Source organism: Coregonus lavaretus (assembly GCF_964263955.1).
Source record: "Coregonus lavaretus genome assembly, contig: HAP1_SCAFFOLD_47, whole genome shotgun sequence".
NCBI classification, from domain to species: domain Eukaryota; kingdom Metazoa; phylum Chordata; class Actinopteri; order Salmoniformes; family Salmonidae; genus Coregonus; species Coregonus lavaretus.
Genome location: NW_028161510.1, coordinates 157,897 through 229,985, shown reverse-complemented (window position 1 = coordinate 229,985; position 72,089 = coordinate 157,897). Strand labels below are relative to the sequence as shown.

General features: G+C 41.9%; 4 protein-coding genes across 4 annotated transcripts; 3 read left to right on the top strand and 1 right to left on the bottom strand.

Annotated features, from left to right (window-relative positions):
• Positions 1-9,516: 9,516 nt before the first annotated feature.
• Positions 9,517-25,286, top strand: LOC311120595 (uncharacterized protein). The gene is made up of 2 exons (XM_084195182.1): positions 9,517-10,067; positions 24,266-25,286. Exons 1-2 carry the CDS (start codon positions 9,572-9,574, stop codon positions 25,228-25,230), a joined length of 1,461 nt encoding a protein of 486 aa, XP_084051308.1. The 5' UTR covers positions 9,517-9,571; the 3' UTR covers positions 25,231-25,286.
• Positions 25,287-36,154: 10,868 nt separating this feature from the next.
• LOC311120597 (uncharacterized protein) lies at positions 36,155-50,172 on the bottom strand. Its single transcript, XM_084195184.1, has 2 exons — positions 49,545-50,172; positions 36,155-37,687 (listed from the first exon to the last, which is right to left on the bottom strand). The coding sequence occupies exons 1-2, from the start codon at positions 50,020-50,022 to the stop codon at positions 36,831-36,833; spliced, it is 1,335 nt and encodes a 444-aa protein (XP_084051310.1). The 5' UTR covers positions 50,023-50,172; the 3' UTR covers positions 36,155-36,830.
• Positions 50,173-50,437: 265 nt separating this feature from the next.
• On the top strand, positions 50,438-52,611 carry LOC311120599 (E3 SUMO-protein ligase ZBED1-like). The gene is made up of 2 exons (XM_084195186.1): positions 50,438-51,690; positions 51,845-52,611. Exons 1-2 carry the CDS (start codon positions 50,510-50,512, stop codon positions 52,509-52,511), a joined length of 1,848 nt encoding a protein of 615 aa, XP_084051312.1. The 5' UTR covers positions 50,438-50,509; the 3' UTR covers positions 52,512-52,611.
• Positions 52,612-57,833: 5,222 nt separating this feature from the next.
• On the top strand, positions 57,834-65,048 carry LOC311120596 (uncharacterized protein). Its single transcript, XM_084195183.1, has 2 exons — positions 57,834-58,351; positions 63,648-65,048. The coding sequence occupies exons 1-2, from the start codon at positions 58,030-58,032 to the stop codon at positions 64,664-64,666; spliced, it is 1,341 nt and encodes a 446-aa protein (XP_084051309.1). The 5' UTR covers positions 57,834-58,029; the 3' UTR covers positions 64,667-65,048.
• The last annotated feature ends 7,041 nt before the right edge of the window (positions 65,049-72,089 follow it).

Sequence of the window (72,089 nt, the reverse complement as noted above, 5' to 3'; positions counted from 1 at the left end):
ATTTTCTTTGCAACTCTTGCTCAGTTGTGCACCGGGGCCTCCCACTCCTCGTTCTATTCTGGTTAGAGCCAGTTTGCGCTGTTCTGTGAAGGGAGTAGTACACAGCGTTGTACGAGATCTTCAGTTTCTTGGCAATTTCTCGCATGGAATAGCCTTCATTTCTCAGAACAAGAATAGACTGACGAGTTTCAGAAGAAAGTTATTTGTTTCTGGCCGTTTTGAGCCTGTAATCGAACCCACAATTGCTAATGCTCCAGATCCTCAACTAGTCTCAAGAAGGACAGTTGTATTGCTTCTTTAATCAGCACAACAGTTTTCAGCTGTGCTAACATAATTACAAAAGGGTTTTCTAATGATCAATTAGCCGTTTAAAATGATAAACTTGGATTAGCAAACACAACGTGCCATTGGAACACAGGACTGATGGTTGCTGATAATGGGCCTCTGTATGCCTATGTAGATATTCCATTAAAAATCAGCAGTTTCCAGCTACAATAGCCATTTACAACATTAACAATGTCTACACTGTATTTCTGATCAATTTGATGTGAAAAATCATACAATGTGATTTTCTGGATTTTTGTTTTAGATTCCGTCTCTCACAGTTGAAGTGTAACTATGATAAAAATTACAGACCTCTACATGCTTTGTAAGTAGGAAAACCTGCAAAATCGGCAGTGTATCAAATACTTGTTCTCCCCACTGTATATATATATATATATATATATATATATATATATATATACAGTGGGGGAAAAAAGTATTTAGTCAGCCACCAATTGTGCAAGTTCTCCCACTTAAAAAGATGAGAGAGGCCTGTAATTTTCATCATAGGTACACGTCAACTATGACAGACAAATTGAGATATTTTTTTCCAGAAAATCACATTGTAGGATTTTTAATGAATTTATTTGCAAATTATGGTGGAAAATAAGTATTTGGTCACCTACAAACAAGCAAGATTTCTGGCTCTCACAGACCTGTAACTTCTTCTTTAGGAGGCTCCTCTGTCCTCCACTCGTTACCGGTATTAATGGCACCTGTTTGAGCTTGTTATCAGTATAAAAGACACCTGTCCACAACCTCAAACAATCACACTCCAAACTCCACTATGGCCAAGACCAAAGAGCTGTCAAAGGGCACCAGAAACAAAATGGTAGACCTGCACCAGGCTGGGAAGACTGAATCTGCAATAGGTAAGCAGCTTGGTTTGAAGAAATCAACTGTGGGAGCAATTATTAGGAAATGGAAGACATACAAGACCACTGATAACCTCCCTCGATCTGGGGCTCCACGCAAGATCTCACCCCGTGGGGTCAAAATGATCACAAGAACGGTGAGCAAATATCCCAGAACCACACGGGGGGACGTAGTGAATGACCTACAGAGAGCTGGGACCAAAGTAACAAAGCCTACAATCAGTAACACACTACGCCGCTAGGGACTCAAATCCTGCAGTGCAAGACATTTCCCCCTGCTTAAGCCAGTACATGTCCAGGCCTGTCTGAAGTTTGCTAGAGTGCATTTGGATGATCCAGAAGATCATTGGGAGAATGTCATATGGTCAGATGAAACCAAAATATAACTTTTTGGTAAAAACTCAACTCATCGTGTTTGGAGGACAAAGAATGCTGAGTTGCATCCAAAGAACACCATACCTACTGTGAAGCATGGGGGTGGAAACATCATGCTTTGGGGCTGTTTTTCTGCAAAGGGACCAGGACGACTGATCCGTGTAAAGGAAAGAATGAATGGGGCCATGTATCGTGAGATTTTGAGTGAAAATCTCCTTCCATCAGCAAGGGCATTGAAGATGAAACGTGGCTGGGTCTTTCAGCATGACAATGATCCCAAACACACCGCCCGGGCAACGAAGGAGTGGCTTCGTAAGAAGCATTTCAAGGTCCTGGAGTGGCCTAGCTAGTCTCCAGATCTCAACCCCATAGAAAATCTTTGGAGGGAGTTGAAAGTCGGTGTTGCCCAGCGACAGCCCCAAAACATCACTACTCTAGAGGAGATCTGCATGGAGGAATGGGCCAAAATACCAGCAACAGTGTGTGAAAACCTTGTGAAGACTTACAGAAAACGTTTGACCTGTGTCATTGCCAACAAAGGGTATATAACAAAGTATTGAGAAACTTTTGTTATTGACCAAATACTTATTTTCCACCATAATTTGCAAATAAATTCATAAAAAATCCTACAATGTGATTTTCTGGATTTTTTTTCCTCATTTTGTCTGTCATAGTTGACGTGTACCTATGATGAAAATTACAGGCCTCTCTCATCTTTTTAAGTGGGAGAACACGCACAATTGGTGGCTGACTAAATACTTTTTTTCCCCACTGTATATATTATGAATCAAGTTCTCTACAAATTATCATTGGGTCACTGGAGTTTTTTGGGACATTGTCCTCCTCCAGGCTATATGGACCTCATTGTACAATTTGTGTCCCCTTTTCAATGTATTGGCTAGAAGGGATCCAGCTTTACCCTTTTCAATGTATTGGCTAGAAGGGATCCAGCTTTACCCTAACCCTAACCCGGTATAGGGACACCGATCCCGTAGAGGTTAAGAAAATGACTGTAAAAACTGTTAAATCCCTGTGGATTGATGAGGAATTGAAAAATTGTATGGTTGAGAGGGATGAGGCAAAAGGAATGGCAAATAAGTCTGGCTACATAACCGTACTGCAAATTGAGAAATCATGTGACTAAACTGAATAAATTAAGAAACTATACTATTGGGCGGCAGGTAGCTTAGTGGTTAAGAGCGTTGTGCCAGTAACCGAAAGGTCGCTGGTTCTAATCCCCGAGCCCACTAGGTGAAAAATCTGTCGATGTGCCCTTGAGCAAGGCACTTAACCCTAATTGCTCCTGTAAGTCGCTCTGGATAAGAGCGTCTGCTAAATGACCAATTATTTATTTAATTATTTATTAATTATAAACAAAGATAAATCATATAAAGAATTATATTAAAAAGCTCTGGAGCACATTAAATGACAGTTTGGGCAAAAAGGCAAACTCAGCTCCATCATTCATTGAATCAGATGGCTCATTCATCACAAAACCCACTGATATTGCCAACTACTTTAATGATGTTTTCATTGCTAATCTTGCCAAACTTAAGCATGACATGCCAGCAACAAACGCTGACACTACACATCCAAGTATAACTGACCAAATTATGAAAGACAAGCATTGTAATTTTGAATTCCATAAAGTGAGTATGGAAGAGGTGAAAAGATTATTGTTGTCTATCAACAATGACAAACCACCTGGGTCTGACAACTTGGATGGAAAATTACTGAGGATAACAGCGGACGATATTGCCATTCCTATTTGCCATACATTCAATTTAAGCCTACTAGAAAGTGTGTGCCCCCAGGCTTGGAGGGAAGCAAAAGTCATTCCGCTACCTAAAAATAGTAAAGCCCCCTTAACTGGTTCAAATAGCCGACCAATCAGCCTGTTACCAACCCTTATTAAACTTTTGGAAAAAATGGTGTTTGACCAGATACAATGCTATTTTACAGTAAACAAATTGACAACAGACTTTCAGCACGCTTATAGGGAAAGACATTCAACAAGCACAGCACTTACACAAATGACTGATGATTGGGTGAGAGAAATTGATGATAAAAAGATTGTGGGGGCTGTTTTGTTAGACTTCAGTGCGGCTTTTGACATTATCGATCATAGTCTGCTGCTGGAAAAACGTATGTGTTATGGCTTTACACCCCCTGCTATATTGTGGATAAAGAGTTACCTGTCTAACAGAACACAGAGGGTGTTCTTTAATGGAAGCTTCTCAAACATAATCCAGGTAGAATCAGGAATTCCCCAAGGCAGCTGTCTAGGCCCCTTACTTCTTTCAATCTTTACTAACGACATGCCACTGGCTTTGAGTAAAGCCAGTGTGTATGCATGCAGATGACTCAACACTATACACGTCAGCTACTACAGTGACTGAAATGACTGCAACACTTAAGAAAGAGCTGCAGTTCGTTTCAGAATGGGTGGCAAGGAATAAGTTAGTCCTAAATATTTCAAAAACGAAAAGCGTATTGGGGACAAACCATTCACTAAACCCTAAACCTCAACTAAATCTTGTAATGAATAATGTGGAAATTGAGCAAGTTGAGGTGACTAAACTGCTTGGAGTAACGCTGGATTGTAAACTGTCAAGGTCAAAACATGTTGCTACAACAGTAGCTAAGATGGGGAGAAGTCTGTCCATAATAAAGTGCTCCTCTGCATTCTTAACAGCACTATCAACAAGGCAGGTCCTACAGGCCCTAGTTTTGTTGCACCTGGACTAGTGTTCAGTCGTGTGGTCAGATGCCACAAAAAGGAAAATTGCAATTGGCTCAGAACAGGGCAGCACGGCTGGCCCTTGAATGTACACGGAGAGTTAACATTAATAATATGCATGTCAATCTCTCCTGGCTCAACGTGGAGGAGAGATTGACTTCATCACTACTTGTATTTGTGAGAGGTATTGACATGTTGAATGCACCGAGCTGTCTGTTTGAACTACTGGCACACAGCTCGGACACCCATGCATACCCCACAAGACATGCCACCAGAGGTCTCTTCACAGTCCCCAAGTCCAGAACAGACTATGGGAGGTGCACAGTACTACATAGAGCCATGACTACATGGGAACTCTATTCCACATCAAGTAACTGATGCAAGCAGTAGAATCAGATTTTAAAAAACAGATAAAAATACACCTTATGGAAGAGTGGGGACTGTGAAGACACACACAGGCACAGACACATGATAACATACGCACTATACACACATGTACACATGGATTCTGTGTTGTAGATATGTGGTAGCAGGTGCAAACTACCATCCGTCATATACAGCATGGTGTCCATGTCATGGGCGTAGGCGTGAACCTATACAGTAAGTAAATACATTTTGGAAATGTTAAACGCTGTATTGTGAGCTAGCTATCTACAGCAGGTCACTGTGTGTAGGCTAATGAGCTGCTCGTTAGCTAGCTATCTACAGCAGGCCACTGTGTGTAGGCTAATGAGCTGCTCGTTAGCTAGCTAGCTACAGCAGGCCACTGTGTGTAGGCTAATGAGCTGCTCGTTAGCTAGCTAGCTAAAGCAGGTCACTGTGTGTAGGCTAATGAGCTGCTTGTTAGCTAGCTATCTACAGCAGGCCACTGTGTGTAGGCTAATGAGCTGCTCGTTAGCTAGCTATCTACAGCAGGTCACTGTGTGTAGGCTAATGAGCTGCTCGTTAGCTAGCTATTTACAGCAGGCCACTGTGTGTAGGCTAATGAGCTGCTCGTTAGCTAGCTATCTACTGCAGGCCACTGTGTGTAGGCTAATGAGCTGCTCGTTAGCTAGCTAGCTACAGCAGGCCACTGTGTGTAGGCTAATGAGCTGCTCGCTAGCTAGCTAGCTACAGCAGGTCACTGTGTGTAGGCTAATGAGCTGCTCGTTAGCTAGCTATCTACAGCAGGCCACTGTGTGTAGGCTAACGAGCTGCTCGTTAGCTAGCTAGCTACAGCAGGCCACTGTGTGTAGGCTAATGAGCTGCTCGTTAGCTAGCTATCTAGCCAACTTTACATACTATAGTTAAGTGAAATATCATCCGCTAGTTCTCTTCATATTAGCTTGTTATCTTGATGTAGGCCTATACATTTAAAAACTCACGCTCCAAATGCATTTGTAGATAACAGCAATGTAAGAGGGTGAAAGGATTTAATGTTCCAGCCATCAGAAAAGCAACTAGATGTCACTAGTTAGACTGGGGCAGGTTGTGGGGTGACATTATGAAACATATCCTCCTAGTTTTAGTCCCCTAGAGAGGAAAACTATGAAGACAGACAGAGAGATAATAGCCGGGGCTGGTCTAACTGTAATAAGATGAAGCCTGTTTCTTTGTGACGTTGTCTGTCCTCAGATATGGAGAGCTGTGAAAACCTGTCTGCAGATGAAGAGGTCCCAGTGAATGTCCCGAGAGACTGCTGCCACCATCCTTGGGTTGATATGGAGAGCTGTGAAAGCCCGTCTGTAGATGAAGAGGTCCCAGTGAATGTCCCGAGAGACTGCTGCCACCATCCTTGGGTTGATATGGAGAGCTGTGAAAGCCCGTCTGCAGATGAAGAGGTCCCAGTGAATGTCCCGAGAGACTGCTGCCACCATCCTTGGGTTGATATGGAGAGCTGTGAAAGCCCGTCTGCAGATGAAGAGGTCCCAGTGAATGTCCCGAGAGACTGCTGCCACCATCCTTGGGTTGATATGGAGAGCTGTGAAAGCCTGTCTGCAGATGAAGAGGTCCCAGTGAATGTCCCGAGAGACTGCTGCCACCATCCTTGGGTTGATATGGAGAGCTGTGAAAGCCCGTCTGCAGATGAAGAGGTCCCAGTGAATGTCCCGAGAGACTGCTGCCACCATCCTTGGGTTGATATGGAGAGCTGTGAAAGCCCGTCTGCAGATGAAGAGGTCCCAGTGAATGTCCCGAGAGACTGCTGCCACCATCCTTGGGTTGATATGGAGAGCTGTGAAAGCCCGTCTGCAGATGAAGAGGTCCCAGTGAATGTCCCGAGAGACTACTGCCACCATCCTTGGGTTGTATGTGTACTTATGTTAGCATGTTGTATACAACAATACAGTTAAAAGTCACACACAACGTAGGCTACAAACGTATTACAACTGTAGCAGGACCTGATCCTTCTCCTGGAGGTCTGCTGGACCTGATCCTTCTCCTGGAGGTCTGCTGGACCTGATCCTTCTCCTGGAGGTCTGCTGGGTTGTGCAGGCTTCTGTTCCAGCCCAGCTCTAACACACCTGATTCAACTCAATCAAACCTAATGAGTATTGTGTTATTGCTGGGCTAGAATAGAAGTCTGCTCACCCGGTAGATCAAGGTTGGCCATGTCCGGTATGGATGCTCACCCGGTAGATCAAGGTTGGCCATGTCCGGTATGGATGCTCACCCGGTAGATCATGGTTGGCCATGTCCGGTATGGATGCTCACCCGGTAGATCAAGGTTGGCCATGTCCGGTATGGATGCTCACCCGGTAGATCAAGGTTGGCACATGTCCGGTATGGATGCTCACCCAGTAGATCAAGGTTGGCACATGTCCGGTATGGATGCTCACCCGGTAGATCAAGGTTGGCCATGTCCGGTATGGATGCTCACCCGGTAGATCAAGGTTGGCCATGTCCGGTATGGATCGTCACCCGGTAGATCAAGGTTGGCCATGTCCGGTATGGATGCTCACCCGGTAGATCAAGGTTGGCCATGTCCGGTATGGATGGTCACCCGGTAGATCAAGGTTGGCCATGTCCGGTATGGATGGTCACCCGGTAGATCAAGGTTGGTCATGTCCGGTATGGATGGTCACCCGGTAGATCAAGGTTGGTCATGTCCGGTATGGATTTTTTTGTTCACCTGAAATTAGGCTTTTGTAATAATAACCTAAAGATTACTAACATTTACAAACAAGTTAGATTATTTGTACTTTTTGAAAATATACTTTGATTCATTCAATGTTGAAGTGAAGTGAACTGGTTTTAGTTGTTACCTTAAAAACATTATTCAAGATGAACTGGTGTCAATGTTCATTCATCACAGATCACAATTCTGCAATAAAAAGGTGTGAAGGGGATCTGTCTCAAACTGTTCTGTGTTTATTTCTCAAATGAAACATTACCTTTTTTTTTGTCCATTTGTGAACTTTCCAATCAGTTTTATTTGACTGTCTCAGGATATCAACCATGTGAACCCGTTCTGCAGCTTATCATAATGGCAGCATAACTGGCCCAATAATTTTTTTATTATTACCTTTATTTAACTAGGCAGGTCAGTTAACAACAAATTCTTATTTACAATGACGGCCTACACCGGCCAAACCCGGACGACAATTGTGCGCCGCCCTATGGGACCCCACAATCACGGCCGGTTGTGATACAGCCTGGAATCGAACCAGGGGGGTCTGTAGTGACGCCTCAAGCACTGAGATGCAGTGCCTTAGACCACTGCGCCACTCGGGAGCCTATCAATGTGCCCCTTGTCATTGTACATCTGAAGCAGATAAAAGCTAATCTCACACATCGTTTGCATATTGATGAGCTGGCTATATGTTCTCGATTTAAAATGATACCAGTAGATAATGTATATGAGGCTAACCATAAACCAGATTTCCTACATTATTTCTCTGACATTAAATTGTTTAGTGCAAATCCAACACTTGTATCCTAGGTACAGTACTGTACATGAAAACAACGAGGAGATGGCTATTTGTCAGCTAATTAAAAACATCAAAAAGCTAAATCGTGTTGTAATTCTACCTCGTTTATTTGCTGAGAATGATTTTAGAATACAGAGACAATCAGAAGGTCAGTGGCACGGAGGAGGATTGCAGAGATTGTTGGTGGTGGGTAAAGAGAGATTTGCACCACAACGTTTGCAAGTCAAAGCCACAATTTCCTTTATCCCAAGGACCCATTCCTGTGAATGTAGGCCTATGTATTTTCCAGGAAGTGAGCTATAATCATCAATGTCATGACATCAGTATAATGAAAGTAGCCATAAGGTATACTGTCCTCTGTAGCTCAATTGGTAGAGCACGGCGCTTGTAACGTCAGGGTAGTGGGTTCGATCCCCGGGACCACCCATACGTAAAAATGTATCCACGCATGACTGTAAGTTGGCATATTATTATTATTATACTATATGAGAATCATAATGTTAAGATACCATAACCCAATTGGTAGCATATTACATGGGAATTCATGCTTAGTGTATCATTTAAAAATGTTTTCATGCGTTTTACTGGTGATTTCTACCCTTACGGGGGCAAACGTTACAGTTTAATTTAGTCAACACATTCACAAAATGGTGGCTTTGATCACAGTTGTGAGGTTTAGGTTGCTTGATGTTCATAGCTAGCTAGCAGCGCAAGCAAAACATTGTTGTGCAAATCTCTCTTCACCCACCATCAACACCAACAATCTCTGCAATCCTCCTCCGTGCCATTGACCTTATGATTTTGTCTCTGTATTGTGCTTCCCCGGAACTATGTTGGTAGGCCATCATTGTAAATAACAATTTGTTCTTAACTGACTTGCCTTGTTAAATAAAAGTCAAAAAAAAAAAAAAAAATTCAAGCAAACATCTGCTCCTCGCCTGACTGGTTAAACGCAGCGGTGGCCGCGTGTAATTGTTCCGCGCTCCGCTAGCAGAGTTCGCGCCGCTCACCGTCCCACAATCCCCTGCGCATTGCTCCGAATTCGGAATTGATGGAAACCCGGCGACGATGGCAGTGTGACGTGTAATCTAGTGGACGGGACGCTTCTTCAACAACATCTAGTCAGCCACCTCGGTAGCTTGCTAGCCAATATAGCTGAAACATTGGAGCTCTGTAAACGCTTTCGTTGTATATTTGCCTCTGTATTTTAAAACATACTTCTTTCATATAGCTAGTTTCCCCATTTGATGTCATATTTATGTTGCTAATCAGGTTAATAGCTAGCTGGCTTGCTAAATTAGCGTAGCACGAGGCTAGTCATTAATGCTAACTAGCTAACATCACAGACCATGAGCTCACTAAGTTACTCTCCTCCTACTAAAGAAGAGGAGGTCTGCTGGACGGAGAAAGAAGCTCTCGTGAAAGAGGAAGAGGAGGATGTTTCAGTAAAAGAAGAGGAAGAACCTTTTAGAGTGAAAGAGGAAGAGGGGATAGAGGCCATCACAGTGGAGGAAGAGGAGGCTATCAGTATCACATTGAAAGAAGAGGAGGAGAATGTTACAGTGAAAGAAGAGGAAGAACCTTTCAGAGTGAAAGAGGAAGAGGGGATAGAGGCTGTCACAGTAGAGGAAGAGGAGGTAGAAGCTTTCAGAATGAAAAAGGAGGAAGAGGAGGCCATAACACTGAAAGAAGAGGAGGATGTTATAGTGAAAGAAGAGAAAGAACCTTTTAGAGTGAAAGAGGAAGAGGAGGCTATCTCAATAAAAGAGAAGGAGGAAGATGTTTTAGGAGTGAAAGAGGAGGAGGAAGGAGAGGAAGAGGAGACTGAAGATCTGATTAACACCAGTGAGTACTGTCTTAAAAGCAGGGTCACAAACTGCACTTGTTGAAATAATGTATCGTTTTAATATATGGCTCTGGGCCTAGCCATTAATTATTGGATAATATAACTTATAAATATCCTCAAAACATTTTACATTTAAGTCATTTAGCAGACGCTCTTATCCAGAGCGACTTACAGTTAGTGAGTGCATACAATTTTTTCATACTGGCCCCCAGTGGGAAACGAACCCACAACCCTGGCGTTGCAAGTGCCATGCTCTACCAACTGAGCTACACGGGGCCTATTACCATTAGGCTGAACCTGAGACATGAGACTGTTATGAAAAGCGCTATAGAAATGTAATACATTATTATTATGCAGAGTTGGGCCAACTTTCAGAACGTTCCATATTGTTCAGATTCTAGACGTTCAGTTTAAATATTCCCCATGTATTGTTAATGGGGCGCTAACATGGCTGCCATAATGTCATGGAAATGCACCATAATGCAGAAACCTTAATGGCCCAACTCTCTAAATACATGTCTCTGACCTGAACCGGGTTGTACAGGGTTATGGACTGAACCGAGTTGTACAGGGTAAAGGACTGAACCGGGTTGAACCGGGTTAAGGACTGAACCGGGTTGTACAAGGTTAAGGACTGAACCGGGTTGTACAGGGTAAAGGACTGAACCGGGTTGTACAGGGTTATGGACTGAACCGGGTTGAACCGGGTTATGGACTGAACCGGGTTGTACTGAGTTAAGGACTGAACCGGGTTGTACAGGGTTAAGGACTGAACCGGGTTGCACAGGGTTAAGGACTGAACCGGGTTGCACAGGGTTAAGGACTGAACCGGGTTGTACAGGGTTAAGGACTGAACCGGGTTGCACAGGGTTAAGGACTGAACCGGGTTGTACAGGGTAAAGGACTGAACCGGGTTGTACAGGGTTATGGACTGAACCGGGTTGTACAGGGTTATGGACTGAACCGGGTTGTACTGAGTTAAGGACTGAACCGGGTTGTACAGGGTTAAGGACTGAACCGGGTTGTACAGGGTAAAGGACTGAACCGGGTTGTACAGGGTTAAGGACTGAACCGGGTTGTACAGGGTTAAGGACTGAACCGGGTTGCACAGGGTTAAGGACTGAACCGGGTTGAACCGGGTTAAGGACTGAACCGACCGGGCAGAAGTGGTGAGGGAATATATTGGCAGCATGGTTCATCGTTCCATGAAATATATGTTAGAATGTTCTAACTAGTTTTCCTTGGGAAGACAGACGGAGCACAACTGTGTTTTTTGTTAAAAGAACGTTCCACAGCTTGTCTCGACGACTCCACAGCAAATTGTTAGTGGCCCTAGTTATCCGAACTTTTAAAAAAAAGCTAATAAGCGATAACATATCCATTTATCGAACCAGGATGTAATTTGTTAGAATGATGAGATTACTACAGCGTCCATGATGCTTTGCGTCTGGAAGGCAGGTAGGGGAAGGAGCGTCTAACTACATGGGCGTTCGATGGGCGTTAGGTGGGCGTTAGGTGGGCGTTAGCTGGGCGTTAGGTGGGCGTTAGCTGGGCGTTAGGTGGGTGTTAGGTGGGCGTTAGGTGGGCGTTAGGTGGGCGTTCGATGGGCGTTCGGTGGGCGTTAGGCGGGCGTTCGGTGGGCGTTCGGTGGGCGTTAGCTGGGCGTTATCTCTGGATAAATAAATAAAAACAGACAGAGTCAATCTAGTAACGATACACAACCACAATGCACACAACAGGACTACACTGAGTATACAAAACACTACAGCACTACACTGGGTATACCAAACACTACAGCACTACACTGAGTATACCAAACACTACACTGGGTATACCAAACACTACAGCACTACACTGGGTATACCAAACACTACAGCACTACACTGAGTATACCAAACACTACACTGGGTATACCAAACACTACAGCACTACACTGGGTATACCAAACACTACAGCACTACACTGGGTATACCAAACACTACAGCACTACACTGGGTATACCAAACACTACAGCACTACACTGGGTATACCAAACACTACAGCACTACACTGAGTATACCAAACACTACACTGGGTATACCAAACACTACAGCACTACACTGAGTATACCAAACACTACACTGGGTATACCAAACACTACAGCACTACACTGGGTATACCAAACACTACAGCACTACACTGAGTATACCAAACACTACACTGGGTATACCAAACACTACAGCACTACACTGAGTATACCAAACACTACACTGGGTATACCAAACACTACAGCACTACACTGGGTATACCAAACACTACAGCACTACACTGGGTATACCAAACACTACAGCGCTACACTGGGTATACCAAACACTACAGCACTACACTGGGTATACCAAACACTACAACACTACACTGGGTATACCAAACACTACAGCACTACACTGGGTATACCAAACACTACAGCACTACACTGAGTATACCAAACACTACAGCACTACACTGAGTATACCAAACACTACAGCACTACAATGGGTATACCAAACACTACAGCACTACACTGGGTATACCAAAAACTACAGCACTACACTGGGTATACCAAACACTACAGCACTACACTGAGTATACCAAACACTACAGCACTACACTGAGTATACCAAACACTACAGCACTACACTGGGTATACCAAACACTACAACACTACACTGGGTATACCAAACACTACAGCACTACACTGGGTATACCAAACACTACAGCACTACACTGAGTATACCAAACACTACAGCACTACACTGAATATACCAAACACTACAGCACTACACTGAGTATACCAAACACTACAGCACTACACTGAGTATACCAAAAACTACAACAATACACTGAGTATACCAAACACTACACTGAGTATACCAAACACTACAGCACTACACTGAGTATACCAAACACTACAGCACTACACTGAGTATACCAAACACTACAGCACTCCACTGAGTATACCAAACACTACAGCACTACACTGAGTATACCAAACACTACAGCACTACACTGAGTATACCAAACACTACAGCACTACACTGAGTATACCAAACACTACAGCACTACACTGGGTATACCAAACACTACAGCACTACACTGAGTATACCAAACACTGCAGCACTACACTGAGTATACCAAACACTACAGCACTACACTGATTATACCAAACACTGCAGCACTACACTGGGTATACCAAACACTACAGCACTACACTGGGTATACCAAACACTACAGCACTACACTGGGTATACCAAACACTACAGCACTACACTGGGTATACCAAACACTACAGCACTACACTGGGTATACCAAACACTACAGCACTACACTGGGTATACCAAACACTACAGCACTACACTGAGTATACCAAACACTACACTGGGTATACCAAACACTACAGCACTACACTGGGTATACCAAACACTACAGCACTACACTGAGTATACCAAACACTACACTGGGTATACCAAACACTACAGCACTACACTGGGTATACCAAACACTACAGCACTACACTGGGTATACCAAACACTACAGCGCTACACTGGGTATACCAAACACTACAGCACTACACTGGGTATACCAAACACTACAACACTACACTGGGTATACCAAACACTACAGCACTACACTGGGTATACCAAACACTACAGCACTACACTGAGTATACCAAACACTACAGCACTACACTGAGTATACCAAACACTACAGCACTACACTGGGTATACCAAACACTACAGCACTACACTGGGTATACCAAACACTACAGCACTACACTGGGTATACCAAACACTACAGCACTACACTGAGTATACCAAACACTACAGCACTACACTGAGTATACCAAACACTACAGCACTACACTGGGTATACCAAACACTACAGCACTACACTGGGTATACCACACACTACAACACTACACTGGGTATACCAAACACTACAGCACTACACTGGGTATACCAAACACTACAGCACTACACTGAGTATACCAAACACTACAGCACTACACTGAATATACCAAACACTACAGCACTACACTGAGTATACCAAACACTACAGCACTACACTGAGTATACCAAAAACTACAACAATACACTGAGTATACCAAACACTACACTGAGTATACCAAACACTACAGCACTACACTGGGTATACCAAACACTACAGCACTACACTGAGTATACCAAACACTACAGCACTACACTGAGTATACCAAACACTACAGCACTACACTGAGTATACCAAACACTACAGCACTCCACTGAGTATACCAAACACTACAGCACTACACTGAGTATACCAAACACTACAGCACTACACTGAGTATACCAAACACTACAGCACTACACTGAGTATACCAAACACTACAGCACTACACTGAGTATACCAAACACTACAGCACTACACTGAGTATACCAAACACTACAGCACTACACTGAGTATACCAAACACTACAGCACTACACTGAGTATACCAAACACTACAGCACTACACTGGGTATACCAAACACTACAGCACTACACTGATTATACCAAACACTACAGCACTACACTGAGTATACCAAACACTACAGCACTACACTGGGTATACCAAACACTACAACACTACACTGAGTATACCAAACACTACAGCACTACACTGAGTATACCAAACACTACAGCACTACACTGGGTATACCAAACACTACAGCACTACACTGGGTATACCAAACACTACAGAAACACTACAGCACTACACTGGGTATAGCAAACACTACAGCACTACACTGAGTATACCAAACACTACAGCACTACACTGAGTATACCAAACACTACAGCACTACACTGGGTATACCAAACACTACAACACTACACTGGGTATACCAAACACTACAGCACTACACTGAGTATACCAAACACTACAGCACTACACTGAGTATACCAAAAACTACAACACTACACTGAGTATACCAAACACTACACTGAGTATACCAAACACTACAGCATTACATTGAGTATACCAAACACTACAGAAACACTACAGCACTACACTGGGTATACCAAACACTACAGCACTACACTGAGTATACCAAACACTACACTGAGTATACCAAACACTACAGCACTACACTGGGTATACCTAACACTACAGCACTACACTGAGTATACCAAACACTACAGCACTACACTGAGTATACCAAACACTACAGCACTACACTGGGTATACCAAACACTACATCACTACACTGAGTATACCAAACACTACAGCACTACACTGAGTATACCAAACACTACAGCACTACACTGAGTATACCAAAAACTACAACACTACACTGAGTATACCAAACACTACAGCACTACAGCATTACATTGAGTATACCAAACACTACAGAAACACTACAGCACTACACTGAGTATACCAAACACTACAGCACTACACTGAGTATACCAAACACTACACTGAGTATACCAAACACTACAGCACTACACTGGGTATACCTAACACTACAGCACTACACTGAGTATACCAAACACTACAGCACTACACTGGGTATACCAAACACTACAGCACTACACTGGGTATACCAAACACTACAGCACTACACTGGGTATACCAAACACTACAGCATTACACTGAGTATACCAAACACAACAGCACTACACTGGGTATACCAAACACTACACTGAGTATACCAAACACTACAGCACTACACTGGGTATACCAAACACTACAGCACTACACTGGGTATACCAAACACTACAGCACTACACTGGGTATACCAAACACTACAGCACTACACTGAGTATACCAAACACTACAGCACTACACTGAGTATACCAAACACTACAGCACTACACTGGGTATACCAAACACTACAGCACTACACTGGGTATACCAAACACTACAGCACTACACTGGGTATACCAAACACTACAGCACTACACTGAGTATACCAAACACTACAGCACTACACTGAGTATACCAAACACTACAGCACTACACTGAGTATACCAAACACTACAGCACTACACTGAGTATACCAAACACTACAGCACTACACTGAGTATAACAAACACTACAGCACTACACTGAGTATACCAAACACTACAGCACTACACTGAGTATACCAAAAACTACAACAATACACTGAGTATACCAAACACTACACTGAGTATACCAAACACTACAGCACTACACTGGGTATACCAAACACTACAGCACTACACTGAGTATACCAAACACTACAGCACTACACTGAGTATACCAAACACTACAGCACTACACTGAGTATAACAAACACTACAGCACTACACTGAGTATACCAAACACTACAGCACTACACTGAGTATACCAAAAACTACAACAATACACTGAGTATACCAAACACTACACTGAGTATACCAAACACTACAGCACTACACTGGGTATACCAAACACTACAGCACTACACTGAGTATACCAAACACTACAGCACTACACTGAGTATACCAAACACTACAGCACTACACTGAGTATACCAAACACTAAAGCACTCCACTGAGTATACCAAACACTACAGCACTACACTGAGTATACCAAACACTACAGCACTACACTGAGTATACCAAACACTACAGCACTACACTGAGTATACCAAACACTACAGCACTACACTGAGTATACCAAACACTACAGCACTACACTGGGTATACCAAACACTACAGCACTACACTGAGTATACCAAACACTGCAGCACTACACTGAGTATACCAAACACTACAGCACTACACTGATTATACCAAACACTACAGCACTACACTGAGTATACCAAACACTACAGCACTACACTGGGTATACCAAACACTACAGCACTACACTGAGTATACCAAACACTACAGCACTACACTGAGTATACCAAACACTACAGCACTACACTGAGTATACCAAACACTACAGCACTACACTGAGTATACCAAACACTACAGCACTACACTGAGTATACCAAACACTACAGCACTACACTGAGTATACCAAACACTACAGCACTACACTGGGTATACCAAACACTACATCACTACACTGATTATACCAAACACTACAGCACTACACTGAGTATACCAAACACTACAGCACTACACTGGGTATACCAAACACTACAGCATTACACTGAGTATACCAAACACAACAGCACTACACTGGGTATACCAAACACTACACTGAGTATACCAAACACTACAGCACTACACTGGGTATACCAAACACTACAGCACTACACTGGGTATACCAAACACTACAGCACTACACTGAGTATACCAAACACTACAGCACTACACTGGGTATACCAAACACTACAGCACTACACTGGGTATACCAAACACTACAGAAACACTACAGCACTACACTGGGTATACCAAACACTACAGCACTACACTGAGTATACCAAACACTACAGCACTACACTGAGTATACCAAACACTACAGCACTACACTGGGTATACCAAACACTACAGCACTACACTGGGTATACCAAACACTACAGCATTACACTGAGTATACCAAACACAACAGCATTACACTGAGTATACCAAACACAACAGCACTACACTGGGTATACCAAACACTACACTGAGTATACCAAACACTACAGCACTACACTGGGTATACCAAACACTACAGCACTACACTGGGTATACCAAACACTACAGCACTACACTGGGTATACCAAACACTACAGCACTACACTGAGTATACCAAACACTACAGCACTACACTGAGTATACCAAACACTACAGCACTACACTGGGTATACCAAACACTACAGCACTACACTGGGTATACCAAACACTACAGCACTACACTGGGTATACCAAACACTACAGCACTACACTGAGTATACCAAACACTACAGCACTACACTGGGTATACCAAACACTACAGCACTACACTGGGTATACCACACACTACAACACTACACTGGGTATACCAAACACTACAGCACTACACTGGGTATACCAAACACTACAGCACTACACTGGGTATACCAAACACTACAGCATTACACTGAGTATACCAAACACAACAGCATTACACTGAGTATACCAAACACAACAGCACTACACTGGGTATACCAAACACTACACTGAGTATACCAAACACTACAGCACTACACTGGGTATACCAAACACTACAGCACTACACTGGGTATACCAAACACTACAGCACTACACTGGGTATACCAAACACTACAGCACTACACTGAGTATACCAAACACTACAGCACTACACTGAGTATACCAAACACTACAGCACTACACTGGGTATACCAAACACTACAGCACTACACTGGGTATACCAAACACTACAGCACTACACTGGGTATACCAAACACTACAGCACTACACTGGGTATACCAAACACTACAGCACTACACTGAGTATACCAAACACTACAGCACTACACTGAGTATACCAAACACTACAGCACTACACTGGGTATACCAAACACTACAGCACTACACTGGGTATACCACACACTACAACACTACACTGGGTATACCAAACACTACAGCACTACACTGGGTATACCAAACACTACAGCACTACACTGAGTATACCAAACACTACAGCACTACACTGAGTATAACAAACACTACAGCACTACACTGAGTATACCAAACACTACAGCACTACACTGAGTATACCAAAAACTACAACAATACACTGAGTATACCAAACACTACACTGAGTATACCAAACACTACAGCACTACACTGGGTATACCAAACACTACAGCACTACACTGAGTATACCAAACACTACAGCACTACACTGAGTATACCAAACACTACAGCACTACACTGAGTATACCAAACACTACAGCACTCCACTGAGTATACCAAACACTACAGCACTACACTGAGTATACCAAACACTACAGCACTACACTGAGTATACCAAACACTACAGCACTACACTGAGTATACCAAACACTACAGCACTACACTGAGTATACCAAACACTACAGCACTACACTGGGTATACCAAACACTACAGCACTACACTGAGTATACCAAACACTGCAGCACTACACTGAGTATACCAAACACTACAGCACTACACTGATTATACCAAACACTACAGCACTACACTGAGTATACCAAACACTACAGCACTACACTGGGTATACCAAACACTACAGCACTACACTGGGTATACCAAACACTACAGCACTACACTGATTATACCAAACACTACAGCACTACACTGAGTATACCAAACACTACAGCACTACACTGGGTATACCAAACACTACAGCATTACACTGAGTATACCAAACACAACAGCACTACACTGGGTATACCAAACACTACACTGAGTATACCAAACACTACAGCACTACACTGGGTATACCAAACACTACAGCACTACACTGGGTATACCAAACACTACAGCACTACACTGAGTATACCAAACACTACAGCACTACACTGGGTATACCAAACACTACAGCACTACACTGGGTATACCAAACACTACAGAAACACTACAGAACTACACTGGGTATACCAAACACTACAGCACTACACTGAGTATACCAAACACTACAGCACTACACTGAGTATACCAAACACTACAGCACTACACTGGGTATACCAAACACTACAGCACTACACTGGGTATACCACACACTACAACACTACACTGGGTATACCAAACACTACAGCACTACACTGGGTATACCAAACACTACAGCACTACACTGAGTATACCAAACACTACAGCACTACACTGAGTATACCAAACACTACAGCACTACACTGGGTATACCAAACACTACAGCACTACACTGAGTATACCAAACACTACAGCACTACACTGAGTATACCAAACACTACAGCACTACACTGAGTATACCAAAAACTACAACACTACACTGAGTATACCAAACACTACACTGAGTATACCAAACACTACAGCATTACATTGAGTATACCAAACACTACAGCACTACACTGAGTATACCAAACACTACAGCACTACACTGAGTATACCAAACACTACACTGAGTATACCAAACACTACAGCACTACACTGGGTATACCTAACACTACAGCACTACACTGAGTATACCAAACACTACAGCACTACACTGGGTATACCAAACACTACAGCACTACACTGGGTATACCAAACACTACAGCACTACACTGGGTATACCAAACACTACAGCATTACACTGAGTATACCAAACACAACAGCACTACACTGGGTATACCAAACACTACACTGAGTATACCAAACACTACAGCACTACACTGGGTATACCAAACACTACAGCACTACACTGGGTATACCAAACACTACAGCACTACACTGAGTATACCAAACACTACAGCACTACACTGAGTATACCAAACACTACAGCACTACACTGGGTATACCAAACACTACAGCATTACACTGAGTATACCAAACACTACAGCACTACACTGAGTATACCAAACACTACAGCACTACACTGGGTATACCAAACACTACAGCACTACACTGAGTATACCAAACACTACAGCACTACACTGGGTATACCAAACACTACACTGAGTATACCAAACACTACAGCACTACACTGGGTATACCAAACACTACAGCACTACACTGAGTATACCAAACACTACAGCACTACACTGGGTATACCAAACACTACACTGAGTATACCAAACACTACAGCACTACACTGGGTATACCAAACACTACAGCACTACACTGAGTATACCAAACACTACAGCACTACACTGAGTATACCAAACACTACAGCACTACACTGGGTATACCAAACACTACACTGAGTATACCAAACACTACAGCACTACACTGAGTATACCAAACACTACAGCACTACACTGAGTATACCAAACACTACACTGAGTATACCAAACACTACAGCACTACACTGGGTATACCAAACACTACAGCACTACACTGGGTATACCAAACACTACAGCACTACACTGGGTATACCAAACACTACAGCACTACACTGAGTATACCAAACACTACAGCACTACACTGGGTATACCAAACACTACAGCATTACACTGAGTATACCAAACACTACAGCACTACACTGAGTATACCAAACACTACAGCACTACACTGGGTATACCAAACACTACAGCACTACACTGAGTATACCAAACACTACAGCACTACACTGGGTATACCAAACACTACACTGAGTATACCAAACACTACAGCACTACACTGGGTATACCAAACACTACAGCACTACACTGAGTATACCAAACACTACAGCACTACACTGGGTATACCAAACACTACACTGAGTATACCAAACACTACAGCACTACACTGGGTATACCAAACACTACAGCACTACACTGAGTATACCAAACACTACAGCACTACACTGAGTATACCAAACACTACAGCACTACACTGGGTATACCAAACACTACACTGAGTATACCAAACACTACAGCACTACACTGAGTATACCAAACACTACACTGAGTATACCAAACACTGCAGCACTACACTGAGTATACCAAACACTACAGCACTACACTGAGTATACCAAACACTACAGCACTACACTGAGTATACCAAACACTACAGCACTACACTGAGTATACCAAACACTACAGCACTACACTGAGTATACCAAACACTACAGCACTACACTGGGTATACCAAACACTACAGCACTACACTGGGTATACCAAACACTACAGCACTACACTGAGTATACCAAACACTACAGCACTACACTGAGTATACCAAACACTACAGCACTACACTGAGTATACCAAAAACTACAACACTACACTGAGTATACCAAACACTACACTGAGTATACCAAACACTACAGCATTACATTGAGTATACCAAACACTACAGCACTACACTGAGTATACCAAACACTACAGCACTACACTGAGTATACCAAACACTACACTGAGTATACCAAACACTACAGCACTACACTGGGTATACCAAACACTACAGCACTACACTGATTATACCAAACACTACAGCACTACACTGGGTATACCAAACACTACAGCACTACACTGGGTATACCAAACACTACAGCACTACACTGGGTATACCAAACACTACAGCATTACACTGAGTATACCAAACACAACAGCACTACACTGGGTATACCAAACACTACACTGAGTATACCAAACACTACAGCACTACACTGGGTATACCAAACACTACAGCACTACACTGGGTATACCAAACACTACAGCACTACACTGAGTATACCAAACACTACAGCACTACACTGAGTATACCAAACACTACAGCACTACACTGGGTATACCAAACACTACAGCATTACACTGAGTATACCAAACACTACAGCACTACACTGGGTATACCAAACACTACAGCACTACACTGAGTATACCAAACACTACAGTACTACACTGGGTATACCAAACACTACACTGAGTATACCAAACACTACAGCACTACACTGGGTATACCAAACACTACAGCACAACACTGAGTATACCAAACACTACAGCACTACACTGAGTATACAAAACACTACAGCACTACACTGGGTATACCAAACACTACACTGAGTATACCAAACACTACAGCACTACACTGAGTATACCAAACACTACAGCACTACACTGAGTATACCAAACACTACACTGAGTATACCAAACACTACAGCACTACACTGAGTATACCAAACACTACAGCACTACACTGAGTATACCAAACACTACAGCACTACACTGAGTATACCAAACACTACAACACTACACTGAGTATACCAAACACTAAAGCACTACACTGAGTATACCAAACACTACAGCACTACACTGAGTATACCAAACACTACACTGATTATACCAAACACTACAGCACTACACTGAGTATACCAAACACTACACTGAGTATACCAAACACTACAGCACTACACTGAGTATACCAAACACTACAGCACTACACTGAGTATACCAAACACTACACTGAGTATACCAAACACTACAGCACTACACTGGGTATACCAAACACTACAGCACTACACTGAGTATACCAAACACTACATCACTACATTGAGTATACCAAACACTACAGCACTACACTGAGTATACCAAACACTACAGCACTACACTGAGTATACCAAACACTAAAGCACTACACTGGGTATACCAAACACTACACTGAGTATACCAAACACTACAGCACTACACTGAGTATACCAAACACTACAGCACTACACTGAGTATACCAAACACTACAACACTACACTGAGTATACCAAACACTACACTGAGTATACCAAACACTACAGCACTACACTGAGTATACCAAACACTAAAGCACTACACTGAGTATACCAAACACTACAGCACTACACTGAGTCTCCCAAACACTACAGCACTACACTGAGTATACCGAACACCTTCCTAATAAATGTATCCTATACTGACTAGTCTACAGTGAGGGAAAAAATTACTTGATCCCCTGCTGATTTTGTCAGCCACGAAACCTTAATGACTTGGAGAAGATCTGCAAAGAGGAGTGGGACAAAATCCCTCCTGAGATGTGTGCAAACCTGGTGGCCAACTACAAGAAACGTCTGACCTCTGTGATTGCCAACAAGGGTTTTGCCACCAAGTACTAAGTCATGTTTTGCAGAGGGGTCAAATACTTATTTCCCTCATTAAAATGCAAATTAATTTACAATATTTTTGACATGCGTTTTTCTGGATTTTGTTGTTGTTATTCTGTCTCTCACTGTTCAAATAAACCTACCATTAAAATTATAGACTGATAATTTCTTTGTCAGTGGGAAAACGTACAAAATCAGCAGGGGATCAAATACTTTTTTCCCTCACTGTATTTATCCATTAGGTCTAATAAATGTATCCTATACTGACTAGTCTATTTATCTATTAGGTCTAATAAATGTATCCTATACTGACTAGTCTATTTATCCATTAGGTCTAATAAATGTATCCTATACTGACTAGTCTATTTATCTATTAGGTCTAATAAATGCATAACAACAGTAAAGTTTAATAGTGTTTTTATTGGCCTACAAAGCACTACAGCCACTCTTTTATTGAGGGATCTAGTCTGGATTAAACCTCATAGGAAGACAGTTTTATCATGTGGAGGTTTCATTCAGGTCTCTGTTTAACTAAATCATCTGTTTGTCTTTGGCAGGAGAGAGACCAGACTCTGACAGCGGGAAAAGTCCTTCAGCGGAACCAGACCCAGAGACGCTCAAACCAGCAGGACGACACCACTGTTCCCAGTGTGGAAAGAGTTTTACTCAGTTTGAAAGCCTGAAAATACATAAGAGAATACATACAGGAGAGAAGCCTTACCACTGTTCTCAGTGTGGAAAGAGTTTTACTCAGTTAGGGAGCCTGAAAATACATAAGAGATTACATACAGGAGAGAAGCCTCACCACTGCTCCCTGTGTGGAAAGAGTTTTACTTTTTTAGGCAACCTAAAAGAGCATAAGAGAACACACACAGGAGAAAAGCCTTTCCAATGTTTCCAGTGTGGAATGCGGTTTACCCGGATAGGGAGCCTGAAGGAGCACGAGAGAATGCACACAGGGGAGAAGCCTTACCACTGTTCCCAGTGTGGAAAGTCTTTTTCTAATTTAGAGACCTTGGAAATACATAAAATAATACATACAGAAGAGAAGCCTCACCACTGCTCCCTGTGTGGGAAGAGTTTTACCGTGTTAGGCAGCCTAAAAGAACATGAGAGGACACACACAGGAGAAAAGCCTTTCCAATGTTCCCAGTGTGGAAAAAGTTTTAGTCGGCTACGAAACCTGAAAAGGCATGAGAGAATACACACAGGATCGCTGCCTTATCACTGTTCCCAATGTGGAAAGAGTTTTAGGTGGTCAGGGAGTCTGAAAAAGCATGAGATAACACACACAGGAGAAAAGCCTTTCCAACATACTAATACACAGGAGGAGAAGACGTACCACTGCTCCCAGTGCGGAAAGAGTTTTAGTCAGTTAGGGAACCTGAATAAGCATGAAAGAATACATACACAGGAGGAGAAGACATACCACTGCTCTCATTGTGGAAAGACATTTTCCCAGTCAGAGGACCTGAAAACGCATGAGAGAATAGAGAGGCTGTGTTCCGACTTGTGTTTTTGACTGAGAATTAGTGTTTGTGTTTATGCCACATGAAATCAAATTGTTTATATGAAATTGTAAAAATAGAGCTACTTTTGTTTTATTTTTTTATCTCGAGACCTGATCGTGTCTAAAATCAGATTAAATATTTAAAAATGTGTTTCGTTTTAACCCTCCGATGTTGTTCATTACATTATTTAAATATTTTGATTCCAACATTGAATACTCTTTTTATTTGAATTATGTGATTTGGATATTGCTTAATGAATTTGATTACATGATTAGGATATTCTTAAATTAATTTGATATGATTTGGATATTGCAAAATCTAAATTATTAAATAGATGAATAGAATGTGCATTTCTTGATTCTAACTTTGAAACCTCTTGAATTTAGTTGAGTTTCATTTAGTCAATGTGTGTACTAATGACGTTGTTCTGATAACGTTCATAAGTTGTTGACATGAAAAACATTCACTACCTCGTGAATTATTCCACCATGTCAGAAAAAATATTGTAAAAAAATTAATACATTGGTTTTGATGAATGCAAAATATTTCTATCTAAATAACAATAAAATGAATATTTCTTAACTGTGTTAGCCACTAGTGGATGTTCATTATATACATCTGCATGATGTATTGTTACACCGTTTATGAGCAGTATAGCAATTACAGAGAGACAACAGAGAGACCAACATATAACAAACCAATACAAACAGTACATTACAGAGAGACCAACATATACACAAAGTAGTTTAATTTATTTCTTAAAGCATAGGGCATCTTCTCCATACACTTATTCATTTCTGAGAGTCCATCTTGTAATTCGTAGAGGGGAATCTGATTTCTACGTCAACGCAACACATTTTCTTGCAGTGGCGAGGGCGATTTCTGTACATTTGATGTTGACGTTATTCCTCAAAATTCACATTTGGGAAGTTACCCAGAAGGCATATTTCAGGGTCAAGTGGGAAAGGGACCTCCATATTAAAGGCCACGGTATCACAAACATCACGCCAGAAGTACTGTAATTCAGTACACTGCCAAGTAGAATGGGGGAGAAAAAAAGTGCCTTCTGCTGTTCCACATCATAAACACATTTGTGATATTTCAGGGTTACATCTCTGTAACCTCTGTGGTGGAGGAAGTTGTAATGTAGAAGTCTCTAGAGTTGGTGGAGGAAGTTGTAATGTAGAAGTCTCTAGAGTTGGTGGAGGAAGTTGTCATGTAGAAGTCTTTAGAGTTGGTGGAGGAAGTTGTCATGTAGAAGTCTCTAGAGTTGGTGGAGGAAGTTGTCATGTAGAAGTCTCTAGAGTTGGTGGAGGAAGTTGTCATGTAGAGAAGTCTCTAGAGGTGGTGGAGGAAGTTGTCATGTAGAGAAGTCTCTAGAGTTGGTGGAGGAAGTTGTAATGTAGAAGTCTCTAGAGTTGATGGTCGCTGACACAATGTCTTGGCATAGGTCCGACCACAGCCCCTCATCAATTGTAGTATTCAAATCCGATTCCCATCGCTCTCTAGACTTATACTCCACATCTGGTTTTGGGCATTGTTGGACACTCTGGATATAAATCTGTGGTTATCATGGAGTAGTTGTTCAACACTCTGGATATAAATCTGTGGTTATCATGGAGTAGTTGTTCAACACTCTGGATATAAATCTGTGGTTATCATGGAGTAGTTGGGCATTGTTGGACACTCTGGATATAAATCTGTGGTTATCATGGAGTAGTTGCTCTGGATATAAATCTGTGGTTATCGTGGAGTAGTTGCTCTGGATATAAATCTGTGGTTATCATGGAGTAGTTGCTCTGGATATAAATCTGTGGTTGTCATGAAGTAGTTGCTCTGGATATAAATCTGTGGTTATCATGGAGTAGTTGCTCTGGATATAAATCTGTGGTTATCATGGAGTAGTTGCTCTGGATATAAATCTGTGGTTATCGTGGAGTAGTTGTTGGACACTCTGGATATAAATCTGTGGTTATCATGGAGTAGTTGCTCTGGATATAAATCTGTGGTTATCGTGGAGTAGTTGCTCTGGATATAAATCTGTGGTTATCGTGGAGTAGTTGCTCTGGATATAAATCTGTGGTTATCATGGAGTAGTTGCTCTGGATATAAATCTGTGGTTATCGTGGAGTAGTTGCTCTGGATATAAATCTGTGGTTATCATGGAGTAGTTGCTCTGGATATAAATCTGTGGTTATCATGGAGTAGTTGCTCTGGATATAAATCTGTGGTTATTGTGGAGTAGTTGCTCTGGATATAAATCTGTGGTTATCATGGAGTAGTTGCTCTGGATATAAATCTGTGGTTATCATGGAGTAGTTGCTCTGGATATAAATCTGTGGTTGTCATGGAGTAGTTGTTGAACACTTGATAGATTTGGTAAAGTCATATCTCCAAGCTTCTGAGAAAGTTTCTTAACTGTAAATGACAAAATACATTATTTGGATACTGGTATTTCTCTTTCAGTTGCTCAAATGACTTAAGTACCCCATCTATATAACGATGTTCTAAATGACATAAGTACCCCATCTATATAACGATGTTCTAAATGACATAAGTACCCCATCTACATAACGATGTTCTAAATGACATAAGTACCCCATCTACATAACGATGTTCTAAATAACATAAGTACCCCATCTCTATAACGATGTTCTAAATGACATAAGTACCCCATCTACATAACGATGTTCTAAATGACATAAGTACCCCATCTATATAACCATGTTCTAAATGACATAAGTACCCCATCTATATAACGATGTTCTAAGTACCCCATCTACAAGAACGATGTTCTAAATGCGTTATTCCCTTCTCATGCCAATGTTGAAACGTGTTGCTATCCTAAATCATTGGCAGGAGTCTGTTTTGTTTACATGGATATTGGGATCTTACCTCATTGATCTGTCAGTAAACTATAGTATAATCCAGCAAAGCAGTCCTATCGGTTATAAAGCAGGCTAGTGGGACGCAGTGATATTAACCCGGTCCGCATGCCAATCAACCATGCCCTGAGCCGGTCGCCTGCAGTCCGCGGAGAAAAGTTGCGACCTCTTCAGGGCGTTTTGAAGAATCTTCTCTGTCCGCCATGGATGATTCTCATCGTTGCAGGTTGAAGCGTCGCAAAGGGAATGTTCTTTTTTTTCACCTGGTCGAATTCCTTCCTGCGTTTGACCATCCCGGGACTCATGTCTGGGAAGAATTCAATCGCCTCCCCGTTGTGTAGGATCACTCCTTTTCTCCTTGAAAATGTTTTGGCCCGCGGTTCTGAGAACTTTCTCTCTGACCTGGTACCTCAGGAACCGAACGAGGAAGGGTCGTGGGTTCTGATCAGGGGGATGGGCGAGTGACGTGCGTGCCCGTTCGATAACCAGGGGTTCAGCTAAAATGTTCTTTGCCCAGTAGGGAGGGAATCATGGCAGCAGAGAAACCAATGGGGTCCGTCCCCTCACAGCGGAGGTCCCCTTATCGCGGAGGCCGATAATTCTAATGTTGCTTCTCCTACTGTAGTTGTCTAAATGGTCGACCTTTATTCATTACATGTAGGTCATTTAGCAGACGCTCTTATCCAGAGCGACTTAACAGTTAGTGAGTGCATCGGGTATTTGTTTGTTTTTTGCCCAGTTTCTGTAGTCCCGTCCCCATTCCCTCTAGCTTGTCCTCAGCAGTGCTGATGCGCTCTTCAGCTTCTTTCCATTCGTGATCCTAGCGTGTTGATAGTCGTTTGTCAAACCTGAGATGGAGTTTTTGATTTCAGCCAACTGTGTGCTGAGATGGAACAGCTGAACTCAGCCGTTTTCAAGTTAAATTGTGTTGTGAGTCATCTTGCCTTCTTTGATCACTTTGAGGATGTGAGCTAGCCTTGTTTCTTCCTGAGGTGTCATGGTGCCATCTTGGTTCTTCTTCCTGAGGTGTCATGGTGCCATCTTGGTTCTTCTTCCTGAGGGGGTCATGGTGCCATCTTGGTTCTTCTTCCTGAGGTGTCATGGTGCCATCTTGGTGCTTCTTCCTGAGGTGTCATGGTGCCATCTTGGTTCTTCTTCCTGAGGTGTCATGGTGCCATCTTGGTTCTTCTTCCTGAGGGGGTCATGGTGCCATCTTGGTTCTTCTTCCTGAGGTGTCATGGTGCCATCTTGGTTCTTCTTCCTGAGGTGTCATAGTGCCATCTTGGTTCTTCTTCCTGAGGTGTCATGGTGCCATCTTGGTTCTTCTTCCTGAGGTGTCATGGTGCCATCTTGGTTCTTCTTCCTGAGGTGTCATGGTGCCATCTTGGTTCTTCTTCCTGAGGTGTCATGGTGCCATCTTGGTTCTTCTTCCTGAGGGGGTCATGGTGCCATCTTGGTTCTTCTTCCTGAGGTGTCATGGTGCCATCTTGGTTCTTCTTCCTGAGGTGTCATAGTGCCATCTTGGTTCTTCTTCCTGAGGTGTCATGGTGCCATCTTGGTTCTTCTTCCTGAGGTGTCATGGTGCCATCTTGGTTCTTCTTCCTGAGGTGTCATGGTGCCATCTTGGTTCTTCTTCCAGAGGTGTCATGGTGCCATCTTGGTTCTTCTTCCTGAGGTGTCATGGTGCCATCTTGGTGCTTCTTCCTGAGGTGTCATGGTGCCATCTTGGTGCTTCTTCCTGAGGTGTCATGGTGCCATCTTGGTTCTTCTTCCTGAGGTGTCATGGTGCCATCTTGGTTCTTCTTCCTGTGGTGTCATGGTGCCATCTTGGTTCTTCTTCCTGAGGTGTCATGGTGCCATCTTGGTTCTTCTTCCTGAGGTGTCATGGTGCCATCTTGGTTCTTCTTCCTGAGGTGTCATGGTGCCATCTTGGTTCTTCTTCCTGAGGTGTCATGGTGCCATCTTGGTTCTTCTTCCTGAGGTGTCATGGTGCCATCTTGGTTCTTCTTCCTGAGGTGTCATGGTGCCATCTTGGTTCTTCTTCCTGAGGTGTCATGGTGCCATCTTGGTTCCTCTTCCTGAGGTGTCGTGGTGCCATCTTGGTTCGGAGGAGGCCAGAGGTTCTTTCTCCGTCGTTTCTTGGTCTGTTTCGGTGCTTCCCTTGCCTTTGTTTTGTCCCGTAGGCATATCACCACTCGGCTACAGTGGTTGTTTTGTCCCGTAGGCAGATCACCACTCGGCTACAGTGGTTGTTTTGTCTTGTCGGCATATCACCACTCGGCTACAGTGGTTTCTTTGTCCCGTAGGCAGATCACCACTCGGCTACAGTGGTTGTTTTGTCCCGTAGGCATATCACCACTCGGCTACAGTGGTTGTTTTGTCCCGTAGGCATATCACCACTCAGCTACAGTGGTTGTTTTGTCCCGTAGGCAGATCACCACTCGGCTACAGTGGTTGTTTTGTCCCGTAGGCAGATCACCACTCGGCTACAGTGGTTGTTTTGTCCCGTAGGCATATCACCACTCGGCTACAGTGGTTGTAATAAGTAAGGGGGAAGTTATCAAGTTGTAGGATGAGTTTGTTAAAGATTTATCGGGAGCTCAAGGTCAGGCTTCTTCTTAGCTTCGCTGCATCACGTGACCCCCGTCTAAAGGGGTCATAAAAGTTCACTGTAATATAACTACTTTAAAAAAATGAAAATAATGTGGCGATGGAACAACAGAATGTAGGTATTTAACACTTTGTTCAATGTATAATCACTCTTTAAATGAAATACGACAACAAAAACCATCAAGTTTCAAGTTAATGTCGCGTGCACAAAGTACAGTGAAATGCCTCTCTGCCAGCACCTAACCCAACAACGCAGTAATCAATATCAACGTAGTACTAAAAATAACACAAGGTAGAACAGAAAACACACCAGAAATACACATATCAAATAAGAAGAACAGGAGAAAGTAAGAAGCTAAATACAGGGTCAGTTCCAGTACCATATTAACAATGTGCAGGGATACTGTAATGATGGAGGTAGATATGTATAGGGGTCAGGGGACTATATACAGGGTCAGTTCCAGTACCATATTAACAATGTGCAGGGATATTGTAATGATGGAGGTAGATATGTATAGGGGTAAGGTGACTATATACAGGGTCAGTTCCAGTACCAAATTAGGGGTAGTGTGTAGAGTCCTGTCAGTGTGTAGGGTCCTGTCAGTGTGTAGAGTCCTGTCAGTGTGTAGAGTCCTGTCAGTGTGTAGAGTCCTGTCAGTGTGTAGAGTCCTGTCAGTGTGTAGAGTCCTGTCAGTGTGTAGAGTCCTGTCAGTGTGTAGGGTCCTGTCAGTGTGTAGGGTCCTGTCAGTGTGTAGAGTCCTGTCAGTGTGTAGGGTCCTGTCAGTGTGTAGGGTCCTGTCAGTGTGTAGAGTCCTGTCAGTGTGTAGACTCCTGTCAGTGTGTAGACTCCTGTCAGTGTGTAGAGTCCTGTCAGTGTGTAGAGAGTCCTGTCAGTGTGTAGAGTCCTGTCAGTGTGTAGAGTCCTGTCAGTGTGTAGAGTCCTGTCAGTGTGTAGAGTCCTGTCAGTGTGTAGAGTCCTGTGAGTGTAGAGTCCTGTCAGTGTGTAGAGAGTCCTGTCAGTGTGTAGAGTCCTGTCAGTGTGTAGAGTCCTGTCAGTGTGTAGAGTCCTGTCAGTGTGTAGAGTCCTGTGAGTGTAGAGTCCTGTCAGTGTGTAGAGTCCTGTCAGTGTGTAGAGTCCTGTCAGTGTGTAGAGTCCTGTCAGTGTGTAGAGTCCTGTCAGTGTGTAGAGTCCTGTCAGTGTGCAGTGTGTAGAGTCCTGTCAGTGTGTAGAGTCCTGTCAGTGTGTAGAGTCCTGTCAGCGTGTAGAGTCCTATCAGTGTGTAGAGTCCTGTCAGCGTGTAGAGTCCTGTCAGTGTGTAGAGTCCTGTCAGTGTGTAGAGTCCTGTCAGTGTGTAGAGTCCTGTCAGTGTGTAGAGTCCTGTCAGTGTATAGAGTCCTGTCAGCGTGTAGAGTCCTGTCAGTGTGTAGAATCCTGTCAGTGTGTAGAGTCCTGTCAGTGTGTAGAGTCCTGTCAGTGTGTAGAGTCCTGTCAGTGTGTAGAGTCCCGTCAGTGTGTAGAGGCCTTTCAGCGTGTAGAGTCCTTTCAGCGTGTAGAGTCCTGTCAGCGTGTAGAGTCCTGTCAGCGTGTAGAGTCCTGTCAGCGTGTAGAGTCCTGTCAGTGTGTAGTGTGTAGAGTCCTGTCAGTGTGTAGAGTCCTGTCAGTGTGTAGAGTCCCGTCAGTGTGTAGAATCCCGTCAGTGTGTAGAGTCCCGTCAGTGTGTAGAGTCCTGTCAGTGTGTAGAGTCCTGTCAGCGTGTAGAGTCCTGTCAGCGTGTAGAGTCCTGTCAGCGTGTAGAGTCCTGTCAGTGTGTAGAGTCCTGTCAGTGTGTAGAGTCCTGTCAGTGTGTAGAGTCCTGTCAGCGTGTAGAGTCCTTTCAGCGTGTAGTCCTGTCAAAGTGTAGAGTCCCGTCAGTGTGTAGAGTCCCGTCAGTGTGTAGAGTCCTGTCAGTGTGTAGAGTCCTGTCAGCATGTAGAGTCCTGTCAGCGTGTAGAGTCCTGTCAGCGTGTAGAGTCCTGTCAGCGTGTAGAGTCCTGTCAGTGTGTAGAGTCCTGTCAGTGTGTAGAGTCCTGTCAGTGTGTAGAGTCCTGTCAGCGTGTAGAGTCCTGTCAGCGTGTAGAGTCCTGTCAGTGTGTAGAGTCCTGTCAGTGTGTAGAGTCCTGTCAGCATGTAGAGTCTTGTCAGCGTGTAGAGTCCTGTGAGTGTAGAGTCCTGTCAGTGTGTAGAGTCCTGTCAGCATGTAGAGTCCTGTCAGCGTGTAGGGTCCTGTCAGTGTGTAGAGTCCTGTCAGCGTGTAGAGTCCTGTCAGCGTGTAGAGTCCTGTCAGCGTGTAGAGTCCTGTCAGCGTGTAGGGTCCTGCCAGTGTGTAGAGTCCTGTCAGTGTGTAGAGTCCTGTCAGTGTGTAGAGTCCTGTCAGCGTGTAGGGTCCTGTCAGCGTGTAGGGTCCTGTCAGCGTGTAGAGTCCTGTCAGCGTGTAGAGTCCTGTCAGCGTGTAGAGTCCTGTCAGTGTGTAGAGTCCTGTCAGCGTGTAGAGTCCTGTCAGTGTGTAGAGTCCTGTCAGTGTGTAGAGTCCTGTCAGTGTGTAGAGTCCTGTCAGTGTGTAGTGTGTAGAGTCCTGTCAGCGTGTAGAGTCCTGTCAGTGTGTAGAGTCCTGTCAGTGTGTAGAGTCCAGTCAGTGTGTAGAGTCCTGTCAGTGTGTAGGGTCCTGTCAGTGTGTAGAGTCCTGTCAGTGTGTTATGTGTAGAGTCCTGTCAGCGTGTAGAGTCCTGTCAGTGTGTAGAGTCCTGTCAGTGTGTAGAGTCCTGTCAGTGTGTAGAGTCCTGTCAGTGTGTAGAGTCCTGTCAGTGTGTTATGTGTAGAGTCCTGTTAGCGTGTAGAGTCCTGTCAGTGTGTTATGTGTAGAGTCCTGTCAGTGTGTAGAGTCCTATCAGTGTGTTATGTGTAGAGTCCTGTTAGCGTGTAGAGTCCTGTCAGTGTGTTATGTGTAGAGTCCTGTTAGCGTGTAGAGTCCTGTTAGCGTGTAGAGTCCTGTCAGTGTGTAGAGTCCTGTCAGTGTGTAGAGTCCTGTCAGTGTGTAGAGTCCTGTCAGTGTGTAGAGTCCTGTCAGTGTGTAGAGTCCTGTCAGCGTGTAGAGTCCTGTCAGCGTGTAGGGTCCTGTCAGCGTGTAGGGTCCTGTCAGCGTGTAGAGTCCTGTCAGCGTGTAGAGTCCTGTCAGCGTGTAGAGTCCTGTCAGTGTGTAGAGTCCTGTCAGCGTGTAGAGTCCTGTCAGTGTGTAGAGTCCTGTCAGTGTGTAGAGTCCTGTCAGTGTGTAGAGTCCTGTCAGTGTGTAGTGTGTAGAGTCCTGTCAGCGTGTAGAGTCCTGTCAGTGTGTAGAGTCCTGTCAGTGTGTAGAGTCCAGTCAGTGTGTAGAGTCCAGTCAGTGTGTAGAGTCATTATAAATATGTGTGCATGTTAAGTGTAGAGTCCTGTCAGTGTGTAGAGTCATTATAAATATGTGTGCATGTTAAGTGTAGAGTCATGTCAGTGTGTAGAGCCCTGTCAGTGTGTAGAGTCCTGTCAGTGTGTAGAGTCCTGTCAGTGTGTAGTGTGTAGAGTCCTGTCAGCGTGTAGAGCCCTGTCAGTGTGTAGAGCCCTGTCAGTGTGTAGAGTCCTGTCAGTGTGTAGAGTCCTGTCAGTGTGTAGAGCCCTGTCAGTGTGTAGAGTCCTGTCAGTGTGTAGAGTCCTGTCAGTGTGTAGAGTCCTGTCAGTGTGTAGAGTCCTGTCAGTGTGTAGAGTCATTATAAATATGTGTGCATGTTAAGTGTAGAGTCCTGTCAGTGTGTAGAGCCCTGTCAGTGTGTAGAGTCCTGTCAGTGTGTAGAGTCCTGTCAGTGTGTAGTGTGTAGAGTCCTGTCAGCGTGTAGAGTCCTGTCAGTGTGTAGAGTCATTATAAATATGTGTGCATGTTAAGTGTAGAGTCATGTCAGTGTGTAGAGTCATTATAAATATGTATGCATGTTAAGTGTAGAGTCATGTCAGTGTGTAGAGCCCTGTCAGTGTGTAGAGTCCTGTCAGTGTGTAGAGTCCTGTCAGTGTGTAGAGTCATTATAAATATGTGTGCATGTTAAGTGTAGAGTCCTGTCAGTGTATAGAGTCATTATAAATATGTGTGCATGTTAAGTGTAGAGTCATGTCAGTGTGTAGAGCCCTGTCAGTGTGTAGAGTCCTGTCAGTGTGTAGAGTCCTGTCAGTGTGTAGTGTGTAGAGTCCTGTCAGCGTGTAGAGTCCTGTCAGCGTGTAGAGTCCTGTCAGCGTGTAGAGTCCTGTCAGTGTGTAGAGTCCTGTCAGTGTGTAGAGTCCTGTCAGTGTGTAGAGTCCTGTCAGTGTGTAGAGTCCTGTCAGTGTGTAGAGTCCTGTCAGTGTGTAAGTCCTGTCAGTGTGTAGAGTCCTGTCAGTGTGTAGAGTCATTATAAATATGTGTGCATGTTAAGTGTAGAGTCCTGTCAGCGTGTAGAGTCCTGTCAGTGTGTAGAGCCCTGTCAGTGTGTAGAGTCCTGTCAGTGTATAGAGTCCTGCCAGTGTGTAGAGTCCTGTCAGTGTGTAGAGTCCTGTCAGTGTATAGAGTCCTGTCAGTGTATAGAGTCCTGTCAGTGTGTAGAGTCCTGTCAGTGTGTAGGGTCAAGGGTCAAGGGTCAACTCAAGGTCACTTAGATCTTGGTGACATTGTGTGTCATGAGTCATGAAAACAATACTGCAGTCAGAGTGCAGTACACACTGCAGTTATTCTGCACTTACTGCGTCCAAAATACCATTCGACTGCACTTTTCTGCACTTTTACTGCAGTTTCAAAACTGCAATATTTTTTTTGTAAGGGTGTAAACACATCTTGCTATAACATTTCCTCAACAGCACCACCACGGCTACTCTACTTTTGAAAATGAAAGAAACTATTTGGTGTAATTTTTATTATGGAAGATTGAATAAGTGTGCTTCAAACTGTTTGCTTGTAATGATTTGTAGCTATCGTCACATGAGAGCGCATCTGACTCAGTTTCCCAGAAAACACCTGTTGTGTATTCGCGCACCCAAATTCAGGAGGAAACTGAATAGCGGATGGCTGGACCCCGTTTAGCGAGTGTCGGCTCACTTGACCACAGTGAAAACACTGAAGAGCTTGAATCTGTCGGCCATTTTGGCTAGCTAGCTACCAAGGTGACCGACTAGCTGTTGTTGTTGGGTCATCACTACTTACCACAGCCACAAATGGCTAAACCCTGCCTATTTCTACCATTTTAAACCTAACCACACCGCTAACCTTATAGACTGGTTGGTTGTTTAGCAATAAAACTGATGCGTGTGCAACTATGGGGCAAAACCGACGGGGTTGGCGTAGATTATTAACAACATGTACACACTGTATTTCTCAAATGTTTATTGAAAACAATTATTATAAAATTTGGCACAATGAGCACTTGTTGTCTCTCAAATACGTTCTTCCAGGTGTTGGTTAGCGCCAATCGCCAGCTAGCGATTTTTAGCCATATTAGCATAGACGTGACATCAGTCAAAACGTCTCTTATACGTCACGCTAGAAGCATCGCCTGAAGACTAGTACACAAAATTAACTCAATGAAACAAAACGACTCAATTCTAGACGTTTCAAAGTTAGAATCAATAAATGCACATTCTATTCATCTATTTAATAATTTAAAACATTTCAATATCTAAATCAAGTAATCTAATTAATTTTGCAATATCTAAATCATGTAATCAAATTCATTAGGCAATATCCAAATCATATAATCAATCGAATTAACTTCGCGAAAGCCAAATCATATCAAATTCAAGAGGTTTAAAGGTTAGAATCAAGAAATGTAAAACTCCATTCATCTATATAATAATTTACATTTAGCAATATCCTAATAATATAATGAACAACATTGGAGGGTTTATCCTTGTATCCAATGCATTAAAGTTCATAATCAAAACAAAATACACATTGTATAATATTTAATCTGATTTTAGACATCATCATGTCACCAGATGAAAACTAAAACAAAAGTGGGCCTATTTTTTTAAATTATGATTTCATATAAACAATATGATTTAATGTGGCATAAACAAAAACACTAATTCTCAGTCAAAAACATAAGTCAGAACACAGCCTCTCTATTCTCTCATGTGATTTCAGGTCCTCTGACTGGGAAAATGTCTTTCCACAATGAGAGCAGTGGTATGTCTTCTCCTCCTGTGTATGTATCCTTTCATGCTTATTCAGATGCCTTAACCGGTTAAATATCTTTCCACACAGGGAGCAGTGGTAGGTCTTATCCCTTCCTGTGTGTGTCCGCTCATGCCTATTCAGGGACAATAACTTGGTAAAACTCTTTCCACACAGGGAGCATTGGAAGGGCTTTTCTTGTGTGTGTGTTGTCTCATGCTCTTTTAGGTTCCCTAAGCGGGTAAAACTCTTTCCGCACTGGGAGCATTGGAAAGGCTTTTCTCCTGTGTGTATCTTCTCATGCTCCTTCAGGGTCCCTAACTGGGTAAAACGCTTTCCACACTGGGAGCATTGGAAAGGCTTTTCTCCTGTGTGTACCTTCTCATGCTCCTTCAGGCTCCCTAACTGGGTAAAACTTTTTCCACACTGGGAACACTGGAAAGGCTTTTCCCCTGTGTGTCCCCTCTCATGCGTTTTCAAGCTCCCTAACCAGGTAAAAGTCATTCCACATTGGGAACAGTGGTAAGGCTTCTCTCCAGAGTGTATTCTCTTATGCTCATTCAGGCTCCCTAACCAGGTAAAACTCTTTCCACACTGGGAACATTGGAAAGGCTTTTCTCCTGTGTGTTTTCGCTCATGCCGTTTTAGGTACCCTAACCAGCTAAAACTCTTTCCACAGTGGGAGCAGTGATGTCGTCTCGCTGGTTTGGATGTTTCTAGGTCTGGTTCCCCTGAAGGACTCTTCCCGCTGTCAGAGTGAGAGTCTGGTCTCTCTCCTGCCAAAGACAAAACAGATTATTTCGTTAAATACTTAAAGAGACCCGAGTAAAACTTCCACATGATAAAACTGTCTTCATATTAGAGGAGGAGCCTGTCTAAGTGACTGACTGATGCCCCTCCCTCTCTGTGACGTCGAAGCTCCCTCCGCTTAAGCTACTGCCCAGCCTTTCTGAACCGCCTGGCTGAACAACACCTTATCATCTGAAGCTGGTGAAGACCATCACCAAGACCTGACAGATCTCTACATTAAGCTACTGCCCAGCCTTTCTGAACCGCCTGGCTGAACAACACCTTATCATCTGAAGCTGGTGAAGACCATCACCAAGACCTGACAGATCTCTACATGTGTTGTTTTACAATCTACATTTCACAAACAGAACTGGATAATAAGTCTATATAATGATACTGTCATTGTGACAATCTACATTTCACAAACAGAACTGGATAATAAGTCTATATAATGATACTGTCATTGTCACAATATACATTTCACAAACAGAACTGGTGTTATAACCAGTTTTAGGAGGGCAAACAGAACTGGTGTTATAACCAGTTTTAGGAGGGCAAACAGAACTGGTGTTATAACCAGTTTTAGGAGGGCAAACAGAACTGGTGTTATAACCAGTTTTAGGAGGGCAAACAGAACTGGTGTTATAACCAGTTTTAGGAGGGCAAACAGAACTGGTGTTATAACCAGTTTTAGGAGGGCATGTCATTTTATGAATGATTTTCCCCCACCTTGTCCGCTCCGTCTCCCGACAGTTTAAAAGTTCCGTGCCCAGTTGATAATCACCCCAATAAATGCTTCAAAACCGAACCTAAATCTATATTTCACACAATATAACAACGGATGAAATAAATGAAGTAAATTATGATGGGGGGAAACGGGTGAGTTGATGAGCGACGGGAAGTGAACTATGCAGAATTATGTCATCACCAATTGTGAATGAAGAACAGCAGTCCAAGCAGTCTTATCAGTCTACTCTGGTCTACTACGCGTGACATGGACATGCTCCAGCTGATGTCGTTGATTACGTGACATGGACATGCTCCAACTGACCTGGGGCGGCAGGTAGCTTAGTGGTTTAGAGCGTTGTGCCGGTAACCGAAAGGTATCTGGTTCTAATCCCTGAGCCGACTAGGTGAAAAATCTGTCGATGTGCCCTTGAGCAAGGCACTTAACCCTAATTGCTCCTGTAAGTCGCTCTGGATAAGTCTGCTAAATGACTCAAATGTAATGTCGTTGTTTTAGTGACATGGACATGCTCCAGCTGATGTCGTTGTTTAAGTGACATTTTAACGTATGGGTGGTCCCGGGGATCGAACCCACTACCCTGGCGTTACAAGCGCCGTGCTCTACCAATTCGTGCTCTCTGCTTGTAATGCCAGGGTAGTGGGTTCGATCCCCGGGACCACCAATACGTAAAAATGTATGCACACATGACTGTATGTCGCTCTGGATAAAAGCATCTGCTAAATGGCATATTATTATTATAATTATTATCAAAATAAATCGGTGTCTTTAATAATAACAACAATATAGAGCTTCACATCTTTCATGGAATGTCCTGAGTAAAGTACTCTAATAAGGTCCCTGTTTTTAGGCTGAGTAAAGCACTCTAATAGGGGTCCCCGTTTTTAGGCTGAGTAAAGCACTCTAATAAGGTCCCCGTTTTTAGGCTGAGTAAAGTACTCTAATAAGGTCCCTGTTTTTAGGCTGAGTAAAGCACTCTAATAAGGTCCCTGTTTTTAGGCTGAGTAAAGCACTCTAATAAGGTCCCTGTTTTTAGGCTGAGTAAAGCACTCTAATTAGGTCCCTGTTTTTAGGCTGAGTAAAGTACTCTAATAAGGTCCCTGTTTTTAGGCGGAGTAAAGCACTCTAATAAGGGTCCCTGTTTTTAGGCTGAGTAAAGCACTCTAATAAGGTCCCTGTTTTTAGGCTCAGTAAAGCACTCTAATAAGGTCCCTGTTTTTAGGCTGAGTAAAGCACTCTAATAAGGTCCCTGTTTTTAGGCTGAGTAAAGCACTCTAATAAGGTCCCTGTTTTTAGGCTGAGTAAAGTACTCTAATAAGGTCCCTGTTTTTAGGCTGAGTAAAGCACTCTAATTAGGTCGTTCAACCAAAAGAGGGCCTTTGGCGTTATCGTATCTGAAGATTATGCCTTTGTTAAATGTTTTTCATGAAGAAATGGAATGGTGTTTATGTTAGTATCCAGAGGGAATGTTTTAGGTGTAACGCCACATCCAACAGACCGGAAGTGTCTTGTAGACAGGGGAGACTGGTGATTGGCCAGAAGAGGGAGCATCAGTGTTTATAAATAGGGGGGAAAACGAAGAAGAAAAGCAGAGCGAGCAGCCATTCGGAGGCGTCGCTCTCCGGGTGTCATGTCACCTGTCATTTATGCTGTAACCTCGTGATTTTAATAAAAGCCTCTAACACGATGCAGTATAGACGGACTCTTTGTTGACAGCAATAATGGCCACCATTCACCCGATACGACATAATGGCGCCCAACGTGGGGCTGGGTTTGCATCTCTTCCTTGTTTCAGTCAACCGCCAGGCTAACTCGCTTTGAAGCATGGCCAAAAAGGGTGAGTGTTTCTTACCGCTTCGGAGTTTGTTAGATTGGATACGACTTGTGTACACTGGAGAGATGTACCATACGACCTTGCCTCGGGTGGCGTTGTTGCTGTTGACTGGAGTCTGCTAAAATGTTATTCCATTGGTAACGGTTGACAATGGGGAAATTTAGAGCATTAAGATAGATTCCATTGGTAACGGTTGACAATGGGGAAATTTAGAGCATTAAGATAGATTCCATTGGTAACGGTTGACAATGGGGAAATTTAGAGCATTAAAATAGATTCCATTGGTAACGGTTGACAATGGGGAAATTTAGAGCATTAAAATAGATTCCATTGGTAACGGGTGGCAATGGGAAATTTAGAAAAAGGCCGATATGCATTCATCTTTAGGGCACTGTACCGCTTTAAGACCCCGGGTGGGCCATTTTAGATAATGGGCCGGCAAATCCGTTTACACGATAGAATGGGTGGACGGTGGGTTTTTCTTTTTAAAGAGAGCTCGGATTAATGAGGTTTATCTGATTGTGATTATGATTTGACTTTCGTCCGACGGGATGTCTGATTGGGTTTGATTTCTCGGTGTAATGCTCATTAGTCCCGGTAGCAAAAACGGTAGGATAAATATGTTTAAAATTGATAGGACAGTGCAGGGTATGTCTCTGTGTAGTAGGCCGCAGTTAGCTAGAGGCTAAGGCTAATGTCAATGCTAAATGGGAGTGTGTTTCATGCTACATGGTACATCGTGGCTAAGGCTAATGCTAAATGCTAATTGTGTTGTGTGCTACATGCTAATGTATCCTTAGAGACTCCATTGCGATGGATTAAAGTCTCTTAAATTTGTCTCTGTGTGTAAGTCAGGTTATATGTTTTGTGAGCGCTGTTAAATGTTGTTTGACTATAAGGGGGAAACGGGAGTTACAGCTGGACTGTTATTCTGTCTGTTTGGGGAGAGAGTCCACGGTGAAAAGCATGGGGTTAAATGGATGTGCGCATGCGCTTGATTGTACGGGGCTAAAACTACGACATGAGGTCGCGCTGAGCCTACAAAACAAAATGGTGGCTTAAGGTCATAGGTCTTTGGGGTTACCCTGCAAGGGAAATGGACACAGACAAAGAGGAGAGATTTTAACACGAATATTCTAGTTTAAACGGCGATGGTTAAAGATGAAACTTGTTTTGTGACCTATTGAATTTATACATTAAATATATGTTGGTGAAGTATAATGAATTGAATTAAATAATTAAAAGACGATTAAAATTAAATAAATTGTTTTTGAGCGATCTATTTAGTTCTGAGTTTAGTCTTAGAGTGAATAATGTAGAACGAACGAATATTGAATGGTTGGAAATACTCAGTGATTGCATTAACTACTAAAAGCTGTTTCTGTGTCTTTGTTCCATTGTCATGAGAGACAGGAGAGAGGAGGGGCTAACGTGTGACTGACGTGCGTCACGTGACAAGGTGTGACGAGGCAGACGAGAGGATCAGATATCAGGCTAGTTCACAAAAATCATCCCTTACAAAATATTTGATGACAATTTCACATAGGCTTGGCAAATGATTCATTAAAAAATTGCATTTTGGATGCTCTGTATCACTGGGGTTTGATGGGAGTTGTGTTGGGAATCAAGGACTGACATTATTCTGTAAATTTAAGATAATTAGGTGCTTATAGAGCAAGGGTTTATGGTAATTATAGAGCAAGGGGTTGGAGGCTTTGTTTTTGGGGGATTGCTTTGAAGTTGACTAACTTCATTTACTTGCATTTGATGGGTTGTGGTAATATAGCCACCACTAATGGATAAGTTGGTGACATAGGATATAGGAATAAAAATTGGTTTTAATTATTCAGGATTTTTAATTGATTAAAAAAAAAAAACGATGTTTTTTTTTTGGAGTTGTTAGGTTTATATTAATAATTAGAGGGGGGGAAGCCATAGGCTATACAGTCTAAAATAAGATAATTCATAATAAAGGAATATAAAAGAGTAGTTACAATGGGGAGAAAGGACAGCAAGGCTAGATGAAGGTGATTACACTGATTGATATAGGGAAAAATAGTAATCCTTTAACTAAAGTAGTGTTAGAAAGTAGTGTTAGAAAAACTAATGGCAGAAGTTAGTACACCTTTCTCACATACGGATTCAGCAAAAAGTAGAGCTTAGGGATGTTTATCCTCAGCTTTCAGTGATCATCCAGCCGGGTGATTGTTACATCAGAGATGAAGACGAATAATAGATAGAGGACAAGCAGAAACGACGATGAAGATGGATCAAAACTCCAGAAGGAAGAAAATGTGAGGTCTGGAAGAAAAGAGGGAGGTAAGGAGGATGGAACTTAAAGAAGATGAGGATGATGAAGATGAGAGTGATGATGAAGAGGTCATGCATGGGTGGATATGACTCTGTGATCAGAAGGAAGTTGGCAAGAGGAAAAAGAAGAAGGATACACGAGATTTGATCTCTGATGGAAGTTGAAGATGAAGAAAGCGATGAAGATTTGGAGATTAAAGGTGCTTTATGTTCAAGAGGATTTTATCCTACAATAACTAGCAAAGAAGAAAGGAGATATAGACCGATGTTTATCATGCCTGGATAAAGAAAATAGTTTAGAAGTAACACAGCTGAAGATACAGAAGAGGAGAAACTGCTGAGAAAAGGATCCCAAGAATTGGAGAAGAAGAAAGAACAGGACGAAGAAACTCTGAAAACTCAATCATACAACTGGTGGAGAAGATAAGTTTTGGTTATGAAGAATCAGAGTGAACCAAATCAACAATCACTGTTACAGCTTCAACTGAACAATATCAAATGCAATTGTAGTCAAGGGGGGTACCAAATGTTCCATATCCAAAGCCAGTTTTTGGACAGACACAGAATTGAAGAGGATGAGAAGACTTAGAAGAAGGAGGAAGATTTCAGCTACACTTCCAGCAACTTTCAGAAGACTGTTATAATTGTGGACAGATTGGGTACTTTACCTGTGATGAAAATGTGTCAGGAGGAAACAACAGAGGAAGATAAAGGAGCAAGTGAAGATCACCTGTTAGTGCCTAGAAGATCCGGAAGGGGGGTATCAGCTGAGAGCATCGATTAGAGAAGAAGAGAAAATAGCTAACAGTTGAAACAACCGACCATTAGAAGTGATGGTGAATAGTGGAAAAACGTATCTGGGTTCAGCCTAAAGAGGTTAAACATCTCACTAATTGATAACTAATTAGGATAGGGATTTGAGGTAGTAAAACAGTTAATTACTCTTAAGGTACTAATATTAGAAGATACTGTTATTGCAGTGTTGGGAAGAGATGTATTGTTTAAATTGAATTGTACAATAAGATGTACACTAGACGACTGTCTATTAGACAATCTGTCTGAAAAGTTAAAAGGGGTGACTGTTTATTCTGGGTTACATTCTTACACTAAGAGATTTCAGGCTAGGCTAAAAGGTGTTTAGTCGTTTGCCAAGTCTGTGTGTAATGAGTCAGAAGCAGGTGGGGAACTTTCCCAATCACATATTCTAAAAATTTGGTGGTAAGAGATTTTGTGAATAAATCAGGGGAAAAAGTTAAATGTTATGAGAGAAAAGATTAGATTAAAATAAGTTAGGAGAACTAGGTTGAAGGAACTCTGAGACAGTAAGCTAAGTTTCAAAGTTAGTAGTAAGAGAGAGAACAATGGTGAATGACACTGTAGAGTAGGAAGATCAAGGTAATTATAGGTGTATTTAAATTTGAAAGTCAGGGATTAGAGAAAGGACTGAGATTTGGGGAAAAAGTGACACTAGTGGTGATAGATGGAAGTACAAGCAAAGACAACTTTTTTCTTTGGGGAAAACTAGGAGTAACTAAGGACATTAACACTTCAGTCTATTATAACAACAGTGAGAAGCAATTTAACTCTTTCAACATTGATAGTTATTAAAGCCATAAATATATCGCATTTGATTATAAGGGAACCAATACAGCACCAATTTTAGGGGGAAAAGACTGTTATTAGGGTTAGGATGGTGACGTTTCTCCCACATAGAGAGATAATTAGGGAGAAGAAGTATTGTTATCAGGACCAGAAGTAGAAGCGGTTGCACCTAGTCAAAGGAGGTATTATTTTGCGTAATGTTACAGAGAAAGGTCAGGGAGAATATATGTATACTTATCTAGTGCAAGCATTAGAAGTTGTTCAGGTTAAGAATTATTGGTTAAAAGGCTATGTAATTCGTAAAGTGATGCCTATAATGGAAGATTTGAAATCTGTTGAAGCTTCCGCAGTCACCGAAGGAGTTCAGGAAGAGTAGATTACAGTAGTCACTCCAACAGTGAATAATACACATAGGATAATGGGAACTTTTGCACTAGAAGTAATTAGGGTTGATACAGCAATTAAGTCAACTACTTTAATGGTAACTCTGGAAGGGATTAGTGATACGATGGCAATAGCAAATGTAGGGAGTATGACATCGACAACAACTTTTCTGAAATTAAATGGGGAATTTTAGACTCATGGGTTATGTTACGGATGGAGAGTGCTGTCAATGATAGTACGAATAGGGTTAAAATAGGAGAGCAGATAGTAGTAGAGAGAATATAGATTCATCATGGAGGACAGGATGAGGTCTTTGATTTTAATGACAGACAGGGAGAGGTATCTGATCAGTACCGCTCGTTCTTCTGTTGTGGAAATTAGAGATAGATTAACTCATTCTGTAAGATCAGTGAGGAATCTTGAGGGTCCATGTCTGTTGAGAATTCCAGCACCAAACATGTTAGACGGTTGCGCAGCCTCTATCAGGTATGGTTCAGTCTTATGCTTTGTCATGACTGTGGTATCAGCAACAGTCATTGACAGATAAAATAATGTCGTTGTCAGAACAGTGGTTTAAGCCTAGGTTTAAGTGTTCTTGGTTAAATGAATTACCCTATGGGAATTGTTAAATGGGAAAGGAAAATCAGGTAACAACGTAACTCTGAAGTATTCAGGTGAAACATTGAGGGCTAAAAGTTGTTTTTGTTCTAATAAAACATATGAGGTAAAGGGTATGTTTATGGGAATATCAGATTGTGATGATTATATGATGACTTTGGATAAGCATGACCTTAAGGGTAGTAATGAGAAATATAAGGTTACTTTTTAATATACCAGGTAGTAAGAAGAGCAGGACATTGATGGTTAAACGATTAGCTTTTGACTGACAATGTGACTATTGGGAATTTTAGAGATATTTGGTGGGTTTGTGATGATAAAACGTATATATTCTTACCCTATGGATGGATAGGATGTTGTTAATGTCAATGTTGAAGCTTCCATATGAGGCTTTTACTATTAAAAGAGGGGTAGCACCGAACACAGATCAATCTGAAACTAGAGTTCAAAATGGGATGAAAAGGGACATGTGATAGGCTTCAAGCCTATCATTGAAGGATAAGTCTAAGGGAGAAGGGGGGACTTTATTCATGGTATGGTGTAACATTTGGGAAGATCATATTGATAAATATTAGTTATACTTTGAGTCCAGATAGTTCAGATAATATCACTGGGGTTATAGATGCATTGAAGGAAATAAGGGATGCATTTGGAAGACTTGGTTGCAAAATAAGTTAGGCCCAGTAGGGGCAGTGATGGGTCAGATTTTAGTTTCAGCTTTGATAACACTGTGTGATGTTTAATTTGTTACTGACCTTTGAGAAAGCTATGATATTGAGATAGGTTGGAGAGTGATTCCTGGAGACAACACTCAGATGCCGGTGTTGACTGTTCCTGATCTGGATAAAGATGGACAAGTGGAACTGATGGATAAATATCATTTTGATTATTTGATGATTTTTCAAAAAAAATTCAATATTGGGGTGATGTTGGTATGATTTATGAATCAAAGGGGGGAATAGGTTTATGTGATTCATGCATCATTTATATATCATTGTTATATTCTTAGTTGATATTGATGTTTAATTTGAAAGTGTTTGTTTTGCAAAAGATACTGTTTGGTCGTTTCTTTTTCTTCCAGAAGCATTTGGGGGAACATGTGGAGATTGAAATACTCAAACAAAGACAATATGAAGGGACAATATGACTGGAGGAGATGAAACAAGGAGGGTGTGGCTGATTCCATCATCAACAGTCCATTGGAAGAGGAGACTACAGGGAGATGAAGTGTAGTGGACTACATTCCAGTGTTTGCAATGAAATATAGACATGTGTAATACATAATTGTGTCATATTCTTAGGGATTAATTTTTGTAGAATGATGTTTGATGTTATTGAATACATGTGAGGAACTTAGATGTTTTTGTTTATTTCGTGAATGTTTAGGGACAGGAATTTAGGCAGGGAGAGTTCCACTTTACGGTCCAATGGGTTGACCAGCCTTAGAGTGGATGTTTTTGGATAGGATTTTGTTTGCAGGGGCTTACATGTGTATTTAATTGCATCATACTTTCAAGTGCATTTACATGGGTTATGAGGTTGTCTGGAGTACCGAAGGTGGTTGCCTGGGGCAGAGGGACCGTGAGAGAATTTTACTGTCTTGATTGATGGATGGAAGGTTGCCGGACAGTTTTTCGCTCTTACACTCCATAGAGATTTGTTCATAAAGATAGTAATGTATTCACACTTCATAAACAGTTATTTCATAGAAAGGTATTTACACTCTAGAGGAGAATGTTTTTGGTTTAATGTTAAAGATACTCAATAAGATAAATTGTTACTAGTCATAATCCTATTCTGTTTGTTTTCGAGACGTTTAGTTCGTCTCGAAGGGGGGAATATCGTATCTGAAGATTATGCCTTTGTTAAATGTTTTTCATGAAGAAATGGAATGGTGTTTATGTTAGTATCAAGAGGGAATGTTTTAGGTGTAACGCCACATCCAACAGACCGGAAGTGTGTTGTAGACAGGGGAGACTGGTGATTGGCCAGAAGAGGGAGCATCAGTGTTTATAAATAGGGGGGAAAACGAAGAAGAAAAGCAGAGCGAGCAGCCATTCGGAGGCGTCGCTCTCCGGGTGTCATGTCACCTGTCATTTATGCTGTAACCTCGTGATTTTAATAAAAGCCTCTAACACGATGCAGTATAGACGGACTCTTTGTTGACAGCAATAATGGCCACCATTCACCCGATACGACAGCGTCCCTTTGATATTTTAAGTAGAAATTGTGCACCAACATTGAATTCTAGAAGCCTGTTATATTAAATGAAGTGCCCTTTAATATAGCCCACATGGAGAATTCAATGCATTTTTTATATTAATAAAGGCTTGCTAGTGTCCAAACGTAGCATTTTGACATGTCCTTCCGTCAAACCTGTGTCACTTCTAGGATGATTTTAACCCACTTAATCCCAAAAACGATCCAGGTTTCACCATAATTGTAAAGCCCTATTTATTTTGCTGCTTTGACAAAGTCATTTCTGAAGATGTATTATTTATTTCATGCGATTAGTGAGTCATTTACGTTTGTCCCTCATTTTAAGGTCAAACTTCTTATTTTTTATTTATTTTTTTGCACAACAACTTCCATTCCCCCCGTCACGAGGGGATTTATGGTGATTTAAGAACAAATTGTCAACCCTGTTACGCTAAACTTTCCCCAGTTCATTGTTGCAAATGATCATGTATTCTCAGTCAACTCACCTGGTAAAATAAGGAATATCTATATATATTTTTTAATAAACCCTGTTACTTTATTTAGCACTTACTGTAGTTTTTTGTTTGTTTTTCTGTCTTCAGAAACTAGTTCATGAAGTTGAACATGTGCTCTTTATGACAGAATGTAACAATTTGGTGAAAACAAACGTTTTTTTTGTGTGTTTTTTTTACCAAGTTACACTTCTCAAAAGCCACCGAATTTGTGGAACGACCCAATAATAGATATTGAGGACTACAGTATTACAATCAAAGGTCAAGCATTTTGAGTGGTACACATATTTCACAGTGTAGCTTTAACAATTCCTACGGTACAGAACAACATATTTAAATGTACAACTTCAGTAGAACGCTGCATTAAAACCACACATTGGTTCAACAGACAGAGGGTTAGCCTTTAAAACCACACATTGGTTCAACAGACAGGGGGTTAGCCTTTAAAACCACACATTGGTTCAACAGACAGCAGACAGGGGGTTAGCCTTTAAAACCACACATTGGTTCAACAGACAACAGACAGAGGGTTAGCCTTTAAAACCACACATTGGTTCAACAGACAGAGGGTTAGCCTTTAAAACCACACATTGGTTCAACAGACAGGGGGTTAGTCTTTAAACCCCCCATTGGTTCAACAGACAGGGGGTTAGTCTTTAAAACCACACATTGGTTCAACAGACAGAGGGTTAGCCTTTAAAACCACACATTGGTTCAACAGACAGAGGGTTAGCCTTTAAAACCACACATTGGTTCAACAGACAGGGGGTTAGTCTTTAAAACCACACATTGGTTCAACAGACAGGGGGTTAGTCTTTAAAACCACACATTGGTTCAACAGACAGCAGACAGGGGGTTAGCCTTTAAAACCACACATTGGTTCAACAGACAGCAGACAGGGGGTTAGCCTTTAAAACCACACATTGGTTCAACAGACAGCAGACAGGGGGTTAGCCTTTAAAACCACACATTGGTTCAACAGACAGCAGACAGGGGGTTAGCCTGTGATCGTTCCATTACACGTCAGAGTCGTTGGAAGAAGGCTTCTTCTGTACAGGGGAGTTTTTGTTAAGAGCCCCGACGCTCGGTCTGAACATGAACAAGCATGCGTTGCTGTACGGTTTTGGAAGCATAAAGGAACTTATCTTTCAGACCAGCAATAAAAAGGGTTTCATTGCTACGTTTATAGGGTTAATGTTCCCACACGGCCATATCTCCATGTTACAGCGCGTGTTTGGGGAAAACAGACGGAAGTCAGAGGAGTCCCTGTGCTAATTAGCTATCAGCGTCTCCTAACACCTGTCTGTAAATGGAAGACGGACGCCACAAAGGTGTTGTCACTGGAAAAACACTGAAGGCTGCAAAGGTGTTAAAACAGTGTGCAGTAAGTGTATATTTTGCATTTTGTGAAATTATCTTTAATATCACATAAAAAATAGAGAGATTTATGTTTCTAGAACCGTACCGCAATTGAGAATGGATTCACATTTAGTATTTGGCCGTTTCGGCTGCCAGAGCCAAATCGCCACTAAGCAGAACATGTAAGGTCCATGGACTATAATAAGTAACGTTAGGCTTCTTTCGTCCATTATTGCGCTAACAGAGGTTGGTTGTGCTCCTGTTATTAAGATAGTACTTACTGGTGGTAATCAGATCTACTTTCTCCCCCTCCTCGTTCACTCCAAAAACGGCAACCTCCTCTTCCTCCTCTTCTTTCACAGTAACATTCTCCGCCTCTTTCACTCTGAACTCTCCTTCCTCTTCTTTCAATGCGACAGTCATCTCCCCCTCCTCCACTCCAAAAACCGCATCCTCCTCCTCTTTCACTCTGAACGCGTCTTCCTCCTCTTTCACTGTAACATCCTCCTCCTCTTTCACTCTGAACGCGTCTTCCTCTTCTTTCACTGTAACATCCTCCTCCTCTTTCACTCTGAACGCGTCTTCCTCTTCTTTCACTGTAACGTCTTTCTCTTCTTCTTTCACGGTAACAGCCTCACCCTCTACTTGTTTTTGTATTGTAACATCCTCCTCTTCCTCCTCCTCTTTCACTAGATCTTCTTTCTCCGTCCAGCAGACCTCCTCTTCTTTATCAGGAGGAGAGTAGCTTAGTGAGCTCATGGTCGGGGGTGTTAGCTAGCTAGTGCTAACTTAACCAGCCTGCTAGCTGACTAACAACGTAAATATAACATGAAATAGGGTAGCTAAACGACAGAAGTGTGTTTAACACACAGAGGCAAATATACACCGAGACAGTCTAAAGAGCTTGAACCTTTTGGCTATGTTGTCTAGCAAGTAGTGATGGGTCATGCGCACAAGCATCGGCTCTGAGAGCCGGCTCTTTGTAGTGAATCAGAAGAGCCGGCTCGCATCGAGTGAGAGCCGGCTCCCAGTTTTTTGCCCATTCGCTGCTTAGGTTTCACTTTCACAGAGGTCTGTTATGATTGGCCAGCATGGCGACCAGCATGCGGCATTCACGTGAGAATTAAGGATGTGTAAACAGAGAGGGGGCGGGGCAGACACACCACTTGACTCCACTGCAAGTGAAGAGAGAGACAGAGCGGACTGAGGAGCGTGTGTGCGTCTTGCATTGTCGTGTCGTTTAACTATGAGTGACACTAGAAAGCGAAGCAGCATCTGGCTGCAGTTTAAAGATATTGGGAACAAGAAAGCAGAGTGCCTTCACTGCAAAACGAAGGTCACTATAAGAGCAGGTTCCACCACAAACCTGCATAGACATACAAGAACTGTCCATCCTACAGTGCAGTTAGAGGAGAGAGGGCAAGCCAGCTCACCATCTACTGATCCTGGTGTGTCTCATACCAGAACAACAGCTGCTGTAACGTCTACTGCCATCCCCATGCGTGCAAGTATAACCTCTCCTACTGCAACTCAAAGCAAAATAAGTCAGTTTTTACCTAAACTGATGACCCCAGCCAAACAGCACAGTATTGATGATGAGTTGGCTAAAATGGTAGCTTCTGATTTTCAACCCTTTTCCATTGTGGAGGACAAAGGAATGAAAAACTTTGTCAAAGCCCTAAATCCCACATACACTCTACCCAGTAGAAAAACACTTTCCCAAACAATGATCCCAAAACTATATGACACAGAACGTGCATTATGGCAAGAAAGGGTGACAAAAGCTCCATCAGTTTGCCTGACAACTGACTGCTGGACCTCCAGAACAACCTGCTCTTTCATGTCTGTCACTTGCCACTTTATTGAAGATTACAAGATGACATCTTGCCTTCTGGACTGCTTCGAGTTCACCGACAGACACACTGCAGAAAACTTGGCAGTGGAGCTACTAAGAGTGGCAAAAGAGTGGCAAGTAGAGGACAAAGTGGTGTGCTGTGTGAGTGATAATGCTGCAAACATCACCAAAGCCATAAAAGTTTTGAAGTGGACCCATCACCCATGTCTGGCGCATACACTAAACCTGGTGGTTAGAGATGCTCTGAAGGTGATCAAAACAACCGTGGATAAGGTGAAGGCTGTTGTGGAGTTTTTCCACAAAAGCACAGTAGCAGCACAGAAGCTAAAGTCCACACAGCGCCAAATGGGGATTCCTGAACTGAGGCCCAAACAAGAGTGTGCCACCAGGTGGAACTCAACATTTGATATGTTGAAACGAATGCTTGAAATAAAAGATGCCATCATCTCCACCCTGGCCCTCATCAACGCATCTATTGAGCCATTAAGCCAAGAGGAATGGGAGCTGGTGAAAGAGGTCTGCGCCGTCCTGCAACCATTCCAGGAGGTGACTGTGGAGATAAGTGCAGACAGGTACCTAGAACCATTGAAGCATTGTTTTCTCTACTACTATTCAGTCACTATTATACATTGCAAACACAACACATACAGTATAATGCATCACGTATAATATGCCACATACTTTTAAAAAACTAAATTCTAAAAGTTGCTGTTTTCTCTCCTTCAGCTATGTCACAGCCTCGAAAATGCTCCTGCTTTGCAAAGGTCTGCAGCTGGTGACAGCCGAGAACCAATGGACAGTAACTGTGCAGAAAGTGAAGGAATTAGTTGCAGCTCTTTGTTCAGCCATGGACCGCAAATTTCTGCGGATGGAGTACAACACTGTCCTTTCAGAAACTACCTTATTGGATCCAAGGTTTAAAAAACTTGCCTTCAGTGATCGTAGAGCTGTTGATGAAGCTCTTCAGAGGATTAGTGCAGCAGCAGCAGCAAAATGCACCCCCAGCAGCCAGCCAGCTCCACCATTACAGGGCCAAGTGGAGGAGGAGCAGCAAACCTCTGCTGTTTGGAGGCTTTTTGATGACAGAGCTACAGGAGATGCTTCAAGGAGAAATCCGACAGCTGATGCTATAATGGAGGTGAGGAGCTACCTTGAGGAGCCCCTCATCCAGAGAGCAGAAGACCCACTGAGCTGGTGGCAGGCCAAGGCCTCAGTCTTTCCACTCCTGGTGAAGGTGATGGAGGGGAGACTATGTATTGTTGCCACATCAGTTCCTTCTGAGAGAATCTTCTCCAAAACAGGGCAGATACTCACGGAGAGGCGAAATCGTATCAGGCCTATCAGCCCATCCAAGCTGAGGCATCTGATCTTCCTGAATGCCAACCTGCCCTGAGGACTAATGCTGTTTGCTGGAGTTTGGTTCTGGTTTTGATTCTGTTCTGTGGATTTGTTTGAAGTTTATTGTTAATTTGTGCAATAAAAAAGTTTAATTGAAATAAACAAATGTAAGAGTGGTTTTGTCACAGAATAAATGCACAGAATTAGGCATTATAAGGTCTCTCATAAAAACACTGAAAGCAAAAGGGTTTTCAACACATAAACCATGATTTTTTTTCAAAGTTAAGGTAAAATATAGGCTACAAAAGATCCTAAATAAAGAGCCGTTCGGGAGTCGAAAGAGCCGGCTCTTCTTTGGGAGCCGAGTCAAAAGAGCCGGCTCTCAGAAAAGAGCCGAACTTCCCATCATTACTAGCAAGCTACGGAGGTGATTGACTAGCTGTTGTTGTTGAAGAAGCGTCCCGTCCACTAGATTATACGTCACACTGGCAGCATCACCGGAAAGACGCTCATCGCCGTCAGCTGACTGGAGGGGGTAACGCAGTTGAGAGAAAATTATTTCATTTCATTTAAAATAAACTTACCATCTACTACACATCTGACTGCATTTAAGCAAATGCCATATTAATTCAGTCAAACAAACGCTCTGCATCATGGTTTAACAGTGATCTACGTTCTATGAAAGCTGCTGGGAGCAACAACAAAAAAACAAAGCTAACTGCTCATGCCCAGGTCCTGGCATATCACCAGACTGCACACAAAGAGGCACTGAACACTGCACACACGTTATACGATACCAATATCATTGCAAATGGTGAGGGGAAACCCAGAATTATATGTTCTGTTATATAGAAATGAGTTCAACCACCAGATAACTCCTCCTTTACCCACTCCATTGAGCAATGAAACTGTTTTAATGAATTTTTCAAATCCCAAAATCCAAAATCAAGTGCATCTATTGCACTGTACAATCTACCCTTTGCTTCATACTGAGCCTCCCAGCTGCAGTTTCACCAAATTCTCATTGACAACCCCAACATCTGTCTGAAGTCAACTACCTGCCCCTCTGCTTCATACTGAGCCTCCCAGCTGCAGTTCCACCAAATTCTCATTGACAACCCCAACATCTGTCTGAGGTCAACTACCTGCCCCTTTGGACCCGATTCCCACAGTACTCATGAATCCAGCCTCACTCTTCTCAGTCCAACTACGACCACAATCATCAATAACTCTCTTAATTCAGACACTGTGCCTAAATTCCCTGAAGACTGACTCCCATCATACCAACCAGGGTTAGGCTCAAATCACAACTTTGGAATTTCATGAGTTGAAGTTAGAATTAAATTGGTCACAGGATGTAGAATTTGAGTGACAGGAAGTAGGGTTGAAATCAGTGCAATTCAAAGAAATACAGTGGGGGGAAAAAAGTATTTAGTCAGCCACAATGTGATTTTCTGGATTTTTTTTTCTCATTTTGTCTGTCATAGTTGACGTGTACCTATGATGAAAATTACAGGCCTCTCTCATCTTTTTAAGTGGGAGAACTTGCACAATTGGTGGCTGACTAAATACTTTTTTTCCCCCCACTGTAGCTCTCAGTCATAGAACATGAGTTTACTTAAATCCAGATACCAAAGAATATATCACTTTTCTCTGCAAACAATCTTCATATAGTCTTTAACCCTCGGTTCTTAGAGTAGCCAATTATATTTCCACCAAACATTTGGTCGACTTGAGGGTTAAACTAATGCATTCTGGGAAATGTCATATTTTGCCCATATTCGAACAAAATTGAAGTGAATGAATGAAAATATAACTTTAAATATTTGCATACAGGTTTTTGTTTTTTCCTTGGTCGTTCATTTTAAGAGTTTTCCCTGAAAATCAATTGTTTTCACCGATATTTGTTATTGCTGTATATAACGTCATGTTTGATGTTTTCTGTACAAGAGGTACATTGTAGAATAGAGGCATTTTGAATTTCACTGAATTCAATTCTATTTCCTTTCATTCAAAGTCAAATTGTCAATTCTGTGTCCTGTTTACTGCTTCTGAACTGAGGCCAACCCTGACACCAACCGTGTGTTCAGCCCTTCCAACCTGAAGTTTATTTTCTTGTTTTTTTTTTTAAAGCTTTATTTGACCCGTTAGGTCAATTATTTAAAAAAATATTATTGACAATGACAGTCTGGCAAAGGCCCTTGAAGTTGAGGTCTCAATACAACTACAGCACTACCTATCTGCCAACAATCTGCATGAACCCTTCCAGTCTGACTGGATACAACTACAGCACTACCTCTCTGCCAACAATCTGCATGAACCCTTCCAGTCTGGTTAGATACAACTACAGCACTACCTCTCTGCCAACAATCTGCATGGACCCTTCCAGTCTGACTGTATGTAGTCTGAACTATCTCTCAACTACAGACGGCTGGTGGCACCTTAATTGGGGAGGACGGTCTCATGGCAACGGCTGGAACGGAATAAATGGAATGATTTCAAACACATCAAACCCATGGTTTCCATGTTGATACCATTCCATGTACTACATTCCATCATGTATCCATCTCTGACATGGTGGAGTAATACTGATGGGAACATTCATGAGGTAGTGAATGTTTTTCATTTCAACAACTGTTACTGATGTCTCTTCCTGGGATTTATTTTTATTTTTTTAAACCTCATTCAGCTCAATCCACCCATCCCCTGATGGTGCCAGAGAGAATAAACTGTATCCCCAAACTCCCAGTGATGTCTGCTACCAGGCCACCAATAGGTTTGTATATGTCACATGAAATCATATTGTTCATTTGAACTTATACTAAAATTATAGTTTTATAAATCAGATTAAATATTTTTTTTTAAACAGAAAACTCGCAGGAAGGGACATCAGTAACAGTTGTTGATGGTGCCAGAGAGACTAAGGGGATCATAATCTGTATCCCCAAACTCCCAGTGACCTCTGTTACCAGGCCAACAATAGGTTGCTAGGCAGGTTGCTAGGGAGCAGGACACCTGACAGTCCTTCTGCCTGCTCAGGTCAGAGCCTCCTCAGTCTCTCTCCAAGTGGACAAGTGTGATTGATGTTGTTATTGAAACGTGTGCATTTACTGTTGGTTGTTACTGGGGCTAGTTGTTACTGGGGCTAGTTGTTACTGGGGCTAGTTGTTACTGTGGCTAGTTGTTACTGTGGCTAGTTGTTACTGTGGCTAGTTGTTACTGGGGCTAGTTGTTACTGGGGCTAGTTGTTACTGTGGCTAGTTGTTACTGTGGCTAGTTGTTACTGTGGCTAGTTGTTACTGTGGCTAGTTGTTACTGTGGCTAGTTGTTACTGTGGCTAGTTGTTACTGTGGCTAGTTGTTACTGTGGCTAGTTGTTACTGTGGCTAGTTGTTACTGGGGCTAGTTGTTACTGTGGCTAGTTGTTACTGTGGCTAGTTGTTACTGTGGCTAGTTGTTACTGTGGCTAGTTGTTACTGGGGCTAGTTGTTACTGGGGCTAGTTGTTACTGTGGCTAGTTGTTACTGTGGCTAGTTGTTACTGTGGCTAGTTGTTACTGTGGCTAGTTGTTACTGGGGCTAGTTGTTACTGGGGCTAGTTGTTACTGTGGCTAGTTGTTACTGTGGCTAGTTGTTACTGTGGCTAGTTGTTACTGGGGCTAGTTGTTACTGGGGCTAGTTGTTACTGTGGCTAGTTGTTACTGGGGCTAGTTGTTACTGTGGCTAGTTGTTACTGTGGCTAGTTGTTACTGGGGCTAGTTGTTACTGGGGCTAGTTGTTACTGTGGCTAGTTGTTACTGTGGCTAGTTGTTACTGTGGCTAGTTGTTACTGTGGCTAGTTGTTACTGGGGCTAGTTGTTACTGTGGCTAGTTGTTACTGTGGCTAGTTGTTACTGGGGCTAGTTGTTACTGTGGCTAGTTGTTACTGTGGCTAGTTGTTACTGTGGCTAGTTGTTACTGTGGCTAGTTGTTACTGGGGCTAGTTGTTACTGGGGCTAGTTGTTACTGGGGCTAGTTGTTACTGTGGCTAGTTGTTACTGTGGCTAGTTGTTACTGTGGCTAGTTGTTACTGTGGCTAGTTGTTACTGTGGCTAGTTGTTACTGGGGCTAGTTGTTACTGGGGCTAGTTGTTACTGTGGCTAGTTGTTACTGGGGCTAGTTGTTACTGGGGCTAGTTGTTAATAGTAGTTGGTGCTATGTGTTATATGCAGTCCTTTGGTTATGTCACTATCTCCTTATACAGCCAATGTTATTATTGCTCTTATGCTATTCCTCATTCAACTTCATGCTATGTTTATCAGTATATTCCTTCGTATCTATTGTCTGAACAGAACCACATCTATTTTATATGTCCTCTGGAAATAAAGTTATTTAGTGTGTGTAACTCTCTGTGAGGTCGCCTTATTCCTGACCCGGAAAAGCTGTCAGTGAATCACAGAGCAGCCCAACTGGAGAGCCGCTCTCTTTCAACAATGTATCAATGTCATCGGAACAACGTCATCCCATTTTCATACACATTAAGCTTAATGACTAGAAACACAAATTAACTAAATGAAACACCGACACAATGCCAGTGGTTTCAAGGTTAGAATCAATAAATGCATATTCTATTCATCTGTTTAATCATTAAACATTTTGCAATATCCAAATCCTATATCAAATCGAATTCCAGAGGTTTGAATGTTAGAATCAACAAATGCCAATTGTATTAATCTGTTTAATAATTACATTTAAATAGAACTTGGTTCTAGTTGAGACACTCCAAGCGAGTGTCTCATTGAAAAATGCAAGATATGTAAATTTCTCAATGGAGGGGGTAAGGGAGGAGTTATCTGGGAGTTGAACTAATTCCTTTATGACAGAAAATAGCATTTTGGGGTTCCCCTCACCATTTGCAATGAGATTGGTATAGTATAACGTGTGTGCGGTGTTCAGTGCCTCTTTGTGTGCAGTCTGGTGATATGCCAGGACCTGGGCATGAGCAGTTAGCTTTGTTTTTCCTCTAGCGACTCTCCAGGTTGCTCTCACCAGCTTTCATAGAACGTAGATCACTGTTAAACCATGATGCAGAGCGTTTGTTTGACTGAATTAATATGACATTGCCTTAAATGCAATGTTAGATGTAAAGTTTAAATTCTCACTCATTACAAATCTGCACTAATCAGTCAACATATGTTTTCCTTCGTACGTCTCAATATATTCTTATTTAATGAAAGATATAAAAAAAAAAAAAACTTTTGTTCTGGAAATAAAATACACTTTTCTCTCAACTGCGTTACCCACTCCGAGATGGTAGATGGCGATGTGGGTCTTTCAGGCGATGCTGCCAGTGTGACGTATAATCTAGTGGACGGGACGTTTCTTCAACAACAACAGCTAGTCAGTTATCTCGGTAGCTTGCTAGCCAACATAGTCGAACCAATAAAGCTCTTTAGACGCTCTGTGTTTTAAACCCACATGTCGTTCAGCTAGTTACCACTTTTAATTTCATATTTACGTTGCTATACTAGCTATATAGCTAAGATAGCCCCACACTAGGCTTGTCGCTAACGCTAGCTAGCTAACATCCCCGACCATGAGCTCACCAGGCTACTCGCCTCCTAAAGAAGAGGAGATCTGCTGGACGAAGGAGAAACTGAACATTGTAGTGAAGGAAGAGGAGGATGTTACAATACAAAAACAAGTAGAGGGTGAAGCTGTTACCGTCAAAGAAGAAGAGAAAGACGTTACAGTGAAAGAAGAGGAAGACGCGTTCAGAGTGAAAGAGGAGGAGGATGTTACAGTGAAAGAGGAAGAGAAAGAGGAGGATGCCGTTTTAGGAGTGAAGAAGGAGGTGGGAGAGATAACTGTCACATTGAAAGAAGAAGAGGAGGATGCTGGAGCTCTGATTAACACCAGTAAGGACAGTCTTAATAACCGGGGCACAAACTGGTTTTAAAACGGCATTCTACTGAATTTCTATGCTTGAATATGTTATTTAATGTAAGAATTGATAAAACTACACTGTAAAATGTATATACCACCAAAGAGCGGGTCACCAACAAAACGTTAACAACGGATTTGCACGCAAATTCACAACTTTAATGTCTCACAGAATGGACTTGTCCGTATCGATGCTCCAATTCCATTGTATTCTATAAGAAATAATTTTGCCAGCTGTGGTCCATATGTTCAGCTGAGGAGGGGAGGCTGTGTATGTGGACCAACAAGATATATCCTAAATGAAACGTTTGATGTGTGTGTCTATAGAGCTCGCCAGCTTGTTGTCCTAAAAAAATGAAAGTCGATAGCTCAGGTTTGTTTTAGCCATTCCTATGGGGGAAATTTGTATTTTGTATTTATTACGGATCCCAATTAGCTGCTGCACTCTTCCTGGGGTCCGGAAAAAGTAAGGCAGTTATAAAATGTTACATTACATTACAATACATTCATAACAGATTTCACAACACACTAAGTGGAAATGAAAGGGGAAATGAATGGGGTTTTGGGATGAACTCAGAGAATAAGGTGTGAGGTTAACACAGGCTTAGGAGATCTTATACGTTTTGTTCTATAACATAATATCAGTCAGTTAACATGACCTTTAATGAATAAATGTGTTTGTTTTGATTACATAAATGCTTCAAAATTCACAAACAGTTACGTTAGCTGATGAAAATTGTCTCATAGATCAAAACGTATAAGATCTCTGAAGCCTGTGTTTACCACGGACCTTATTTTCGGCGTTTATCCAAAACCCCTTTTTTTTTTAAACCATTCATTTCCCCATAGGCTTTGACCAATGAGCCATGGTGGAGTTAGTGACTACAAAAATACGCCATTACTATTGCTCTCTATAGTACCCCTCGGGGGGAGTATATACCCCAAAAAGACGCCATTACTATTGCTCTCTATAGTTCCCCTCGGGGGGAGTATATACCCCAAAAAGACGCCATTACTATTGCTCTCTATAGTACCCCTCGGGGGGAGTATATACCCCAAAAAGACACCATTACTATTGCTCTCTATAGTACCCCTCGGGGGGGAGTATATACCCCAAAAAGACGCCATTACTATTGCTCTCTATAGTACCCCTCGGGGGGAGTATATACCCCAAAAAGACACCATTACTATTGCTCTCTATAGTACCCCTCGGGGGGGAGTATATACCCCAAAAAGACGCCATTACTATTGCTCTCTATAGTACCCCTCGGGGTGAGTATATACCCCAAAAAGACGCCATTACTATTGCTCTCTATAGTACCCCTCGGGGGGAGTATATACCCCAAAAAGACGCCATTACTATGGCTCTCTATAGTACCCCTCGGGGGGAGTATATACCCCAAAAAGACGCCATTACTATTGCTCTCTATAGTCCCCCTCGGGGGGGAGTATATACCCCAAAAAGACACCATTACTATTGCTCTCTATAGTACCCCTCGGGGGGAGTATATACCCCAAAAAGACGCCATTACTATTGCTCTCTATAGTACCCCTCGGGGGGAGTATATACCCCAAAAAGACACCATTACTATTGCTCTCTATAGTACCCCTCGGGGGGAGTATATACCCCAAAAAGACGGCATTACTATTGCTCTCTATAGTACCTCTCGGGGGGGAGTATATACCCCAAAAAGACGCCATTACTATTGCTCTCTATAGTACCCCTCGGGGGGAGTATATACCCCAAAAAGACGCCATTACTATTGCTCTCTATAGTACCCCTCGGGGGGAGTATATACCCCAACAAGCAGACGTCTAAATAATGTAATGTTGGAGAAATAAAATAAATAGGAAGTGTTATAGATGTTACATGAAATGGACAAACAACATGGGGAGACTGAATGTCTGAGTTTGTAAGTCTTCAAAACATGGTCAAAAGATGGATAGCCACTGTTCTGATCAGTTCAGCCTATAAACATGACATTATCTATTATTATAGAGCTCTGATCAGCCTATAAACATGACATTATCTATTATTATAGAGCTCTGATCAGCCTAAAAACATTACTATTGCTCTCTATAGTACCCGTCGGGGGGAGTATATACCCCAAAAAGACGCCATTACTATTGCTCTCTATAGTACCCCTCGGGGGGAGTATATACCCCAAAAAGACGCCATTACTATTGCTCTCTATAGTACCCCTCGGGGGGAGTATATACCCCAAAAAGACGCCATTACTATTGCTCTCTATAGTACCCCTCGGGGGGAGTATATACCCCAACAAGCAGACGTCTAAATAATGTCATGTTGGAGAAATAAAATAAATAGGAAGTGTTATAGATGTTACATGAAATGGACAAACAACATGGGGAGACTGAACGCCTGAGTTTGTAAGTCTTCAAAACATGGTCAAAAGATGGATAGCCACTGCAATGGAAAGGCTTGGCTCAACACATCAGTTAACATTTAGAAAAGATAGTCATGTCCATTATTACTTCAGAGATGAAGTGGGCCACCAACAAAACGTTATTAACAATGGATCAAATGCAGCCTATAACATTGACTGAAATAGTTAGTAATATATATTATTATAGAGCTCTGATCAGCCTATAACATGACATTATCTATTATTATAGAGCTCTGCTCAGCCTATAAACATTATCTATTATTATAGAGCTCTGATCAGCCTATAAACATGACATTATCTATTATTATAGAGCTCTGATCAGCCTATAAACATGACATTATCTATTATAATAGAGCTCTGATCAGCCTATAAGCATGACATTATCTATTATTATAGAGCTCTGATCAGCCTATAAACATGACATGATCTATTATTATAGAGCTCTGATCAGCCTATAAACATGACATTATCTATTATAATAGAGCTCTGATCAGCCTATAAACATGACATTATCTATTATTATAGAGCTCTGATCAGCCTATAACATGACATTATCTATTATTATAGAGCTCAGATCAGCCTATAAACATGACATTATCTATTATTATAGAGCTCTGATCTCTCCTGGACCATTATTAGCATGTTTTAACCACTCCTGTGTAAATGGTAGATTATCAGATACTCAACAAGGTCTGATTTCATTATTACTGAAACCGGACACAGGTGGTAAATATAAAGATCCAGTCCATAAAATAATTGGAGGCCCCGTGCATATGTTTTCACCCTCTTTGCTATGAAGCCCCTAAATAAGATCTGGTGCAACCAATTACCTTCAGAAGTCACATAATTAGTTAGATTGCACACAGGTGGACTTTATTTAAGTGTCACATGATCTGTCACATAATCTCAGTATATGTACATCTGTTCTGAAAGGCCTCAGAGTCTGCAACACCACTAAGCAAGGGGCACCACCAAGCAAGCGGCACCATGAAGACCAAGGAGCTCTCCAAAAAGGTCAGGGACAAAGTTGTGGAGAAGTACAGATCAGGGTTTGGTTATAAAAAAATATCAGAATCTTTGAACATCCCACGGAGCACCATTAAATCCATTATCAAAAAATTGAAAGAATATGGCACCACAACAAACCTGCCAAGAGAGGGCCGCCCACCAAAACTCACGGACCAGGCAAGGAGGGCATTAATCAGAAGCAACAAAGAGACCAAAGATAACCCTGAAGGAGCTGCAAAGCTCCACAGCGGAGATTGGAGTATCTGTCCATAGGACCACTTTAAGCCGTACACTCCACAGAGCTGGGCTTTACGGAAGAGTGTCCAGAAAAAATACATTGCTTAAAGAAAAAAATAAGCAAACACATTTGGTGTTCGCCAAAAGGCATGTGGGAGACTCCCCAAACATATGGAAGAAGGTACTCTGGTCAGATGAGACAAAAATTGAGCTTTTGGGACATCAAGGAAAACGCTATGTCTGGCGCAAACCCAACACCTCTCATCACCCCGAGAACACCATCCCCACAGTGAAGCATGGTGGTGGCAGCATCATGCTGTGGGGATGTTTTTCATCAGCAGGGACTGGGAAACTGGTCAGAATTGAAGGAATGATGGAGGGCGCTAAATACAGGGAAATTCTTGAGGGAAACCTGTTTCAGTCTTCCAGAGATTTGAGACTGGGACAGAGGTTCAATGACCCTAACCATACTGCTAAAACAACACTCAAGTGGTTTAAAAAAAATAAAATGTAAATGTTTAAGGAGAAACATTTAAATGTCTTGGAATGGCCTAGTCGAAGCCCAGACCTCAATCCAATTGAGAATCTGTGGTATGACTTAAAGATTGCTGTACACCAGCGGAACCCATCCAACTTGAAGGAGCTGGAGCAGTTTTGCCTTGAAGAATGGGCAAAAATCCCAGTGGCTAGATGTGCCAAGCTTATAGAGACATACCCCAAGAGACTTGCAGCTGTAATTGCTGCAAAAGGTGGCTCTACAAAGTATTGACTAGTCATGCACACTCAAGTTTTCTGTTTTTTTTTTGGTCTTATTTCTTGTTTGTTTCACAAGAAAAAATATTTTGCATCTTCAAAGTGGTAGGCATGTTGTGTAAATCAAATGATACAAACCCCCCAAAAATAAAAATGTAATTCCAGGTTGTAAGGCAACAAAATAGGAAAAATGCCAAGGGGGGTGAATACTTTCGCAAGCCACTGTAAATACAGGTTTAGAACCTTTGAAACAGCACAGTTAAAAATATAAAATATAAATCAAACTGGATGGGCTTCAGAGATAGGACTAAAAACAAACAAAACTATTGTAAAAGAAATGAAATGTATATAGTATGTAGAAAGCTTATGTAGAAGCTGGAAGTAGAAGCCTAAGTATTGTGTCCATTATTTTACTCAAATTTTCAAAAATATATTTTAAAAAGAAAAGAAAACTAATTCAAGTCAAAATTAATTACAGATTTCTTGATTTATCTGACATTAATTCGGCCTCTTTTGAGGAAGTTGGTTGTTGTTGGTTGTTGTTGTTGCTATGGCGTCTCAAGAGGGACAAACAGTAATATTGCCACTTTTTTAAAATCATTTTTCAAGCGAGGGTCTTTTAAGGGGGTATGCGAGGCACAGGTGTTTGCTTCTCCTAGTGGAGTTCTGAAAGAGCCAACTCAACCTAGTGTGATACTCTATTACACTCACCACGGTTATTTTGAATGGAGAAATGTTGTGAAAAATGGCTTTAGGTTACTGAGGGATCTAGTCTAGATTGAACCTAATAGGAAGACAGTTTTATCATGTGGAAGTTTCATTCAGGTCTTTCTGTTTAACTAAATACTCAGTGTTTCTTTGCCAGGAGAGAGACCAGACTCTGACAGCGGGAAGAGTCCTTCAAAGGAACCAGACCCAGAAATGTCCAAACCAGCAGGACAACACCACTGTTCCCACTGTGCAAAGAGTTTTACCAAGTTACAGAACCTAAAAGTGCATGAGAGGACACACAGAGGAGAAAAGCCTTTCCACTGCTCTCAGTGTGGAAAGAGGTTTACCCGTTTAGAGAACCTGAAACAGCATGATAGAATACACAGAGGGGAGAAGCCTTACCATTGTTCCCATTGTGAAAAGAGCTTTAGGTCGTTAGGCACCCTGACAACGCATGTGAGAATACACACAGGAGAGATGCCTTACCACTGTTCCCACTGTGGAGAGAGTTTTAGGTGGTTAGGGAGCCTGAAAACGCATGAGAGGACACACAACCAAGAAAAGCCCTACCAATGCTCCCAGTGTGGAAAGAGATTTACAGAGTTAGGGTCCCTGAAAATACATAATAGACTACACACAGGAGAGAAGCCTTATTACTGCTCCCTATGTGGAATTAATTTTACCTGGTTAGCGAGCCTGAAAACACATGAGAGAATACACACAGGAGAAAGGCCTTACCACTGTTCCCACTGTGGAAAGAGCTTTAGTAGGTTAATGAACCTGAAACAGCATGAGAGAATACACACAGGAGAGAAGCCTTACCAATGTGCCTTGTGTGGAAAAAGTTTTACCCAGTTAGGGAACCTAAAAGAGCATGAGAGAATGCACACAGGAGAGAAGCCCTACCAATGCTCCCTGTGTGGAAAGAGTTTTACCAAGTTAGTTGGCCTTAATAAGCATGACAGGACACACACCGGAGGGGAGAAGACCTACCACTGCTCCCAGTGTGGAAAGACATTTAACTGGTTAAAGCACCTGAAAGAGCATGAAAGAATACATACACAGGAGGAGAAGACATTCCACTGCTCTCATTGTGGAAAGACATTTTCCCAGTCAGAGGACCTGAAATCACATGAGAGAATAGAGAGGCTGTGTTCTGACTTATGTTTTTGACTGAGAGTTTGTGTTTTTGTATATGTCACATGAAATCATATTGGTCATATGAAAATATACTAAAAGTATAGTTTTTTCATCTTGAGACATGTCTCAAATCAGATTAAATATTTTAAAAAACAGAAAACTCGCAGGAAGGGACATCAGTAACAGTTGTTGATGGTGCCAGAGAGACTAAGGGGATCATAATCTGTATCCCCAAACTCCCAGTGACCTCTGTTACCAGGCCAACAATAGGTTGCTAGGCAGGTTGCTAAGGAGCAGGACACCTGACAGTCCTTCTGCCTGCTCAGGTCAGAGCCTCCTCAGTCTCTCTCCAAGTGGACAAGAGTGATTGATGTTGTTATTGAAACGTGTGCATTTACTGTTGGTTGTTACTGTGGCTAGTTGTTAATAGTAGTTGATGCTCTGTGTTATATACAGTCCTTTGGTTATGTCACTATCTCCTTATACAGCCAATGTTATTATTGCTCTTATGCTATTCCTCATTCAACCTCATGCTTTGTTTATTAGTACATTCCTTCGTATCTATTGTCTGAACAGAACCACATCTATTTTATATGTCCTCTGGAAATAAAGTTATTTAGTGTGTGTAACTCTCTGTGAGGTCGCCTTATTCCTGACCCGGGGAAAGCTGTCAGTGAATCACAGAGCAGCCCAACTGGAGAGCCGCTCCCTTTCAACAATGTATCAATGTCATCGGAACAACGTCATCCCATTTTCATACACATTAAGCTTAATGACTAGAAACACAAATTAACTCAATGAAACACCGACACAATACCAGAGGTTTGAATGTTAGAATCAACAAATGCCAATTGAATTAATCTGTTTAATAATTACATTTAAATAGAACTTGGTTCTATGCGAGTGTCTCATTTGAACAATTCAAGATATACACATTTCTCAATGGAGGGGGTAAGGGAGGAGTTATCTAGGAGTTGAACTAATTTCTTTACAACAGAAAATAGCATTTTGGGGTTCCCCTCACCACTTGCAATGAGATTGGTAAATTAAATAGAACTTGGTTGTATTTGAGACACTCCGCGCAATTCAAGTCCTTATTGGATATCAGGAAGATACAACCCTTAAAGAGAAACGAGGAGAACTAAAATAACTAAAAACTAACTTCCCTTTTTCTCTGTGGATTAATCATCGGAGTAGAGAAACCATTTTGTTTTTGACTCCGGATCAAAATTCTACAAAAGAACCAGCTAGAAAGAAAGACCATATGCATGTCAGGTAAACAATAACAACTCTATGTTTAATCTCCCAGGACAAACTAGCTAGTAACAGCTATCTAGCTAAATGTCTATGAATGTTTCATGTGTGTTTCGAACCTGCCCCGAAATGAACATAACTGATTCACAGTTGATTTTGGTATTTTAACCTGCTGGTCATATTCGCATCCGGTGGGGATCGACTAAATCATCATGTGCATCATGGCCTTGTGGTTTGAGTGTCCACCTTGAGATTGGAAGGTTGGGAGTTCGATCCCCGGCTGAATCATTCCAGACCGTAAAAATGGGACCAGGTGCGTCTATGCACTCAGAATTAAGGAAATAGTAAGACCTTGAGATAGACTAACTTCCTGTCCAGGAGATAGGTTCCTCTTACTATACTGTGGTACTCTAAGAGTCCTGTCCAGGGGAAGTACTTGTACATCAAGCTGTCTCATGCTACAGAAACAGGAGATCGGCTCATTGGAGCAGGAGCCGTTCTGGGTCAGACCAGCCAAGGCTTGTGAAAGGCTACTTACACACTTACTTGTATTCAGTCAATCAATGTTCAAAATAAAATACACATTTCATGAATCAAGATTTTAAAGAAAAACAAATGTAGACCTATTTTTGAGGAAGCTTTAATCTAAACCATTAGCTTTCATCTAAACCATTATATTTCATATAAACCATTAGCTTTCATCTAAACCATTAGCTTTCATATAAACCATTAGCTTTCATATAAACCATTATATTTCATATAAACCATTAGATTTTGTGTGGCATAAACAAAAACACAAATTGTCAGTCAAAAAGACAAGTCAGAACACAGTCTCTCTATTCTCTCATGTGATTTCAGGTCCTCTGACTGGGAAAATGTCTTTCCACAATGAGAGCAGGGGTAGGTTTTTTCTCTTGAGTGTGTCCTCTCATGCGTTTTCAGGCTCGCTGACCAGGTAAAAGCCATTCCACATTGGGAGCAGTGGTAAGGCCTTTCTCCTGTGTGTATTCTCTCATGTGATTTTAGGTCCTGTGATCGTAAAAATGTCTTTCCACAGTGGGAACAGTGGTAAGGCTTCTCTCCTGTGTGTATTCTCTCATGTGTTCTCAGGCTTGCTAACCAGGTAAAAGTAATTCCACATTGGGAGCAGTGGTAAGGCTTCTCCCCCGTGTGTATTCTCTCATGCATTTTCAGGGACCTTAACTGGGTAAATCTCTTTCCACACTGAGAACATTGGAAAGGCTTTTCTCCAGTGTGTGTGGTCTCATGCTGTTTTAGATTCCCTAACTTGGTAAAACTCTTATTACACTGGGAACATTGGTGTCGTCCTGCTGGTTTGGACGTCTCTGGGTCTGGTTCCCCTGAAGGACTCTTCCCGCTGTCAGAGTGAGAGTCTGGTCTCTCTCCTGCCAAAGAAAAACAGAGTATTTAGTTAAACAAAGAGCTGAATGAAACCTCCACATGATAAAACTGTCTTTCTATGAGGTTTAATCCAGACTAGATCCCTCAATAACCTGACACCAGTTTTCACAACAATTCATCTTTAAAAATAAACTTGATGAGAGTTTAAAAACAAATGATGTAGAGATCCAAATCTAATCTTGCTCTCATGGTATGTCATGTTTTAGGCTGATCAGAGCTCTATAATAATAGATAATGTCATGTTTATAGGTTGATCAGAGCTTTATAATAATAGATAATGTCATGTTATAGGCTGATCAGAGCTCTATAATAATATACATTACTAACTATTTACATTTACATTTACGTCATTTAGCAGACGCTCTTATCCAGAGAGACTTACAAATAGGTGCATTCACTTTATAGCCAGTGGGATAACCACTTTACAATGTTTTTTATTTTTATTATTTTTATTTTTATTTTTTTATTTTTTTGGGGGTGGGTGGGTTGGAGTAAAGGGAGGGGGGGGGGGGTAGAAGGGTTACTTTATCATATCCCAGGTATTCCTTAAAGAGGTGGGGTTTCAAATGTCTCCGGAAGGTGGTGAGTGACTCCGCTGTCCTGGCGTCGTGAGGGAGCTTGTTCCACCATTGGGGTGCCAGAGCAGCGAACAGTTTTGACTGGGCTGAGTGGGAACTATGCTTCCGCAGAGGTAGGGGAGCCAGCAGGCCAGAGGTGGATGAACGCAGTGCCCTCGTTTGGGTGTAGGGACTGATCAGAGCCTGAAGGTACGGAGGTGCCGTTCCCCTCACAGCTCCTATTTCAGTCAATGTTATAGGCTGCATTTGATCCATTGTTAATAACGTTTTGTTGGTGGCCCACTTCATCTCTGAAGTAATAATGGACATGACTATCTTTTCAAAATGTTAACTGATGTGTTGAGCCTTTCCATTGCAGTGGCTATCCATCTTTTGACCATGTTTTGAAGACTTACAAACTCAGGCGTTCAGTCTCCCCATAATGTTTGTCCATTTCATGTAACATCTATAACACTTCCTATTTATTTTATTTCTCCAACATGACATTATTTAGACGTCTGCTTTTTGGGGTATATACTCCCCCCGAGGGGGACTATAGAGAGCAATAGTAATAGCGTCTTTTTGGGGTATATACTCCGCCCGAGGGGTACTATAGAGAGCAATAGTAATGGTGTCTTTTTGGGGTATATACTCCCCCCGAGGGGAACTATAGAGAGCAATAGTAATGGCGTCTTTTTGTAGTCACTAACTCCACCATGGCTCATTGGACAAAGCCTATGGGGAAATGAATGGTTAAAAAAAAAAAAAGGGGTTTTGGATGAACGCCGAAAATAAGGTCCGTGGTAAACACAGGCTTCAGATATCTTATACGTTTTGATCTATGAGACAATTTTCATCAGCTAACGTAACTGTTTGTGAATTTTGAAGCATTTATGAAATCAAAACAAACACATTTATTCATTAAAGGTCATGTTAACTGACTGATATTATGTTATAGAACAAAATGTATAAGATCTCCTAAGCCTGTGTTAACCTCACACCTTATTCTCTGAGTTTATCCCAAAACCCCATTCATTTCCCCTTTCATTTCCACTTAGTGTGTTGTGAAATCTGTTATGAATGTATTGTAATGTAATGTAACATTTTATAACTGCCTTACTTTTTCCGGACCCCAGGAAGAGTGCAGCAGCTAATTGGGATCCGTAATAAATACAAATACATATTTCCCCCATAGGAATGGCTAAAACAAACCTGAGGTATCGACTTTCATTTTTTTTAGGACAACAAGCAGGCAAGTTCTATAGACACACACATCAAACGTTTCATTTAGGATATATCTTGTTGGTCCATACACAGCCTCCACTCCTCAGCTGAACATATGGACCACAGCTATATCTTGTTGGTCCACACACAGCCTCCACTCCTCAGCTGAACATATGGACCACAGCTGGCAAAATTATTTCTTATAGAATATAATGGAATTGGAGCATCGATACGGACAAGTCCATTCTGTGAGACATTAAAGTTGTGAATTTGCGTGCAAATCCGTTGTTAACGTTTTGTTGGTGACCCGCTCTTTGGTGGTATATACATTTTACAGTGTAGTTTTATCAATTCTTACATTAAATAACATATTCAAGCATAGAAATTCAGTAGAATGCCGTTTTAAAACCAGTTTGTGCCCCGGTTATTAAGATTGTACTTACTGGTGTTAATCAGAGCTCCAGCCTCCTCCTCTTCTTCTTTCAATGTGACAGTTATCTCTCCCTCCTCCTTCTTCACTCCTAAAACGGCATCCTCCTCTATCTCATCCTTCTCTTCCTCTTCTTTCACTGTAACATCTTCCTCCTCTTTCACTCTGAACGCGTCTTCCTCTTCTTTCACTGTAACATCCCCCTCTTTCACTCTGAACGCGTCTTCCTCTTCTTTCACTGTAACATCCTCATCCTCTTTCACTCTGAACGCGTCTTCCTCTTCTTTCACTGTAACGTCTTTCTCTTCTTCTTTCACGGTAACAGCCTCACCCTCTACTTGTTTTTGTATTGTGACATCCTCCTCTTCCTTCACTACAATGTTCAGTTTCTCCGTCCAGCAGACCTCCTCTTCTTTAACAGGGGGCGAGTAGCCTGGTGAGCTCATGGTCGGGGATGTTAGCTAGCTAGCGTTAGCGACAAGCCTAGTGTGGGGCTATCTTAGCTATATAGCTAGTATAGCAACGTAAATATGAAATTAAAAGTGGTAACTAGCTGAACGACATGTGACTTTAAAACACAGAGCGTCTAAAGAGCTTTATTGGTTCGACTATGTTGGCTAGCAAGCTACCGAGATAACTGACTAGCTGTTGTTGTTGAAGAAACGTCCCGTCCACTAGATTATACGTCACACTGGCAGCATCGCCTGAAAGACCCACATCGCCATCTACCATCTCGGAGTGGGTAACGCAGTTGAGAGAAAATTGTATTTTATTTCCAGAACAAAAGTTTATTTTTCATATCTTTCATTAAATAAGATAAGCTTAATGTGTATAAAAATGTGATGACGTTGTTCTGATGACATTGATACATTGTTGAAAGAGAGCGGCTCTCCAGTTGGGCTGCTCTGTGATTCACTGACAGCTTTCCCGGTCAGGAATAAGGCAACTTTTATAAAATATTCAATCTGATTTTAGACATGTCTCAAGATGAAAAAACTATAATTTTAGTTTAATTTCATATGAACAATATGATTTTATATATGATTTTATTTACATGTGACATATACAAAAACACAAACTCTCAGTCAAAAACATAAGTCAGAACACAGCCTCTCTATTCTCTCATGTGATTTCAGGTCCTCTGACTGGGAAAATGTCTTTCCACAATGAGAGCAGTGGAATGTCTTCTCCTCCTGTGTATGTATCCTCTGATGTGATTTCAGGCTTCCTAACTGAGTAAAATGCTTTCCACAGTGGGAGCAGTGGTAGGGCTTTTCTCCTGTGTGTATTCTCTCATGCGTTTTTAGGCCTTCTAACCACCTAAAACTCTTTCCACAGTGGAAACAGTGGTAAGGTTTTTCTCCTGTGTGTGTCCTTTCATGTGATTGCAGGCTCCCTAATAAGGTAAAAGTCTTTCCACGTTGGGAGCAGTGGTAAGGCTTCTCTCCAGAGTGTATTCTCTTATGTGTTTTCAGGTTCCCTAACTGACTAAAACTCTTTCCACACTGGGAGCATTGGAAAGGCTTTTCTCCTGTGTGTGTCCTCTCATGCTCTTTTAGGTTCTGTAACTTAGTAAAACTCTTTCCACACTGGGAACAGTGACGTCGTTTTGCTGGTTTGGACGTCTCTGGTTCTGTTTCCCCTGAAGGACTCTTCCCACTGTCTGAGTGAGAGTCTGGTCTCTCTCCTGTCAAAGACAAACAGAGTATATAGTTAAATACTAAACAGAGACCTGAATGAAACCTCCACATGATAAAACTATCTTCCTATTAGGTTTAATCCAGACTAGGTCCCTAACCTGACCCCAGTTTTCACAAAATGTAGTCTTAAAACATAATCTTGATGAGATTTTAAAAACAAATGTAGAGCTCCAAATCTAATCTTGCTCTCATGGAATGTCATGTTTCTAGGCTGAGCAGAGCTCTATAATAATAGATAATGTCATGTTTATAGGCTGAGCAGAGCTCTATAATAATAGATAATGTCATGTTATAGGCTGATCAGAGCTCTATAATAATAGATCATGTTTATAGGCTGATCAGAGCTCTATAATAATAGATAATGTCATGTTTATAGGCTGATCAGAGCTCTATAATAATAGATAATGTCATGTTTATAGGCTGATCAGAGCTCTATAATAATAGATAATGTCATGTTTATAGGCTGATCAGAGCTCTATAATAATAGATAATGTCATGTTTATAGGATGATCAGAGCTCTATAATAATAGATCATGTCATGTTTATAGGCTGATCAGAGCTCTATAATAATAGATAATGTCATGTTTCTAGGCTGATCAGAGCTCTATAATAATAGATCATGTCATGTTTATAGGCTGATCAGAGCTCTATAATAATAGATCATGTCATGTTTATAGGCTGAGCAGAGCTCTATAATAATAGATCATGTTTTAGGCTGATCAGAGCTCTATAATAATAATAGATAATGTCATGTTTATGGGCTGAGCAGAGCTCTATAATAATAGATAATGTCATGTTATAGGCTGATCAGAGCTCTATAATAATAGATAATGTCATGTTTATAGGCTGAGCAGAACTCTATAATAATA

Excerpts from the sequence above, each read along its gene's own strand:
- LOC311120595 (XM_084195182.1), top strand. The coding sequence starts at position 9,572 with ATGAGCTCACTAAGTTACTCTCCTCCTACTAAAGAAGAGGAGGTCTGC. Across the intron at positions 10,068-24,265 it reads TGAAGATCTGATTAACACCA|GAGAGAGACCAGACTCTGAC; the intron begins GTGAGTACTGTC and ends TGTCTTTGGCAG.
- LOC311120597 (XM_084195184.1), bottom strand. The coding sequence starts at position 50,022 with ATGAGCTCACTAAGCTACTCTCCTCCTGATAAAGAAGAGGAGGTCTGC. Across the intron at positions 37,688-49,544 it reads AGTAGATCTGATTACCACCA|GAGAGAGACCAGACTCTCAC; the intron begins GTAAGTACTATC and ends TGTCTTTGGCAG.
- LOC311120599 (XM_084195186.1), top strand. The coding sequence starts at position 50,510 with ATGAGTGACACTAGAAAGCGAAGCAGCATCTGGCTGCAGTTTAAAGAT. Across the intron at positions 51,691-51,844 it reads GTGGAGATAAGTGCAGACAG|CTATGTCACAGCCTCGAAAA; the intron begins GTACCTAGAACC and ends TCTCTCCTTCAG.
- LOC311120596 (XM_084195183.1), top strand. The coding sequence starts at position 58,030 with ATGAGCTCACCAGGCTACTCGCCTCCTAAAGAAGAGGAGATCTGCTGG. Across the intron at positions 58,352-63,647 it reads TGGAGCTCTGATTAACACCA|GAGAGAGACCAGACTCTGAC; the intron begins GTAAGGACAGTC and ends TTTCTTTGCCAG.